The sequence below is a fragment of the Amphiura filiformis genome, chromosome 18 (genome assembly GCF_039555335.1).
Source record: "Amphiura filiformis chromosome 18, Afil_fr2py, whole genome shotgun sequence".
Lineage (NCBI taxonomy): Eukaryota > Metazoa > Echinodermata > Ophiuroidea > Amphilepidida > Amphiuridae > Amphiura > Amphiura filiformis.
In genome coordinates, this window is record NC_092645.1 from 27,460,634 (window position 1) to 27,532,722 (window position 72,089).

The 72,089-nt window shown below is 35.9% G+C and overlaps 1 protein-coding gene and 1 long non-coding RNA gene across 2 annotated transcripts in view; one reads left to right on the forward strand and one right to left on the reverse strand.

Moving 5' to 3' along the window:
* LOC140140064 (uncharacterized) overlaps positions 1-4,252 on the forward strand; it is a 10,297-nt gene extending 6,045 nt beyond the window's left edge. The window contains exons 2-3 of the long non-coding RNA XR_011857208.1: positions 1,156-1,304; positions 2,369-4,252. This is a non-coding gene — a long non-coding RNA (uncharacterized lncRNA). The remainder of the gene's footprint in view (positions 1-1,155; positions 1,305-2,368) is intronic.
* Positions 4,253-35,279: 31,027 nt separating this feature from the next.
* Positions 35,280-56,839, reverse strand: LOC140140065 (uncharacterized). The gene is given in 4 exon segments (XM_072161878.1): positions 35,280-40,819; positions 40,821-40,893; positions 40,896-41,396; positions 56,545-56,839. Coding segments are annotated over 4 exon segments (1,182 nt in total). The 5' UTR covers positions 56,594-56,839; the 3' UTR covers positions 35,280-40,260.
* Positions 56,840-72,089: the final 15,250 nt, after the last annotated feature.

Consider the following 72,089-nt stretch of genomic DNA (forward strand, 5'->3'; position numbering starts at 1 on the left):
TTACAATGAATAAAAGCAATTTTAAAGACAAAATCCAAATGATAACCTTTTTTTGTATTACCGTATTGGTCCGAGTATAGTCCCACCGGTTTTTTAGGTGAACATTTTTCACAACTGGGGCTGCGATTATACTTTTTTTTTTTTTTCCGGTTTTGGAGTGTCCCTGGACCTAGACCTTCATGCTAGGATCATTCATGGTTGACCTAAAAATAAAAAAAAAAAAAAAAATTCAAGATATTTTGTATTTTTAATATGAAAATTGATAATTTGTATTCATGTCATAGTCTATTATTTTTCAAAATGCATTTAATTTGAATGCATTTTGAAAGTTATTTCGATGAGTCAACTCACGACAACTGCATCTTTTGATCAAGATTTGCCTATTTTGGACAGTCTAAAATTTTGCTGAAGTGTAATTTTAGCAATATTTTTGATGCAATCGCCTGTCGTGATCGGCTGTGGGTTTACTTCTGAACCTACATTGCTTTACACGGTGTCATGCTTCAGCGAATCTGACTAGATTTTGAATGCAAAGGTCTCTAGCCTAGATGTGAAGCTATCGGTGAGCAAATTCTTGGCTAGACTTCTCGAGCAAGACGGGGTGTACTCGTCTATGTAATTGTAATCGGTAATCGGAGCCTACAAGTACAGTACGTGACGCATTTACCATGACATCGGGAATTGACGCAAACTTTACGGACCTACGGTACCGGTACAATCAATCAATCAGTCATACCTAGAAAGGATAATTTAAATAATAAAATTCAAATAGAGAAAATATTCTAGGTATGACTTGTTGTACGTCAGTACGGTACCGGTACTAAACAAATCGTACATGTATGCGTATCCCTGATCCTCTCATATTATTAATAGACTCGTATCTCATGATCTGATCTTGATCGTGTCTGTATTGAAATGCATACATGTGTATGAGCCTAATTTAACAGTTTCAACAAGGATAGCATGAGCTCAAAATTTGGAAGGGTCCAAATGATTCCGGACCCTTCATGGGATACAATTTGGAACGCTCTAATCTAGTGCCTATTGGGAAGATTTTTTGGGGGAGATCATTTCCTAATTTTTTGACCAGGTCTCAAATTCAGGTCTATTTTTCCCCTTTTTTATTTCTAAGTTTGCATGTTTTTATTTCCTCAGATCCAAAATGATCAGTGACGTCCAACTAGCAATCTTCGCCAATGTGTTAGGAGTATCATTATTTCTCCTTGTAGTACTTTATCACTTTGTAGCTGTTAACAATCCTAAAAACAAAGCAGAACAATGAAGAACACAATATGTAACACAAGGTAAATCAACCGCTATGTGACCGGCTGCCATGTAATGAGTGTAGATTTGCAAGTTGGTAGTTATAAGACATCCTAGCTGGCACTGAGTTGATGGTATTTGTTTACTCTGCACCTGTACAAGCCAGTGGTATGTCCTTCATAAATGGCTCATTGTGCCCCCATTCACAAATAAAAGGACACACAGACATACTATTGGCTTGAACAGGTGCGTGTGAAACAAAGAACACTAACCAACGCAGCAGCCAGGACGTCTCGAAACTACCAACTTGGGACTTTATGCTCATTTCGTGGTGGCAGGTTATAAATGTTCCTGGCATTTGTCTATAGGCCCACAGACTTTCCAAATCTGTGAAAGAACAAGAAGTATTGCAGCAAAATAAACTCTCCAAAAGCTGGTTTAAGGCACTAACTGTGAACCTTGCGATAGCGTAAAATTTACTTCCACCTCATATTGGACCTAATAATATGTTTTGCAAAATGTAAAATTCTGATTTCTGATGTATTTGACAGCAGCAAACGCTTACATGTATGTGATATACAATGTATGGTTTGTAACTTTGTAATGAATGTGTTGCAATAGGTAATACCCAGTTTATAGTTGCTTGTATTATTTTATTCATTATCAATTTGGTTTATGTTTAAAAAAAACCTGTTATAGCCATAAAATATTTGAGTCTGCTCTTGATTTAGCCCCATGAGAACTACCTGCCGAGTGCCGATTGGCCAAAAAGAAGTTTTAATTGTCGATTGGACCAGCCAGCAACATTGTTAGAATAATTTCAACACACAAAAAAATTGGAGTGAATTTTTTGCAAAACTCCATTCATTGGAGATTAAAATGAAGACATCATGTAATTGACCAATCAGAGGCAATGTTAGATCGGCAGGTAGTGCTCAGGGGGTTAAGATAAGCTAGTTCTGGACTTATCAAAAGTTTAATATAACCAAGCAAGTTGAGTAAGGTATCAACATTCAACTGGGAGATTTGTAAATTAAATGCCATTGTATTGAAATATTGTAACTTTGCAAGACATTCACATTTTCCGTTTCCCCTTCTGTTCCAGGTGACACTTCAAGTGCACTAGGCTTTCACTTGGCTTCAACAACATTCTCACTCAATATCATGCACACTGGCTGGAATCGAGCAGTGCTCAGCTACCTGGGGTGGGTGGAATCTACCAATCAGATGACCAGCAAGAGAAATGTCTAAATCATCACTCTACATCAGTCCAACATTACATTAGATCCAGTACAATTATAATCCTGTACAATGAACACAATAATGCATGGACACTTGCTATGCACGGAATCATCTCATATCTGATGACATGGTTTTTAAAATAAATCCCATTATACAGTTCAACATTTTGGGTTTTGTCTTCATGTAGGCCTACACCAAATTAGCAAGACTTCATTGAGGGATTCTGTAGCTTTATTCTACAAGCTGTGCAATCCCTGTCATGAATTCCTAGGCTAACTCAGTGGAGGCTTACATGAAGGTAATACCGTGTTTTGTCATTGGTGTGTGTATATTCTAGGTATGCATCATACATTTATGATTCTACATTCAACAGTCCAGTTGTAAATAATACGCTTTTTAGCTGGCAGCTAAACTTGTGCAAAACAAACCTGGCCGCAATATTTTTTTTTCGTTCATCATATTTGTAACGCATGTGGTAAAATCAATTAATTTTAAAGACATTTTTTTCAGTTAATTTTGCTTTATTTCATGTTAAATTATGAAAAACAGAAAAAAATATTGCTTCCTGGCTGCCAAATCCTCATTTTAACTCATGGTTCAAAATACGGCCTCAACCATTGCATTTTCAGGTTGAGCCCAAGTTGTGTACATACCAAATGTTTTGATATGGCTATGTCTGGACACATTGGGTTTGACACAAACTATTATTTTCAGACCGACTGGTTTAATCAAATTTATCATTGAAATTATGTAAGACCACCATAAGTGATAATCAAATACTAGTACAGTCATGTAGGCACTTATGCATGTCTTGCATTCTAACAATAGAGGCCCTGCATGAAATTATCGATTGGCTCCAAACAAAGGATTTGAGTCGGTGTCCTTCACCGTAGTTATGGCGGAGTGCAGTCCATTCAATCAAATGTTGTCATCAACCTATTTGATCGTAGTGCAGGGTTATGTGTGTGAGACGAAGTGTCACGGTAGATTGCAATCATGCTTTTGTTGAATGCATTTGAGTAGTCCGCCATATTTACGGGATGATACGTCACATGCGCGGCCTCTATGATCAATGTGATTTTGTAAACTCTTTCCTCTCAAAGGAAGATAACGTGTTTGTAATTAACAGCTTATGCTGGGGGCTTAAACCATCACTTGTGATATTGAATATGCACGTCAAGGGATTAATGCCAAAAGGTCTCATCTTCAATAGCTGCCATATGTCATGTATTTTGAGATATGTATAATAGAATGAAGAATTCTTAAATGTCTATAAGGCAGCTATTGGAAATAGGGCCTTTTTGCACTTTGACCAGTCTACATGATCATGTTGGGTAATATAATTGTGAACTCCTCTTTAAAAAAAATGATTGATTATGGTAAAAATAAGTCTACATTTTATAAACTGAGAAGAGACAAACTGCATTTATGATTCAGTGTGTTTTGATTCAGTTGTTTAAAAAAAACACCAAGAATTCATATTTTTATTACTATGCTCCACAAGAGTAAAACATGCAGTTTTATAGTATCCCAGCAAATACAAAACGTTTTACAGAACATGTTTTATTGTCGGGTGATATAAAGATTATAAAACGTTTTAATAATATTTTTGAAAACTAGATTGCAAACATTTTAACATAAAGTGTTGACAAAATATTTTGCAAAAATGTTTACCAAAGAATATTTTACAATAACATTTTGACAACATTTTTAAAATGTTGTATTGTTTTTCATATAAGATGTTTTTATGGCCTTTAACCCAACATTTAAATGTTATTAAGGCATGTTTATAACACATTTATAACATTTATAAACGTTTTGAAAATGTTTTTATGTTTGCTGGGATTTTAGACAAGTTTGCCATAACATGATAACTTTAACTCTACAAGTCCTTAAAAATAACAATTAAAATGATGATTTATATAAAAAAAACTTATCTTTCTGAAGAATCATTTAGATGCATATCCACAACAATCTTTATAATTTACTAGTTGGCAGGTCTTATGTTATTTGTGCTTACTACCTTACGTTGGAAATAAATTATTGTCAAGATAAGATACTGTGCTCTTTGAGTGTAAATTCGATGCCATGTTGTGTGTATTTCTTTTAAAATTAGTAGTGTATTGTAAATGTAGCCATATGATTGCAAGTTACTCAAAATCTTTTCAGCTGACAAACATGCAAGCATGCAAAAAGCAATATATCCGTTTTTCTCGATATGATATTATGTAGGCAAATATAACGCATCAAAGTAAAGAGAACATTGAAAGAAAATGAGCTATTTTTCATAGTTTCAAAAATATACATTGGAGTCTTAAAAGTAGACAGTTGATATAAAGCTAGCATCATAGAGCAGATATTGGTGGCCTTGATACAAAAAGTGTGAAATGACTTGTATCATATTTTACATCAGGACTCTGTAATTGTTTAGCCCTGTAGGTCCTTCAAAGTTTGTTCTTAAACCTCCTGTCATCCACATTCCATAATTTTAGCTTTCAAGCAAAAGTTTTTACAAAAAGTTCATTTTCAGAAGATTTTGATTGAATAATAAACATTTCCTACTGGCTATTTTAACATAATACTGCGCCAATAGAGTATCCTTACACTTGGAAAAATAATCATCATTTCAAAACTGAACAATATTGGGGTAAATTTGTTTTTTAACAGATGCACTATCTAATCCTGCACATTATGTATGTTATGACACCACATTGAATCCTATGTGACCTCAAGAAGTAAAGTTACAAGCCACTGAATAGACGAAGGTACAGTTTTAAAAGTGACAAACTGGCCTATAACACAGCGCAAATGATTCCAACAAGCGAAACAAAGAGACAACACAGCTTCTTCAATGAAGCGTTATTTAAAGCAGTTTTTATTTCAGTTTTTGCTTCTCTGTACTTTTCATAACTTTCATTTTATTTGTCAGTTCTTTTGTTTCAGTTTTCTTTTGTTCCTTTTGTTCTTAATTAAAGCCAAACGCATAAATTATCCATTCATCACTCTCAAACCAGATGTCTAGTCTGTGGAGTTTTGAATAGGCCAGTTTGTCACTTTTAAAACTGGACCTTCGTCTAATCAAAGGCTTGTAACTTTGCTTCTTGAAGTCACATTGGATTCAATGTGGTGTCATAATGTGCAGGATTAGATAGGGCATCTATTAAAAAAAACAAATTTGTTCAGTTTGGAAAGTGTGATTATTTTTCCAAGTGTAAGGATACTTTATTGGCGCAGTATATTTTCATGACAGTAGGGGCAAAGTAAGTCATTAATACTATAGTGGTAATTTTAAACATTAAGCCCTTGTGTTCCTGATGACCAATGTGCTTGTAATAAATCGAACCAGGTTTTGTTAGTGAGTAGGATTTAGTCTATCCCCAGAGGAGTCCTTTCAAATTCTACTCATGTTTACCGATCTAGAGTACCCCCCTCTGCTCCCAAATTTTAATATTGGACAAAGCCTTGTTGTCAACGGTCCGAGAGACTCTTCAACATTTGAAAGATGGGGGTCGGGGGATGTGCTACATGGTGGAGGCCATGCCGTCTTATATCAATGTGTTCCATTGTATATTTGATAATATATTTTGGTGTGACATGCATTTGAATTGTTTTGAGGAAGTGTGAAAATTTTTTCGCTGATTGCAGGTCCATGTTATTATACATTGTTTAACAATTTGCCGTAGATTCCCAAACACCCAGATCTGTATTACCAAATTTGCATTCATAACTAATCTTTGTCAATCTTTATAAACAATTATTGAAAATGATGATAGTCACCGTCTGCTTTGCATCTTGCTTGCTAAGTAAAACAGCGCCATCCGCTGACAATCTGACACAAGGAAGCGCTCTCCGAGCCGATTTTCTAGTGTTCAAGATTCTGCTCTTCCTCCCTCGCTTTCTTTCCTTTATCATGTTTATTATAATGTGTGCGTGGGGGGGGGGGTACTTAGTACAAAATTGACCAAACGGGGACGTGCCGCAAACATGGGTAATTTTCAGCCTTTTGGTATTTCAGTGACCTCTTTTTCTAGGCCAATCTTGGTACGGTTCTTTTTTTTTTTTTTACAAAATTTTCTCCTTTTCGGAAAATAGCCCAATCTAGCCAACATTCTTGAGATTTTACCAAAATTGGGGGGTGTAAAAACTAAGACAATTTGGGTTAAATTTGGTTGAAAATTTTTACTTTTGGTAGACAACGGTACATCCCTACCAAAATCAAACTTGCCCACCCCCCTTTTTTTTCCAGATTGATATCATGTTAAGTAAAAACTTTTTTCAGCGTCACGTCAAGCCTACGCCGCATACCCGTTGATGGTCAATTAATTTATGTTGTCATCTTCATACCCTACGCGTATACGTGCCATCAATGCTATTATTGTTTATTAATCTGTCTAGCATCCTTGACCATTAAAACGATTTTAGTTAATTAGTTTTTAATTAACTTGACATCTAGACAGACTTGAGTTTGCCTGCATTCAAACAAACTCGAACAATTGTATTACAAGGGCATAGCTGGGCATACCTAATGACACTCTCAGACTACAATTTCTCTGACTTTGCAAAAAGAGCAAATTATTTTTTTTAAATCGCTATTAATCTCATTATAATACCACAGTATTAAAATGTGCGATGCAAAGTGCGTGTCAATTTGGCAACACCTCGCAGCCAGTTTCGAATGACGGCTGATTGTATGTATATTTTCTTTCATTGCGTAGAATTCAAGCGCTCATCACCGGTCTCTATAAATGTCAGGTGGATCTGCTCCCATCACGCACTGTTTTTGTTTTGACTGCATGATGTACGGATAACAATATGGGTCACGGACGGACGCTTCATGGTTTGCCAACTCTAAATATAGTCCAGTTTCAAATATAGGACAGTTTAAGTCAAGAGAATATGATAACGGTCAGAACCTTGGAACACTTGTTTTATTTAATCAAATAATATTATATCAAAGAGCAGTTAATTTGACAATAATGAACTTGACATCAACAATTAAAAAAAATTGCAATTTATTTAGGCCCAGGATTTTGGATGCGTGTCAATTCATAATATAACCACATGTATAAAATGTCTTGGAAAAAATCCTTGCACGGTCTTCTTCACCTTTGATCTTCTCTAGTTTTTGATGCGCTTTCAGGGGTCATTAGGAGCTCTGTGGTGCAAAACAGGGGTCTTTGTGGAGAACCATTATGGCAATATCTGTATTGAGTGAAAATGCCCCCCCCCCCCTCACCTACCTCGATTTGAGAGTTATAGTGTGTTTATTAAAACGGTCGTTCCATACGGAGAAACACTTGGGTCCTGATGTGAACGTCAGGTTCAAGTGGTTGGGGGTCTATTGTTTTAGTGGCCACCAATTGTCCAACTTTCTTATGTTGGTACAATAGGGCAATATCCTTGATCACATCCGAAGGCGATCATCGGCGATGTCCTGTAGAGTCATCGAGTTACGATTTGAGAGGTTGCGATTTGTTACGCCATTACTTATACTTATACGCCATTACTTACTTTTAAATACGCGTATACCGTAGGCCTATACGTACGTCAAAACCGAGGACGAAATTGAATAATTATTGATTATAAACTGGCGTATAAGCGTAATATTTTCAGCATGTTCCATACGTCACTCACAGTCATGCATTTGGGATCTTTTAGTGGTCGAGGCTAAATTTAAATAAATAGTTGATGTTGTTGACTGAAGTCCACCAGCTCTGTAAACTTTATCAACATCTCTTTTTACGTTTCCTTATCATCATATTTTTTATCTGGTTGTTTTGTACAAGTTGATGCAATAACCGTGTGAATTTTGCATGTGACATATCAGTATACCCAGGACAACTAAAGTAAACCAATCCCGATGTCCGTGCTCATCAGGCTAGCCATACATATGAAGGCAAATTCGTGGTATCCCACAATCACATGCATGTATCGGGTGGGAGAGCGGGCCAAAATAGCCGAAATTAGGGTATTGCACAATTTTTGCGCGCTTCGCCCCTATGGGGTGCACTATTGATTCATCATCATCATCATCATCAATCTTTATTTCATTCAGGGCCGGGTGGGGGGGGGGGCATGGGATCGAGTTTAAAAAAAAACTTCTCCCATTATAGTGAGAGAAAAAAAACCCTTTGCCCACTAGTGAGACAAACCAAAATTGCCTTACTGATGCGCACACAAGAAGATCGCGATATATAGGGCCTATAATAGTAGGCCTACCCTAAATGTTGTTGCAGGCCTATCAGCAAAGCATCACGGTACGGCATTTCAAACAACCTCCTTGCGCCACAATCGTCGCCAGTAGCACCAACTGCAATCGGTATCAAATGCTCATTCATAAACATTGCTACCGCAAACTTATCTTACTTAATGAAAGATGTAGGCCGTAAAGATTATCGTCTACTGGTAAATACAAAGCTTAAAGATGAACTTTGAGCCCAAACACACACGTTAATTAGTTACAATTAACCCATCATTGCGCGTGGTGTTAAAAGAGCTGACAAACTTATATATCTTTTGAATTTTGTATCAGAAATGTCAAGATACAACTTGATTTTTCTCATTTTCATTTGCAAAATTCCGACGCTATACAAGATAAGAAGGACAACATGAAAAGCCTTATGTTCGCCGTTCCGTAGGCCTGCATTTGGCATATATGCGTAGCTAACATAATGAGGGGAGGGACAACGCAGGCTCGTTATAGCCAGGATGTTTCCTTTCGGGTGTAGGCCTATCCTATAGGCCTACTGAGATTTTTCAAATACAGGCCTTTTCAATTCAAGACAAATCTTCATTCTGGTCTTTATACAATTATATGCAATTATTATTAGAGAGTTCTTGGTCTGGGGTTATATTTATCTAACATTTTGACAATTTAGCCCAATTTTGCTATTTTTTACAGACATATAGCCGACCTTTTGCCGAATGGGGTGTATCGAATCTCTTGACTCGATCCATTCACGTTCTCTATCTTTTCTAGTTGGGAAGAATGGAATGAGGGGGCCTGGGACATTAGAAGCCCAAGCAGAGGGCGCACAAAAATCCCTTCGGAATAACGAGCTGACCAAATGAGCTGACCACATTGGTCGAAATACCCTCAACCATGTGTCAACCTATCAAAGCGAAGGAATGGTATATAGTTTCAAATATTTTAGGGACTAGCTTTAAACGTCGGTCGACCGCTGGTCCCGGGCCGCTGGTGCATTGGCAGATCAGTCGATGGGTCCTGGTGCTGTGGCAGAACCGGTCATTTGGGCCTACTTCTATTGTTCCGAAAAATAACCCAGCTTATTGCCTCTTCTGCATGCCGCGGCGTCGACTAGCGACTGGCGATTTGGTTTGAAGCCAGATCCTCGCTTTAATAATAGGCCTAGAATGTTATGTAAATATCGTTAAAATTTTAACATTAATCTACATGAAATGAATTCAAACGAATGTAACCAAGTCTATAATATCATTAGGCCCTATACTAGGCTGAATGTGTAGCTCTTTATAGGCCTATACATTGTTTTGAATAGTGGTGTACAGAAAATCGATGAAATTCCACTTTTTGTGGCGCCCTCTACGGAGGGGCCACATATAGGCATGTACTTTGTGAAAAGCTTCTAATTTCACTCTTGCTAGATTTACTCCTTAATTGTTTTGCTAAAATTATGCCCAGCTCAGAAATAAAACCACAATATGCTAGGATTTTATTTTATTATTGTTTTCTGATATGCACGGGATAAGGCCGTATAAAATTAATATTTTGGTTCTCGTCCAGAGGATTTTCATGAATTGATGAGGGAGGGAGGTGTTTTTTTTTTTTTTTCCCAATGTAAAATCAGCATTGTCAGTAGTTTTCGGTCTTTTCCAACAGTGCTCGAAGAAACGACGAGGCACTTTTTTTTTCAAATGTGAGATTCTGAGGATAAACCCCTAGAGTACCACAAAAAGACTTGGAAGTGATCCTTGTTCTCTAATAAACTTATTTATATGTATGAAAAATTCATAAATCATTCCAAAGTCTAAAATAATTGAAAAATCTAAAAAAAAAAAAAAAAATCTGACATATCCCAGAAATTGATGAGGGAGGGGACGAGAACCAAAACATTAATTTTATACGGCCTAAAATGATGTGTGTATACCCTTTGTTTAAAATACAAAATTAATGGACTTATAAAAAACACCAAATAACCCGTGACCTTTGTATGGTTTAAACCAGTTTACCGCCTCTTAGAACCCGATAGACGGTGACATTTGACCATTCTAATTATGTATGTTTTGAACATGTTTGCACATGAACTAGTTGTTTACAGTGTGAAGAATCTACAACATGCTCATCTATCAGGGCACAGTTCTTTAACCCCAATACATTTGTGCATTCATTGAATGACCTTTGAAAATGTGAGTACAAAAACTCATACTTTGCAACTCAAGGTCAAATTTTGCACTATGATTGTTTAATTGAGGTTATTGATAATATGCCACTGGAATGAGGCCATTGTGGTCCATAGTGATTGCACGCGGTGCACCTAATCCTTAAACCAACACCAATTAATTATAGTTGACCAACACAACCACTGACCAATCATGAAATCACTAATTGGTTTATGACTTTATGTGCTTGAATCGACTGCTAACTGATTGTGACCAAAGATATTAGAAGCTCAGTATCTTTGTGGTGACTATCTCTGATAAAAAACATCAGTTCTGGTCAGCAGAGAAAGGAATAAATTCGGACGACATGACTGTGTTGAAGGTCAGAAGTGTATTTGCAAAAATAATATTCATTGTAATGCCTAACTGCTGGGAAGGGTTCCTAGCAAGGTTAAGTGACAGAAACCCCACTGGCTATTTTGTCTGTTTAAAATAGAGTTCTATGACGTAATTTTGTTATTTATTAATTAATTTTTAGCAGAATTAATAACATAAAAATGGGCTGTGCCCGTTTCATGAAGAATAACGATCGATCTTACCCTTGATTTAACAGGCCTGTGAATTTCTTGGTATTGTTTGATATGAAAGGAGGGTATGATTGTTTTGTATTAGTTTAAGTATTTCCTAGCCTCTCTTAGCCACATGGTTGGCTACAAAAGACACAGAGTATACCTATAAACTGGCATGAGTGCGCCGACCCCAAGTTTTCAACATTTCAGGATTGTTTCTGGACGGAGGTCGGGTGAAAAACGAAATTACGTTTACATGACTTTGTCGAAATTCGTCGTGTGACAAGAATGAGTGTATAGATGACTAGGGGGAAGCTTACTTATTTGTGTCTTCTAGTTATCCATCATATACCCTAGGCCATGCATAACGAAATTCAACAATATTCAATATCCAAAGCAATATCCTCACTACAATAGGCTCCCAAAACAGAACTCTGACCCCACATAATCGCAAATTGACACGAAAGCTTCATTCCATGAAGCATTTCTCTCGTATTTGATCATCTTCTACTCTTCCCTAAAAAAAATCATTATAATACATTGGGCGCCACATTCCTTTTTTAAAGGAATTTTTATTTAGGCTACAAATGGCAACATTGCAGGTTCCACCACGCATGCCCCTGTTGGTTGTGAGAAACCTTGAATGAGACAGTCATGTTCATGTTCATGGCAAACTTCTGTAGGCCAATCTTCCACAGACATTCAAGGTTTATAAATTAACCTTGAATGGATAGGGATTTTTGAGCTAAACAGTAAACAGTCTGGTTGAGCTGTCAAATTCTTATCTTACTATAAATGACCGACTTACCTTTCTGTTAATCGTATCATTTTAATCTGATAAACTGAGTTTAATTAAGGGTCAAATTAGGCATAGACCCAGTTAAGCAGTGTTGTCTTTTAGATAGTGTATGACAACACAGTGGAAAATACGTGCCACGTTGATGTCATCTGAGGCATGCATGCAGGGAAAGAAAACAAACGTTGACAATAATATTCGATCAATTACCAATATTTACTGGATGCTTTATATGATTCTTATATTTTGTGAGCCGGTGTGTCGCGCCCGCTAACCATGCTAACTTACTCTCAAATAGGTTTTTAAAAAAGGGAAAATAAAAATTCCTTTAAAAAAGGAATGGGGCGCCCAAATTATGTGAGCTTGGACGTGATATGGTGAATTCCATGGCATGGTGTTTAGATTTGGTCCCGGGGATTTGGTATCATAATGATTTTTTCTAGGGAAGAGTAGAAGATGATCAAATGCAAGACAAATGTGTTTGATTGGGGAAGGTGTATCACAGGACCGTTTTGGATGAAATAAATTGAATTGGAATGAAGCTGTCGTGTCAATTTGCGATTATGTGGGGTGGGGAGTTCAATTTTGGGGCATATTGTAGTGATGATATTGCTTTGGATATTGAATATTGTTGAATTTCGTTATGCAGGGGGTATATGATGGATAGTATAGAAGAGGATCTACCCCTATGTTGACCAAAAGAAAAGTTTTTATGAATGTATAACGTCTGTGATCCCGGGTCTGTGATACATATACATCATAACGTCTGTGATACATATACACTGCAAAAAAAAAGTGTTCTGAATTAGAACACTAAAAATTGTAACACTTATTGAACATATAAAAGTGTACTGATTGTGAACACCAAGTGTTCCAGACTTTAACACAACAGTATAATTTGTGAATACGTGTGTTCACCTTTTGAACACTTGATGTTAACATATTGTCGTCATTTTGTGAACATGGTGTGTTCATGTTTTGAACACCTAATGTTAAAACTTTGAACACAAAGTGTTCCAAATCCTAACACATTTACATGTTCAATGCCATGTAACACTTTAAGAACACATTTACATGTTCAAAATCAAATGTGTTCAGCTTTAGAACACTTGTGTTCTAATCATTTAGAACACTTGTGTTCTAATCTTTGAACACTGAGTTGTGTTCACAAATGTCATACACTTAGTGTTCAAGTCTGGAACATATGACACTTAGGCCTACATATGTTCAATAAGTGTTACAAAAAGGGATGCAATACGCCTACACAAAGCAAAGTACAATGGGTCAATGTATAAATGTACACCTTTGCCCGAAATTTAATTGTAACAACAGACTCAGTAGTAAATTACAGCAAACCTAGGGCTAGGCCTATGCATGTTTGACTAGTGCAACATCGCAATTACATCTATTCCATCAGGCATGCCATGGCATGAAATCGACCCGCATACTAACCAGTTGTAAGACACACTCGTCATAAGGCCTACAGTATAATTCACATTAGGCCTATATCAAATTGCAGATTTGCACACTGTCTGACCATGTGACTATTGCATGGTCATGATTGATAAGCTTACTGCGCATTCATTAAAATGCACTAAAACCACGCAATACAAAAACGATGAATTTAATACATTTTTAGTCTCGTTGTTCTATGATATGTGGAGAACACGTTCGATATATTTGTTTTTAAATAAAATGGTATTTTGTGGGTAAAATCTCACCTCCAAATCCCCGTCCAAATCGCGGTTTCTCACTCCGATGACATCGTCTGTTCTATTATACGGTGCAACGACGCATGCGTGGCCCATCACGTGGTAAATATAGCCTACATACATACAGTGTTCAAAACGAACACATTACATGTTCATTCCGTGTAAAAGTTGTGAACACCTTTGGCGTGCACCCAGAGTTATTTGGAGTGTACGGTATAGGCCTAAATTTCAATATTCGACGTAAGCCTACCCCTTATAATAGGCCTATTTTCAGGTATTTTCTATAAACCGCAAAATGTTCAATGTTCTTTCATTCCGTGCAAGCTGCAGGCCTGTGTAAAATAAAATGAGAACAACTGATGATCTCCATAAATAATAGTAACCAATTATAAAAATGGTTTTACAATCAGGCGAGCATTTTATGCTATATGCCTATTAATAGTGTTGTGAAAATTGTAGATTAAACATATACAGTGTTCATTTTATGAACATTTAGTGAATGATCAAACACTATGTGTTTAAAAGTTTCCTCTGACGTTATGTTACGAACACTATAAGCATTACAAAATTGAATGCAGTATGTCAAATAGGCCTATATGTCGAATTTGAACAGGTGGTGTTCTAATGCTGAACATTTCAAACACTATGTGTTAAAAGTTTCCTCTGACATTATGTTACGAACACTAAGCATTCTGAAATTGAATACAGTATGTCAACATTTGAACAGGTGGTGTTCTAATGCTGAACACTTCAAACACTATGTGTTTAAAAGTTTCCTCTAACGTTATGTTACGAACACTAAGCATTATGGTTACGAACACTAAGCATTATGAAATTGAATACAGTGTGTCAAATTTTGCACAGGTGGTGTTCTAATGTTGAACACTTTTTTTTGCAGTGTACATCATCTACTTGCTAATACACTGAAAATCTAATAGAGATGAAGGATAAAAGACAATTACAGAACATTCATTCTTCAAAAGTAGCTATATGGGTATACAATGTTTACAAGATAAGAACGTTAATGTTTTGTACATGAACGTAACATCTTTGATACATAGTTGTTAACACACTGAAAATCTGACTAGAGATTTACAATTTGATGATATCCAAAAGAATACTTACTAACTTAGCATTGAAGAATTAAAATAATTACAGAACTTTCATTTGTTAACATACACGTAGCAATGATTAACAATGTTGAAAATACAAACGTAACGTTTTGTTCATAAACATAACATCCTCGACACATCTAGGATCCGCATAATTTGTTGATTAATGTCATAAACAGTCACAAAAGATTTATGGTCTGATCATTTTATCATTTTAAGGGGACCCGATATTGCATTTGGAAGAACCAGGCTTTTCAATTACTATCAAAACTGCTGGGTACCAAACTTTTTGATACAGCTTGTATAGTAATTTGTTCTAATTTCCATGCAAAAGGAGCCAGTTGTTTCATCCTTAAAACAAATAGGCTACACCATAATAATATTTCCAATTACCATGCAGATAGATAAGACCTTGGTAAGATAAGCGTGTTAATTGTTATGTCACTATCACTATCTTGATCTTGATAAGATGCCTGACTTTGAAACTTTGGGTACAAAAACTCATACTCTGCAAGTTAGGTCAAATTTTGCACTATGATTGTTTATTTGAGCTTATTGGACTATGCCATTCAGATTAGGCTATTGTAATCCATAGTGTTGGTCACCGTCTATCGGGTTCTAAGAGGCGGTAAACTGGTTACAAAGGTCAAAGTGGTTACAAAGGTCAAAGGTCTCGATTTATTTGGTGTTTTTACAAATCCATTAATTTTGTCTTTTAAACAAAGAATATACGCACACCATTTTATCCTGTGCATAACAGAAAACAATAATAAAATCAAATCCAAGCATATTGTGGATTTATTTCTGAGCAAGGGCATAATTTTAGCAAAATAGCACAACAATTGCGGAGTAAATCTAGTAAGACTGAAATTAGAAGCTACTCACAAGTACATGCCTACATTGTGGGACGCCTCCGTAGAGGGCGCCCCAAAAAGAAAGAAAGATGTGATGACCGGGACAGGTTTGCGTTAAGGAGTGTCATCGTGCTGAATCGCACCGGCACCGCCGTCAACGTCAGGCTCCATTTGACAAACTGGTTCACGCCTCGGTTAGGCATACTTTTCGCTGTAGAAGTGACATAATAAATCTGATTAACTACCATAGCAATAGATGATGAATACAATTTTGACTATATCGCCCTGCACTACAAGCAGGTTGCACTCATCACCTGTTGAATACAATACCGGTTTTTTAAAGATAGGCCTACTGTAGGCCTACTAATCTTACATAGTGTACAAGTGTCTATTCTCATGCAGGGTATGCTTTTGTTATATCGGTGGAAATATTTAGATGATCTATATTTTCACAGTGAAAGAAGCCCAGGCTATTTCCAAAACTAAATCACGCTTTCAAGTGTAGATTGACTTGATCGACTTCTCTACTCGTGAATATTGCACTGCGAAAGTAAAAACTTCTTTTGTGTAATTTCATCAAGGTAACTTCAACTTGATTTCCGATTATGCATAACAAACTGAATTGAAAACCGAAACGGCTTGCTATAAATTTTAAGTTTCTAACAGAGGTAGACACAGATCATATCGATAATGACGTCACTCAAGAGCTTAGGCAGGATATTTTAATAGGAAATCACGTGACCAAAACTAAAACTCAATATAAATGACCGATTGCATGACTCTGTTTTCTTCAACAGAAGCACGCTATACTAGGCCCCTATATGCCGGTCATGCCAAGCTGACGCGGCATTACGGTATACGGTTCACTAGATTTGCCAATATGTCAGCATTTCACCAGCCTAAAACATTAGGCCCTACGGCAATTTTGCGGCTTATTAATTTCGGTATTTTTGTTCTATATCCGAAAGTTTCCATAATTTCAGGGTTAAAACAACCTTTAAACGCCGATTCGGCAAAGAGTCTGCAGCAACAGCACGTACAGCAGCAACAGCACGTCAGATAATTATTATGGCAAGCCGATATCGCAGGATTTCGGCAATCCTGTGATTTCGGCAGCTGCCGAAATCCCGGGATTTCGTGATTTCGGCAATCCCGTGATTTCGGCGCAACAGGCCTTTAGACCGTGGCGATCCAAATGCTGCAACGGTCTCCCGTCTTACTTTGTTACCACAATCGTACAATCACAATATTTAGTCTAGTGCCCTCTATTGAATGCAGTTAAATGCTGTTACATTAAGGTATGTACATTGACTGTTACATGAACATGAATATAAGAATGTTAGTTGCAAGTCATTACTATTTTCAATCAGCAGTTTAGGTTAGGGTTAGGGGTAAGTACACGTAGGCCTATAGGCCTATCTGGTCAAACGTGGTCCTTTAAAGCGCCTAATTTAGGGCACATTTTGGTGTTTTTGTGAAAATTTGGTATACTGATGATAACGGCAAAAAGTAAAAGTGAAATTCATTATATATTTGGTCATTTTAGCCCCAAAAATACACATTTTTGCGCGCTTCGCGCGGATTGAATCCACTTTTGCACCACATTCCATCAGTTCAGTATGGCAAACTTTTTGCGCTTCGCGCGCATTTGTACCATGAACTTATTTTGTCGCCAAAAGGGGCTGCATTCACTATACTTCAAGAATTAGTTTCCGACCTCACAAAGATATACGCCACTGAGAAGAACACCAACCATTTTAAAGCAACTTCAGAAAACTTATTTGGTCCTATTCCAGTGGATCTCTGAAAGTGCCTTTAATACAAATCCCTCGTAGACATCTTAGATGACACTTGTTCGTTCCTTTTACATAGCATTAATTCAAATTAACCAAACAATGGTACATTGGTATGGGGAGTGGTGTGTCTTTCACCTGTCGATGAGGCTGTCAGAACACTTGTTATACGTCAAAATGATTTAGTCTAGAGTTGCTCTAATCAGGATATTGTTAATGACTGTTAATTAAACACTGACACTCTGCTTGAAGAAATACTTCAATAGTTCAAGTACTGTTGATATTACTAAAGGAACATTTCCGTATAGGCCTAGTCCGGTATGAAGTGCAGGGCCTAAATGCGGGCCTGAAAGGAACAAACCGAATATTCGATAAACGAAATAGCTGACCCCTCGATCCATCCTTCGCTAACTCTTAAAAAAAGGTGCAACTTAAAAACCTTTTTGTCCTGTAGCCTATATGCAGAACACTCTGCGAAATAAAGGTTCTAAAAAGGTTCTAAAGTTGTCCTCTTAGGAGAACCCTTATACGTTCTCTAAAGAACCAAAAAATGGTTCCAAAACCAAAAACCCGTCGAAAATGATCCCAAAAATGTGATACATATTTTTTCTGTTCTTTAGAGAACCTTTAAGGGCTCTCAAAATTAAAGAATCATTTTGAGAGGTTCAAGACTAGGAGAGGTCAAAAAAGTTCTATTTAGAAGCTTTATTTCTTAGAGTGAACCCTAAGCAATAAAGTTCTATAAAGAACTTTAAAACGTTCTATAAAGAATCATAAAGATTATAAGGTTCTACAAAGAACTTTTTCTTGGCCACAGAACTTTTTTTGTTCTTCAAATGGGTTCTTTGAAGAACAAAAAAAGTTCTGTAGCCAAGAAAAAAGGTTCTTTGTAGAACCTTAAGCTTGAAGAACCTTTAAGGAACTATTAAGAAAGAACACTCAAAGGGTTCTAAGTATAGAACAGTAGTACCAAAAAGGGTAAACACTACAACACTATACCTTTTATTTTTCTTAACTTTGTGATGAGTCCCTGAATTAATTAATTAATTAGAACGTCCCTAGGCCTATTTAAATCTTTAAGGTTCTTTATAGAACCTTATCTCTGCTTAGGGTTCTGCATACAGGACAAGAAAGGTTGCACCTTTTTTCTAAGATACCCCAAAATGTATAGTAGGTCACGGCAAAACATGATAAAAATGTATTTTTGGAATTTACTTTTAAGTGATATAAGCCAAATAATTATTAACTGACTTTAAGGGATCGGATAGCAACGTTTGCTTTTTTGAGGAACATGAAAGCAAACTTCAGACACATGAAATTGCATTCTGTATACGAGGAATGTATTCTTATATCACGAATTTCAAAAAATCAAAATTATTTGATATCAGAATGATATTCCTCGTAGAATGCAATTCGATATGTCATAATTATGTGCTCTACAGTTCCACAACTAATACTGTCCAAACGTTGCTATCCGATTCCTTAAATTATCCGATTCCTCAAAATACTAGTAGTCGAAATATATCATTACTCTGTGAAAGATGCATTGTTCCATTGCTCAAGCCGGAATCATCTTTTATATATATATGGGGATAAGAAGAGAAAACAGATTTGAACTTGGGTCAAGAAAAAGTGGCTGAAAAGAACAAAAAATGGGTATTTTTGCCAAAAGGTGGGACGTCCCCATGCCCCCCCCCCCCCACCCGGATTGACACCCATGGTCAAGTTTTCAATCCAATCTCATTGCCAATGTACAGATGTCTAAAGCCCGATCCTGACTCCACTTCGCGGCGCGATGCGATGCTGCGATGCTATAAAACTGTAATATGAGCCAGGTTTTACGAGCTCAGCGGTGAAAATTCTCATCGCGCGGTGGAAATTTGGGTCCGCGAAAGAGTTGAACAATGTTCAACTTTTTCGCTTCGCGCTGCGATATCGCAGCCGTGCACGTTTGTGATTGGCTGCTGGAAAATCAAGGTTGGTAGAATGACCTTAAAAGGAGATGCAGACCCCACGTGCTTTTAAAACATCGTAACATCGCGCGATGAAATTAAAATGTACATTTTAATTTCATCGCGCGATGCTGAGATATTTGAAAAGCATCGCAGCATCGCATCGCGCTGCGAAGTGGAGTCAGGATCGGGCTTAAAGCCCGACTCCACTTCGCGGCGCGATGCGATGCTGCGATGCTATAAAAACTGTAATCTGAGCCAGGTTTTTACGAGCCCAGCGGTGAAAATTCTCATCGCGGTGGAAATTTGGGTCCGCGAAAAAGTTGAACAATGTTCAACTTTTTCGCTTCGCGCTGCGATATCGCAGCCGTGCACGTTTGTGATTGGCTGCTGGAAAATCAAGGTTGGTAGAATGACCTTAAAAGGAGATGCAGACCCCACGTGCTTTTAAAACATCGCAACATCTCGCGATGAATTTAAAATGTACATTCTAATTTCATCGCGCGATGCTGAGATGTTTGAAAAGCATCGCATCGGGCTGCGAAATGGAGTCAGGATCGGGCTTAACATCGTTGGCCAGGCCAACTGGCCAGTTTTGTGCAGTAAATAAATACCATCAATTAAAATGTTTATGCTATAATGTAGGCCTATAGGTAGGCCTAACCTTGTCCTTACACATTATGTCACAATGTTCTTTTCATAAAGGCCTATACCATGCTTTTACACTGGTCAGGGCCTTGGTGAGTTGGACACTTACACTTTTATTATTATGCATGTTTTGCCATAAAATGATGAGCTTGTGTAACATTTTATGAATAAATCCAGTACACGACAGAACATTCAAAAACAAAAACGCGCAAGAAAGGTTTCCAGTCTCGATAATGAAATACATTATAATGTAAATATCATGATCCGCACAACATCGATACCGGTGTATGAAAGTACAATGTGGTTTGACTTTTATTATTCATATTTCCTGTAACCACCTGAAACCGCAGTTCTGATTTTTCTCGTGTTGATATAAATCAAAATAGACCTAACATGCCTAATCTAAATCACATTATGCCCATTGAATCCATCATTCCATGATGATAACCTAAACATCTATACCAAAATGTAATTGCCCCCTTTAAATAATGGTCATTATTCCTAAACAGTTGATTGTATGCCAATTTTGGAATATGCAGTCGAAGCAGAATTTATTTCTGCGCATTATGACATCTCATTTGTTGCAATGTTCCCAATTTTGATGTCGTCTGGCAGCGTACTTTCAAATGAAAGTAACCCAAGATTTGAAAGTTGCGGTAAAATTTTGTCCACCTTTCACAAAATCACCCCCCCCGACAAGAGTCTCACAAAACAAAATCACACATGCAGCACCAAAATAATAATGTAAAACTCAGTTTTCTGAACTTTACAACTAAAGAGAACTTGGAAGAGTTGAAACTGGGACTTTAAAGTCGTTAGAGAGAGACTTATTGATTAATTTGTTGTGTTATTGTTTTGTTGTTGTTGCTGTTGTTGTTGACTTCGACAGAGAATAACAATTCGACTATTTTAATTAAAATCTTGATTTATATGATGACCATCATATATAGCAAAGTGTTTATTCAGCATTTCGTATATATACCCCGGGATATATACATCATCTAAATAAATTACGTCCTGTTTGAGATTAAAAAGCTAACTATAAAATGGCAACATTTTGTAATGACGATACGCGTACGGTCAATGACTGCTCCAATTTAGTATGTTTCCCTGCTAATGATCCACGACTATTCAAAGGAGACTATTGCCCTTCGCAATTTTTGTCTCAGATATCTTTGCCAAAAGAAACCACGCTATAATGGCATACACACGGGACAATAGCGAACAACGAAATATGCCGGAAATATCAGGGCATACCCAGTCAAGTTTATATATTACAACAAATATATTTAGCGAGGTTAATATCACTATTAAAATGAAATTCTTGGCAAATGCAAACAGTTTATTTATTTATTGGTAGATCACTGTAGGCATTTACAAGAATCGTGTTTGTCATGTGAAGTAGGGCGGGATATGTAGCTCATCGAACATTGACATTGAATTTAATGAGGATTTCATTTTGAAGTATAGGGTCATTTACCTTTAATCTGAATTTAAACAAATGACATATCATCTGTAATGATGAGTTGTGGTTGGTATTATCAATTGGTGCAATGGTGATAGCATTTAGATATGTAAGTGGACTGTGCGGTGACAAATAATGACTTCTGATGACACCGGGCAGAAGATATCTTATACCTTCCCAGAATCCTTTGCAACATTATCACCTCATTTCATCAAATGACACTCCCAACTCATTTCACCGAATGATACACCCACCTCATTTTCATTAATAACACTCCCATTACGCTTTGAATATGTTTCATTTGTTTTCATTTTGTGAACAGACCGGTTTAATTAACATGGGTCGATGCTTTAGTCAAGAATAAAAAAAAACAAGTTGCAAGAGAACATGTTCATGAACATTACTATCGACCCGTGTTGCATTTAAAGCAGATCAGTACATGAAAATAAAATTTGCGAAATGCATTATGGGAAGTGTAAGACATCTTCTGTTGATTCGTGTATGCTTGTCATTATAATAGGCCTAATTATTATACAGATTCACGGTTTGTTGACTGAGAATTTTTTTAAACCGACAATAATACAAATAATTGAGGGATGTGAACTATCTCTTTTAAAGGAGAAAAATACCTTTCATCATTTCCATGCCTGTATCCAGAGGATGATTTAAGCACTTCCCACCACGCCACTGTGTTGACTTGCGGTTAGCACAGCTGTGTGAGTGAACATGACACGACTGCTCGCACAGTGCATTGACGACCATGGTTAAATTTGAATTTGGACTGATATATTTACAATAAAAACGCATTCACAATGCTGGTCGATTTCACATTTTATGTTACCTACAGAAGGTGTGAATTATCCTTCATGCATACATCACTTTAGATCTGAAATCGACCAACTAATAATGACACATGCACAATTCTTAAACAACATCTTTTGCACAGAATTCAATGGGATTTGAAAAGTAAAGTGGCAGTTGAAACTCTGGTGATAACACGTTTGCAGTGCATGATGGGGCTTCCTTAAATCATCCTCTGGCCTGTATCTTTGCAGCAATTACAAATAGTATAGAGGTGAATGCACGACTTGCCTTCCTTGGCTTATACTCCGCGAATTGGTCCATGCGTTGTTAAGCGTTTTTTTCGTGGATGAATCTCGTCTCAATAAGTGGTTGTTTTATTATGATATTATTGACTTACAGTGAATTGTTATGATATTATTGACTTACAGTGAATTGACCTTCACTTCTGAAGAAAAACAAAACAACATCTGCACAAGAATGATAAAACACGGAAAACGTTTACACGTGACTCGAGAGTCGATACTCCTATTCCTATAACCATGCTCCATCACGGTATTGCTTTAAAAACATACAATACAGTTTTATCGGCATTAAACATGCCCAAATTTTTGTTTCAATTTTCCATTGTGTTTCGATACCATCATACCGGTATGTTTCTTTTTTAATAACCAAGTTGATATAACATCCTTGTTCACTGAAGATCATGCATAGAAAAAAAGAGAGAAAGCATTATCTCTTTTTAACATCCATGGCTACCCGGAAATATCCAATATACCTGGCTGACAGGAAGTGTCAAAGCAAGAAACGTCTGGCCAAACTTTGGCAGCTTGAAACCGGGTTGGTAACAATGGCTAAAAGTTGCTGCCAGTATTTTTCAGTGCAACCAGATATGCATCATATAATACTCATTTTCGTTTATAGCAACTTCTGAGGTAGGCCTACCGGTAATCCCATTTATTTATGAAAATGGTTCTTCCATACCAGTGGTTCTAAAAAAATGTTTAAAAGTTTCTCAAGAACTCCGATAAAAATTAGGCTCAGTATATAGTGTAACATGATGTAGACCATGTCTCAAGTTCACATTGAGGAGAGGGGTGTGTGGTGGAGTGGAAACTATGGAGTGAGTAGTGACGATGTTTGATGCATGGACAGGGAACATAGAGTACCTTTGATTTGAAGTTGAAAGTCAGCATTCTAAATTACTCTATTAAATTTGAATCATTGCACCATCTGTCTCATCCTGCCCTCCTCGTGTTGCCAAACCAAACTCGCTATCAACGGAAACACAACACACCCTTGATTATTATCATCATCATTTGTCAGATATTATTGACAGTGACATTGACAATGTGCCATTCCAGATATGAACTATCCTCCCCCGTGGCCGTATACTAGTTTATACTGATGGTAGAGAACCTTGGGTATCAACTTTCGTTTTCTGCGAATTCCATCACTTGGTCTTGAAAAGAAAGCAGCAGCAGCAGCAGCAACCAGGATTTCCACGATTTCCTCCCGTATGTTTCTCAACTATAATTTATTTACTTCCCCATTGGACGAGTATACTGGTAATAGTTTCTTGTACTTTTTAATACTTCTGTACAGCGGTAAACATGTTAAAAGAACAATTAAGAGCATCAGTTTGAGCTATACCGTAAAAACTAGATAGTTCGCATAGGCCTAATTATGTGCTTAGCGCTTTTGAAACATGCAAAAAAGAGCCCCATGCATCCACAAAAGTGTAAATTAGTTTTTTGAGCAAATCATCGATACACATAGCTATGAACAAGTAACAGGCTGCACATTTGGGTACAATTTCATGTTTTATTTTCAAAAGCGCTCGATAGCAAGCACATATGCTAACTATCGAGTTCTTACGGTATAGCATGTATAATTATAGGGGTCCTTTAGGGGCGCACCATTAGATTTCCAGGGGGGGGGGCATGGGAGTTTTTTTTTAGTGAGACGAAAAAAAAAACTTTGCCCACTAGTGTGACGAAAAAAAAAATTTTGCCTCACTGATAAGTAAAAAAAAAAAATTTTCCCCACCCAACTTTGTATACAAATTTACATTAAAATTGAAAAAAAAATACTTCGCTGCCATAGGCGGCGAAAAAAACAAATTTGGTGCTCTCTGAGGCGAAAAAAAAAAAAAAAATTCTGCCGCCTTCGGCGGCGACAAAAAAATTCTGCCTGACCCAAACTCCCATGCCCCCACTGAGAATTTAATGGTGCGTCATTTACATGGTTTGCGCATTGCATGATAAGATAACGGAGATCAAATTAACAAATGACCGACCTATAGAAAAAGAAGAGAGGACTAGGAGGAAGAGGAGGGGCCGGGGGAGGAGGAGCAGGAACAGGAGGAGGAGCAGAAGGAAACGCATGAGTAATGCATGGTGCAAGAATAAAACGCAACATAAATACACGGCAACAAATATTTTACTCAACTTGAGTAAAAAGTTCACAATTCAACAAAATGAGTAAAAAAATTACTCAAATTGAGGAAATAATACCCAACATTAAGCACATAGTATTGATAAACAGTACCCAACATTGAGAGCATCATTTATTAATTTGAGCTCAATGTTGGGTACTCAATTTGAGTAATCTTTTACTCATTTTGGGGGGCTTGTGACCTTTTTACTCAAGTTGACTAAAATAATTTTAAGAGTGTACATGATAATAAGGCCTAACAAAATTTTGTTTGATTGGCGTAACCCGACCGACCCTAAAAATAGGCCCGACCCTAGACTTGTTTTGGGTATCATTTACTCAATTTGAGTAATCTTTTACTCATTTTTTGGGGTTGTGACATTTTTACTCAAGTTGACTAAAAAAATTTTAAGAGTGTACATGATAATAAGGCCTAACATTTTTTTTGTATGATTGGCGTAACCCGACCGACCCTAAAAATAGACCCGACCCTAGACTTTTTTTTTTTATATTTTTGCTAAAAAATGTTTTAAAAAATGTAAAAAAATTAAATTGATAAAATATTGTTTAAAAAGTTCCAATTTACGCAATTTACAGCTTAAAATGTGTAGAATTTTTTTTTAATTGCCCACCGACCTACCCTATTTTTTTTTTATGTTACGCCAATCAAACAATTTCTTAGGCCTAATAGTAGGCCTAATTATAGTTGCAACGTGCGTCTTTATTTTAAGTACAAGGGGGCTGCAACAGCAGTGGCACACCACACTAAATCATGAAAATTGTCCGAATGATGTTTATGTTGTTGACAACTTGTTCTCACTGAATGATGTGCTGGTGGTGGTTTGTGACATTTCCTTGTTAATTAGTAGATAGAACAATTGATGATTCTGTTTTACTGGGATGTTAATTGATTTCCGCGTGCCTCTCGCGTGCCGGTAATTAACGCACAAGGTGGCTAATTACAGGTGAATTAGTGGTTTACAAAGTTTAATAGTATGTGGGCTCCTTTATTTTATTTTATTTTTGATTGTTCGAGGAAGTAGACAACACAAAACATTGTTCTAACATTTTCAAAGTGGCATACAACGTTACCAGAAAACGTTTATTAAAGGTTTTAATATTTTATGCATGTTCAAAACATTTTTAGAAGTTCCCACAAAACATTGTAACATTATCCATGCATGGTCATCATTGACTTTTTACAACATTTTGACAACACTCGTTTTAAAAACATTTCTTATATCTAGAATGTTTGTAAGACGTAGGCCATGTTTTAATAAATAGACATTTACCTCCCCCAAAAAAAAAAAAAAAAATCACCCCTAAAGTCGATAAAAACAAAGAAACCGACAAAAAGAAAACCGCGCGTGTTTACCCCCAAATGACCTTAATAATTATATAGCCAATCGTAGATCCATCTTTCATGCGATCATTAAAATGTTTACCCGTGGGTAGGCCTAGGACCAGCCATCAAAGATGACCATAGAGGGGCTAGGGGGTTGGTGATGCCCATCATTGGTTTGTATTGTATATAGTAGGCCTACTATGATTTGCATTGTTTGCAGAGTGGTGAAAAACGAAAGAGAAAAAAAAAAAAAAAGAGTAGGGGCCTAATAATGAAAATACTTCCTATTCCGGGGGTGACACACCTCACAAGACCTGGGTCAATATTCATTAAGTATCTCGACAACTAAACACTGCAAGTATGACATCCCTCCCCCTCCCCTCAGGTGGTGTCAATGTTACCAACTCTATTATTGTTTTCGCTGAAATGAGCGTAAGGAATGGACTAAGCGACCCATTTGGGAATATATTTTAGTGTTTATGCACTGTTTGTTTAAATGGTCGCTTTCTGCTGAGACAAACTTTTGGTCCTGATGGGACCAGACTCTAACAAAAATGCTCAAGCCAGAAAAAGCCTACGAGCATAAAGCATGCTGGCCGACGAGTATAAGCATGCTGGCCTATGTGGACAGCAAAGAGAGAAATTGATTTGAAGATAAAGATAAGGAAAAGAAGACCACTTCCAACATGAACAATTTTACTGTCAGCAACTGGGTCAAAAGAAACTTCTTCAATCTTAACCATATACTCCCGGGGGGGGGGGGCACTCAACTTTGGAAGTGACGGTATGCCTGTCAATAGGCCCCCTCTTTTGAAGTCGACTATACCCGATGACCCCCTTTTTTAAAAGCCATACTGACCCGATGACCCCGCTTTTTTTAGTTGCGGCTACCCAATGACCCCCTTTTTTTGGTTGCGGCTACCCAATGACCCCCTTTTTCTAGAATAGCATCATCAACATGCACCAAAAAATGCCGAAACTGTCAAATTTTGCTCCATTTTTTCAAAATTATGCCGAAATTTTCAAAGTTTTGCTCCATTTTTTTTCAAAATTTTCTACCCGATAAAATCTTATACTCGATGACCCCTTTTTCAAAATATTGTACCCAATGACCCCTTTTTTATTTTGTTTGTACCCAATGACCCCTTTTTAAAAATAACGCTTTGTACCCGACACCCGATAGGTTCTACTTCGCGACTCCGCTAGGCACATACCCGGCACTTCCAAAGTTGAGTGCCCCCCCCCCCCCACCCCCCGGGCATATACTGCCATAAAAGGTTAATTTTGAGGAAGATTTTACCAGATGCAGATTATAAATTATAAAGTTTCAGAATTTTAGTGTGAATTTTATGAAATAAACACTCGGGGTGATTCTTTTCATCTCAACTTTATACATTATAAGTTTTGTATCAATTCGTATAGCATTAATAGCAACTGAGGTGGCTGAATTGCGAAACATGAACACTTCACATAATCAGTGATTACCGCTTTGGAATTCTTTCACATACTGGCGGACACACGTGACTATTTGACGCTTTGCAGATAAAAAATGCTTGTACTTTTTAAACATTGCCAAATCAAATATTTGATATAGGTAAAGAACTTCTACCCATCAATACCTTCAAGAAATTAATGTATCATGATTTTCTTTGTGTAGCTTTATCTTGACGTTTCCGGACGCCGGTTATGAGCCCACACATTTGGAATTTCATTCCTTTTGATTTTTGACTTCAAATTATTTACATTCATTGTTAGCAAATATCGTGTCTAGTAAAATATCTTTGAAGTTTGTACATAATATGAAGGTCATTATACTAAGTATAAATGACAAGTATAACTGATCATCGTGACAAATGGGGAATTCCCTTTGAATGCAAGAAGTAGAATATGGGTAAAGAAATACATTACAAACGGCAAGTTCAGTAATTTCGCGCTCTTTTCAGTTGTAAAATTTTAGGAAAATTATGAATGGTTTGGAATATTTGTGCATGGAAGCATAAAGCTATCAAAACCGGTAGCAGAATGCTTTATGTATTCACACGTTGGACAGGTAGATTATACAGGGTGTCCGGAAACTTCTCCGGTTTATTTTGTAGGATCAGAAGAGAGACGTTCTCATGTATATTATTTTGTTATGATCAGAGATGTTGATGCTCGGTAAATATCCCCTGAATTTGATGCTAAGTAAAAATACAACATATCGTCTGGATTTGAGCAAAGAACCCATTATTAGTCTGGCTGTTATGACGCTATTTATAGATCAAAATCAAATTATGTATACACGATAGACCAATTGTAAATTGATTGCGTGTTGCTTGAATAAAACACAATGACGGCGTTCCGCAAGGATCGGTCATTGGTCCTCATTTCTAGTTGGCTATATGCCTACATTGCGGTGGTGGTATCACCACACTCACGCGTAGCATGTCTTGAGAATGACTTTGACACACTGCACTTGCCAACTTGCCAAGCAGTAGGCCTACCCAGAGGCGTAGAAAGCCGCGGGTGGACGGTGGACGAAGTCCAGGGCCCCCGAGCAATTTAGCGAAAATTGGATAGCTGATAAAGCCGAGATGTTAAAAGGGTCCCGCACTGCTCCTAGTCCCTGGGCCCGAGGCTCTTGCTACGCATCTGTCAGTAAATCAGTAGGGGCCTACTGAACACTTTTATCGGGGACCGCATAAAAAAGCCTCCTGGTCCAAAATTAAACAAAAGGTGACTAAATGGTGTTCCAAACATGAACAGCAGTGTCCGGCCATGTTCATGCACCATGCATGAACAAGCATCCAAATAAACAGGCACCCAGGAGCCCATGTGGCCATAACATTTTGGCTCCTGGTACCAAAATCACTTGAACCAGGCTCTACTTTTTTTTTTTTTTTTAATCGAGCCTGGTAGTTAAAGCAGGTTTTGTATTCAATGTGTATAATTGAAATTTAAATGACTTTATAAGCTTTTATATCTCTTTAAAAATGGCCGCCTGGTTGACTAGATAAGTACAGGACCAGGAGCTGCTTTTTCCAAATGGCTCCTGGTCCAGATATGCTTATTTTGAGCCTTGATCATGAATGTGGTCAAAAGGTGTTGCAAAAACTGTGTGCAAAAGGTGTTCTTTCCTCAAGTTAAACACCATGCAGGGAACGTTTCATTTATATAGAGCGTTCATGCTTGGTTGGCTATGTTTTGAACACCCTATACTATAATTATTTGACCTATTTACTGTTAACAAGTCAAGTGCAAATCTATGTATGACGTGCGATAAATTGAATAGATTGTATAGAAATCAGGTAGTTATAGAACTTAAATATTTGAAATAAGTAGGGCCTTAAGTTGTATTTTTACTATGGATTACATACTTTGTATTCCCTGGTATAATAGTTCCAGACAAAGACACATCGGAAATAAACACACGTGAAAGCTGTCAAATAATGTCCACGAGGCAGAGGGGTATAGGGCCCTACCTAGTATATTTATTTTATTTTATTATTTTGTTGTTGTTGGGTTTTTTTGGGGGGGGCAGATTCTGGAGACAGTGGACCGTTTGACACGACAGCGCTAAAATAAGGATTTTTTTTGCACCAAAAAATGGACGCCATCTATTTTATTTATGTCAAATATTTCACTTCCGGTCAAAATTATTTAATAGGCCTACCTTAATTCCCGGTATCCATTGATAGCATCCAAAACAGAACTCCCACCCCACATAATCGCAAATTGACACGAAAGCTTCATTCCATGAAGCATTTCTCTCGTATTATGATCATCTTCTACTCTTCCCTAAAAAAATCATTATAATACCAAATCTAATCACCATGGAATTCACCATATCCCGTCCAGCTCACATTGGGCGCCACATTCCTTTTTTAAAGGAATTTTTATTTTAATTGAAAAATTGGAATGGGCTATTCCATTTAAAAATCCCTTTAAAAGGGGATGTGCTGGAACAAAGTTATTCACGATGAGTTATATCATAATTATTTCTTCTATAAAATGGTCAAAATAGTTTAGTGCACACCCCTATAGAGGAGTAACTTTTTAATCAAAGAAAGGTCTGGATTTCCAAGTTTGCTTTCTGAAAATGACTGGAATTCCAGTTACCAAGGGTACTTGAAAAAAGCTTGAAATGCGATAAAATGAATGAAAACTCGTGGAAATGTCCAAAAATGAGCTCTTAAATTGATTTCTGATTTTGAACTATTTTTCTGCCGGATTTTTTTGCTTTAGGATATTTTAAAATTTTGGATTTCAACAATCACGACTGGACCGGAAATCCGAACTCCTCTATGATACTTAAATAAAAAGTACTATGACTGCATTTTTCATAATTTTTACGCCAATGAATGACTTTAATCTGTTTGTAATACTTCTTTCAATTTTATATAAAAATGTATAATAGTTAGGCCAAATACTTTTTAGTTATTTTAAATTAAAGCATTTTTATTCATTTGTGTATCATTGGTTAATAATACTTAGTTATTAGCCATATACGGCGTAGAAGTGATTAATTACCATAGCAATGGATGAATACAAATTTGACTATATCGCCCCGCACTACAACGTTCACGCGGTACCGATGCATTGAACCATAGATGTCAAAGAAATGCTAATCACTCGCACCTGTCAGATTAGTATCATTGAAAAGAGCGGTATTGTATTCAATATGAACCACTTGTCTTGAATCACTGAAATTTCAGTGAAGTAATTGGATTCCTTGCCCCTAGTATAATGTACATAACTTTTGTTACCAATGTGTAGTTATTTTTGGAGAAAAATGCAAAATTAGTCACAAAATATATCAGGGGGTATAGTACCACCTTAAATCATATTATCGTAGCCCCCCCCCCCCCCTATAATTGCGAAATAACTGATCATAATTAACTAGGGCATATCGGATGATTATACATGTATCAGATTAACATCAGGCTATTGACTAGTCGAGATAAAGAACATCCCTTTCATCAGCATTGTTTGAACAAATACTAGTTATAACCAGACGTTTACGTACGAGTAAATAAACATTGCAAATAGTGTCTATTTCATTGTAAATAATATATCTGTACAATTGTTTTGAAAGTTTAGGTTGCGATTGACATTGAGAATCGGGCTTTCGCAGTTTTCATCCAAATCATCACGAAATGGTCTGCAGATGTCAAGCAGGTGGTGTATGACGTGCAGTCCCTAAATTCAGTAAATTTTCATCGTCAACCGTGTAATTGAATGGGATTATTTTGAAATTTTTAAACGCTTGAAATATCACAAACAAATAGGCCTATGTTGATAAATAATATAAATACAAGCTAAAACCGTTGGGGTTCGATAATGAACCCCACAAAACTAACCGAGTATAAATGGAAAATGCCATACGGCCGGGCGGTTTCACGAGTTGCCGGCTCGATCATGTCATCCGCCGCCTGATATCAAGCATGTCAAGCCAAGTTACAGACCGAAAACTTGAAAGTATTATAAACCCTAATCCATACCCTAGACATCTGCGTTTAGAAATCGAAGATAGGTTGGTATTTAGAAGGATGAATGTCTAGCATTGAAAACACTTTAATGTTTAGATCCTAAACACATTTCATATGATTATGTGTTTGTCTAAACATGTGAGTGTTTAATGCTAGACATTTAACATCAATTTGTCCTCGATTTCTATTGAATATTGCTTTTGCAGCATAGGCATACAGGGCCGGATTTACCATGGGGCCAGATGGGCCCGGGCCCAGGGCCCTCAAATTTTGGGGCCCCCAAAATTGCCTTATGCAGTGTGCATCTTCCATTTTAGGCGAAAAACACCATGTTTTGGACCAAAACAGGGTACAAAAATTACAAAAATTTTCCCCACGATGCGTTTCGAGGGCCTCCAAATTTTGGTCTGCATGACCAGGGCCCCAAAAAAGGTAAATCCGGCCCTGTAGGCATAACCATGAACTTCACCCTAACCTTGACCTCATCTTAGAAAAAAAGACGGTTCTATAGAACCTAAAATGGTTCTTGAGCTGACATGTATGTGTAACCTGAAATGGTTCTACAATGAAGAGAAAGAACCATTTCAGATCGAAAAGTGTTCTGAAATAAGAACCATAAAATGGTTCAGGAAGGCCAGAAATATTTTTTTGGTTCTTTACATTTTCAAGAACCCTTTTCTCCGAATTCTACATAGAGGACAACCAAGAACCTTTTTTTTCTAAAAGTGACATGCCATGATCCTAACCCTAAACATAATTTATTAGACTCTATACTCCTAAATCTGACCACATTGGGACATACCTTACACCCTTAACTAAAATGCCCTAAACACCTATCATTTTTGGACTAAACCCTTCGGACTATGGCCGGCTGTACCCGATCCGAGAGTCCGGCACTTGATGTATTGGGCAATCAGATTGTTTTTCAATGTAAAAACAATTTTAATGCAGATCTTCTACAGTTATTGTCAAACATGGAATCTTGCTGTTAACCCAAGCAAAACAAAAGTATTTTCTCATGGGAAGATCAGAAAACCTTTATTCCACCATTATTCCACAATGGTAATGATAACGTGTGTGATGATTGTAATTATCTAGAAGTAGTTTTTAATTACAATGGAAAGTTAAAAAAAAAGTTTTAACAAATAAGTCAGCCAGGCAATGCATGCTTGTTTGCATTATTGACCAAGTCAATCACTAACCAATTGATATCACTTGCAAACTTTTTGAACTCGCTGGTCTTAGTACTCTACGGAAGCGAAATTTGGGGTGTTGAAAAATATTACCCAAATTGAGATTTTATCGAAATGTTCTCAGAAGGCTTCTCAATGTAAGTAAGTAAGAAAACTGTAAATTGCATGCTATATGGTGAAACTGGTAAATATACACTGCAAAGCATAACTGATAAAAAAAAGAGAGAGATTAATTTCTGGAGTAGACTTGTAACTGGTAAAAAGAGCAAATATTATAATATTGCCTTATCAAAACTTCATGTAAAGAAATAGGCTACGCATCAATTTGGTTGGATTAACAAAATCAAGCTCATACTTAATCAAAATGGTTTTGGGCATATGGTTGGATCAGGGTAAGCTCTTGATCAGAGTATTGGTGATATTGATGAGCAAAGCTGGCTCAATGATGTAAACATCTACCAAAATGTAATTACCCCCTTTAAAATAATGGTCATTATTCCTAAACGGATTTATGACAAATTTGGAATATGCAGTAGAAGCAGAATTTATTTCTGCGCATTATGACACCTCATTTGTTGCAATGGACCCAGTATTGATGTCGCAGCATACATTTAAATGAAAGTAACTCAAGATTTGAAAGTTGGAAGTAACGTCCTATTGCCTTGTATTGAGTATCCATGGTAGAAAATGTTTTCTGCGCTCATTGGATAAGGTGGTACTACACCCCCGATAAATGTTGTGACTAATTTTGCATTTTCCTCAAAAAATAACTACACACTGGTAAAAAAATTAAGTTATGTACATTATTGCTCAACCCCTATAGAGAACATTTGAATCTGGATTTCCACGTCTGAAAACGACTGGAATTCCAGTTGCCAACGCCGCTTGAAAAAGCTTGGAAATCCAATTGGAAATAAGGAAAAATCACGGAAATGTCTACTCTAAAAATTTAATGAGCTCTCAAATTCAGGATTTGTGACTTTGGACTAATTTTCTGCTGATTTTTGGGGGTTTTTTTTTTTTCTTTGGACACTTTCTGGATTTCTAACAATCACGACTGGTCAAAAAGTCTGGAATTCCAAACTCCTCCATAGGGGTTGCATCCGTTTTCTGGAATAGCCCATTTTACGAACGTTGAGTTACCTTCCATTTAAGGTTGGTCTGAACCCTGGAATTATGGAAACTTTCGGGCCTCATAACTTCTAAATTGTTGGTCCAAAGTATATAAAAGTATACATATTTAGAATGGCAAAGACTTGATAAGTTCCTCTGTGAGGTCAAATTTGGGCCAAAATGGCACTTTTGGCCCAAAATCTAAAAATAACGGTTTTGGCCCACTTCTTTTTGCACCGTAACAAAAAATTCTTGGCCAAAATGTTTTTTTATTAATTTTTAAAAACTAGATCAAAATATCTAGGACCCGTTTTTTCATTTTCTTTGACTTTCGACTAACTTTGAGAAATTTGCGCAAAAAATGGTAAAAAATGGTGATTTTTCAAAAAAAATCAAAAAAAGCCCAATTTTGGCACAAATTTCAAATATTTTTGGTGAAATTGGTCAAAATTCAAAAAAATGAAAAAACGGGTCCTAGATATTTTGATCTAGTTTTTAAAAATTAAGAAAAAATAATTTTGGCCCAATAATTTATTTTGTTACGGTGCACAAAAAAGTGGGCCAAAAAACGTTATTTTTGGGATTTTGGGCCAAAAGTGCCATTTTGGCCCAAATTTGACCTCACAGATGAACTTATCAAGTCTTTGCCATTCTAAATATGTATACTTTTATATACTTTAGACCAACAAATTAGAAGTTATGAGGCCCGAAAGTTTCCATAATTCCAGGGTTCAGACCAACCTTAAATGTACGCTGCGGCATCAATATTGGAACCATTTGAACAAATGTGTCATAATGCGCAGAAATAAATTCAGCTTCGACTGCATATTCCCAAGTTGGCATACAATAAACGGTTTAGGAATAATGACCATTATTTAAGGGGGGTACTTTTTGGTAATGTTTATATAGTAACAGAATCTGCCTCAATTGAATATTACCTCGTTACCTTAGATTTAATATAGTAACTAATAGAATAGCATTGGGGCACTTAAAATTGACAATGTAGGGCCAAATTAATCCATTCTTGATTGTAAAATCTGCAGCATTTTCACATGCTTTAATAAACATGGTAAATGTTGATCACTTAAAACTGTATAACTCTGCTATTATTTGCCAACAAAGATTATCACCAAATGAAATAAAACACACAAGTCATTCATCAATGTACAGAAAAGAGCAGTAAAAGAGTTGCTCACATATAATTTATTATATAATATCACATTCACGCAAAAAGCACATTACGTAATAATTTCAACATAAATTCCCTTAATATCCAGTATTCACAGAAGGCAAAAGAAGTATATTACAATAAATGAAAAGTTCAATAAATGATTAATTAATAAAGAGAAGAATTCTAGCTGCATAACCAATACCGTAATCTACTAAAGCACATAAATGGCTTCCTTTCTTTACAACAAAAGCGACGCTTAATCTTAAGGAACATTTCGTGATTATATCATCTTATTGGGATAAGCTTGTGGGTCAATATCTATCCACTAAAAAAGCTCATTTCCGAATTTCAGTTTTCTGTCTGTGGACAGACAAGTGGATGATGTCTTTGTCGAATGACCGAATCTATTTATAAGGAAGGTAAGTTTGGTGGTGTGGGACAAAACTTTGGATCACGAAATGCAACAATTTCTTGAAAGTAAACTAAAATGGCTTAGCATCTCAGAGGGAATCGTGTTCAAATATTGCATTCAGTTAATGTAGTTCTTGCGATTCCTGTTGAACCAGTGGCAAAATGGTTTTCCCAATCCCCACACATTTGGTTCATCAAGAACCGCAAGATCAGTCCTGTTCAGCTAGCTGAATATGTGTACATATTGAAACACTTGAGCCACTGCGCTACGAGCCATTTTGATGTACTTTTATGAAGATTTGAGGAAAAATATCCAAAAAGCTTCACAAATTGAGCTAATGATAAAGCGTCAACTTACACTTCATTGCTGCTACATATATGTAACCATGACAATTTATTTCCCCATTGAAATGGAACGTTCTTTACAATCGGTATGAAACCGGCACGCTTATTGGTCAGAACTCGATCACAGGAGCGACTCGATTGTAAACTAGTTACACCAACCAACATCCAATTATAATGAAATAAAATCACATTTTCTCATCCTTAAAGTGTTTCTAGGAACATAAGGTGTTTCTAGAAATAAGATGAACATCATCTAACTGTCCTACAGAAATGTATGTTCCAAGAGATTTCGAAATTCATTGTGTAATCCATTCACATGAATACATACATTGCCAGAAACAAGAATATAATTCATTCTAAAATTAATTTATTTTCTGGAAAATACATTCCTGTTGTGAGACGGTTCGACATATAATTATCAAGACAGAGAATCAGAGATACATGTATATGAAAACATGGAAGATAAAAAGAAACAAAATTACATTGTAAACGGAGCATGTAACATCTAGCAAGCCATTTTATAGCCAATGTTCCAATCGTCTCCTTTCTCCAACAATATAAATTCAATTATTAAATGAAATACCTTACAGGACTCAAATACTTTTTGGCGACATAGGGATACTACTTAACGAATTGAATATTGGGCTATTTCAGATGCACACCTCCTATAGAAGAGTTTGGATTTCCTGACTTTTAGTCCAGTCGTGATTGCTGGAAATTCACACTTTTTTAAGTGTCCAAAGGCGAAAAATCCAACACACAAATAGTTGGAAATCCTCAAATTGAGAGCTCAGTTTGGACAATTTCATTCATTTAATTGCATTTCCAAGCCTTTTTCAGTAAATGCCATCTGTTTTCAGAAAGCAAACATGGAAATCCAGACATTTATTGAAAAGTAACTCTTCTATAGGGGGTATCCACTTTTATTTTCCCGAATAGCCCATCGTATAATACTTGGTATTAACATCACATAAAATACAAAAATTCCAATTAAATTTAATTTTGCATCTTGCAAAAAACACCGTAAGGTAATTGAAAATTCATACAAAAATCAAGCAATTTTAAATTTGCCATACAAAAATTTTGGTATAAAATTACGAAAATGGGAAGAAATTTGATTGCTTGTAAATAAATAAAATGCTCAAATCTTGTTGAGCATATAGTAATTATTGCATACACAACGCAGGAATAATTAGTACCGTTTGGAAAATTATTGAATTTATGCACTTTTTAATTCATATAACATTATTACAACCGCATGAACGATTTTTAATTGGCGTAATCATTTTTTCTCATTCACAATTATAAAACATGATCAATATTTTAATGTAAACTCATGATTTTGGGTTCGTTTATCGGGTATTTAATGTTTGACTTCAGAACGGAATACTGTATAGGGAACAAGGAAGGTTTGTTGATTTGAATCTTATCAGGTAAGTACACTGAAAACATGGCCAGGTATAACATTGAACAGTCTTTTCAAAATAGAAAAAGGCGCATAACCAATAACTTAAACATCAGCCTTGAGAAAACATTGGAATAATAACTGCAAAGCTATAATGTACGATCTTATTACTAATATCAGTTCAGCATTTCGGGTAAAGAATAATAAAATTAAAATTTGAAGGAAATTGTACATTATGGCTTTATGCCTTTGATGTGTCTAAAACTTTATGTCTCTGAACACCAGTGTGAAAAGACACACAAAACCACAATGTGGCTTTCCAAGTTTGACACAATTCAATCCTGAATTCGAACATATTGTTTCATTTTACCAATGTTAACGTGCAACACTGCGGCTGCCGGCCTATTGAAATTGAAAAAGAAAAATGATCAAAAATATTTGACAATACCATTTCTTTACAGAATATGGTGTTGGAATTGGGCCAGAATTTTGATATAATCACTTGTTATGGTTGTGTACGCATTAACTTTAGGCGATGTACGCATCAAAAACGACACGTCCAAGTCTAAACCACCATTGTGTACTTTCTCTCTTACTTGTTGTATTGTGGTTCACTGAAAGAAAGTTATAGAATTGTGCTCGCAATTCTTTCTTTGATGACTAACAAAATGAGCTACTCATCAAGAGTTAGTGACCTACAGACCTTTTATTCGATGTAATGTATATCTACGTTATTTAATCTATTCCCGTTCTATTTCCAGTAATGTTCAACTTCTAACGAATGTTTGATGACTTAAAATCGATAATATTTTTCTAACAGATATTATACGTAATATATTATCGATTTTATGGCATCAAACATTCGTTAGAACTTTAACATTACTGGAAATAGAATGGGACTAGATTAAATAACATTGATATGTTGCACCAAATATTCTACGCCGAATACCCGGAGTCTGTAGCGGCACTTACGATATTACACACTATTTTTGAACCACATGCAGTTTCTTTAGTACCAGTATATTCCTGATGCTACCATTGACAACCTGTAACAATTTATATATACACCATCGCTAAAGTATCTGTTTAACATGATATTAACATGACGACATTTGGTCCGGTCAACAAAAACAATTCTCTGAATTTTCGCCTGTTTTTATGTTAACTTATGATATCTCAAAACTTACGTCAGTGATTCTGTAACTATGCCGTTCTCATCTCTATTTCCTTACTTCGGCAAAGAATCTGATAACCAGAAAGTGCTCGATGCAATCAGCGCTCTGAAACTTCTTGAAAAGGCGCTTTATAAATGTTGTAGTATGTAGTATGCAATACACCGATATATGTGCAGTTTTATGACCAAATAGATCATTTGTTAAAAAAAGATTTCGCCGACACAATATTTTTACATTTTGGAGGCAAATATTCAAAGTATATTTAAGCCAAAAAATATTGATAAACAGGGAACTTAATGTCAAAAACTAGGCGTTTTTGTTGACCGGACATACAACTAACCAGCAACCATTTTAAATCTGTGACATCAGCCAAAATAAGTCATTTGTCGGACTGAACCAAGTTTTGCTCAATTTATAAATTCACAATTATGCTGAATATCCTCTCAATAAACGAGTTAATGATCTTGAGATACGAATATTTGCATAGAAAGCAAAATTAAACTTCTACGCTACTCAAAATTTGGTACACTCACTGGAGAGCTTTCACTGGGTCAACCGGCATCTTCAGCGCATGTTATTGCTCTGAAGATTTGTTATTTTCTGAATATTTTCACGTTGCCGAAAAGAACAAAACACAGCCGTATGTCAAGATCAGTTTCGGCAACAAATGACTCTTTTTGCTTGATAGTGCACTCTTCTTTCGTGTCTTCTTGACACTATGGACCACAATGGCCTCATCCCAATGGCATAGTTCGATAACCTCAATTAAACAATCTTAGTGCAAAATTAGACCTCATGTTTCAGAGTACGAGTTTTTGTACCCAAATGTTCAAAGGTCATTCAATGATTGTGCAAATGTATTGGGGTTAAAGAACTGTGCCTTGATAGATGAGCATATTGTGGATCCTAGTGTGAGATATGATGACAGTAGTCTCGTTATAAACATTTCCTATTCTTATTTCCCTTTGACAGTTATCACATATTATATAACATCATTCTTTCATATATTGCATGCATTTTACAACAATCATGACTATTACTAGTATTTCGGCATTGTTGACATAATGATGCCTTTTCCGAGTCCGACTTCAGCTTCATGATGACGTCATGGTTATAAAGTGATATCTTGATGATCATGTGACATCATAAAGCTTGCATGTCTTTCATGATAGGGAATAACTCATATCACACCCAACTTTTGTTTTCTATCTTGAAATGTTGAATGAAGTCTGGCACGACAGAAGTCACATGTTATAGTTAGAAATCTTGAGTCAAGGCACTTGACAGAATTACATTACAAAAATGTGAAGATATTGATGCATTAATTTAACTATTCCATTTGTTATAAAGACCTGTTTTGTGAGGCTATTATTACTATTAGTAAAGCGAAAACAATATTTTTTTGCATTGATCGGTATTAAAGTACCATCCTAAATATCATCTTATTGAAATTCCTTCTTTTAAGTTAGCACCACTTGCTCTGGAACTTTGAATAAATAAGGCCAAAACATTACATAAATACAAAATTTCGTCTTGATAAGTACAATGTATCAGGGCATTCATAAGAACTGGAATAGTTCAAAAAGGTTTTTCCTTTCAAAGTTTATCAAAAAAAAGTACTTTTCAGTCAGTCTTAACAAGCCACGACCCTGCCATAATGTCCCGGGTGGTGTGGTGGCGTTATTTGACTCATTTCATTTTCGCGTTTCCAGAGTGCGGCGTCCACAAGCATGTGTAAAGGATTGAACTTGGCTTCTTCTGTAGCACCACTTACAGACCGACCACTAGCTGTTAGCGGGGTTGCGAGCGGTCTTGGCGGGGACGGCGGAGGGGTGGTGTGTTGGTGTGCTGGCATGGTCGACGACGCGCTACTGTAATAATGAAGTCCACTGTTTGGCGAGTAGCGATGAGAGTCTGATGAGTGTGGAGGGAGTGGGTACAGAGTCTGTGATGCCGGTGATATAGCTGTTGGTCTGTATAACGGTGTAATTACTGGATACGGAAACATGGATGGACCGGGGTAACATGTAAGAGAAGATGAGGGCTCATTGCATCTGAGAAGATTGTGAGTGTCTGTGTCCATTCTTTCCTCGCGATCTTGCTCTTGGTCAGCACTTGGTGGTCGTGTATCTTCACGTTCCAAATGTGGGGGACTATTGCAGGCTGAGAGGTCATCGCGAGAGTAGGGCGGGATTCATACCGCTGCTGCTTCCAGACAGATCAGGAGCATCATCACCCATGTCGCTATTTTCTACTGGCTCCGGGAGCCACAACTACCATCAGATGCGGACCCCATGTTACTGTCGCCGTCTTCTGAGGGCGTGCTTGTGCTGCTTGAGCTACTACTCGTGGATTTCCCGGATGTGCGACGGCTGATCGTGAACTTGTCGGGGTCGCGACCTTCTTGCCGGATCATATCGGGAAGGATTCTTCTCCTTGCATTGATGAACCAGTTGCACACTTGGAGGAGGGACAGATTAGCTAATCGAGCAAGGTGGACTTTTTCTTGATCATTTGGGTAGGCATTATACCGATGTTCATACAACCACATTTTCAATATGTTCACAGATTCCTTTGGAAGGTTACCCCGTCTTTTCTTAGCAGGAGGACCCCCGGAACTGTTGGTTGGTGTACTAATGGGTGTAGTATCTGCCATGGTGGTTATGTCGCTATAGGTACTGTTGCTGGCAAGAGGGGCTGGACGGAACTTCTTGTGAATGACTCCGTCGGTGGGTGCATGAGGCATGGTGGTCTTCTCTGGAGAATTAGCTGCAAGATCAAAAACACAAAAAGAGAACAAACATTAAATAAGGTATACAAATAAAGCACCTGGCGGGAATTGTTTACTTTCCAACTACAACTGACTTGTCAACATAGGTGCGTAGGATATGTACACATAGCGATTAAATGATAATTACTTTAACCTTTGACCTGACAAATATCAATCAGTCGTTTCCGATATTTGCTTCTATAAACTTGTCAAATCCAGTATCCATGGAAAAAAAAACTAAACCAATACTCGGAATGTTTGTAGCCTACATGCGGGCATGCACATTAAATATATGATTTAAAAAAAATTATATAACAACAGTTCAAAGTGAAGTCAAAATGCCCGGTCAGAATACAGTCTGCTAAAGCTATATCATGAACCAATATCATCAACCAAAGATCATCAACAGTATACATGAGGTTAATTCGACACCCTTTGATTAACCCCATGAGAACTACCTGCCGATTGGCCAAAATGAAACTTTCATAATCAATTGGACCAATCAGCAACATTGTTAGAATAATTTCATCACCCCCAAAAAAATTGGGGTGAATTATTTGCAAAACTCCATTCTGATTGGTGATTAAAATGAAGATATCATGTAATTGACCAATCAGAGGCAATGTTAGATCGCCATGTAGTACACAGGGGGTTAAGAGCCACGTTCAGGTGGAAACTGAAGTCCACGTTTTTCATCAAACAGATCAAATCGGTAATGATTACATTACAAGCACGATAATAATGTGATATTTATTAAAGGATCACTTGACACGTTGCTAGGGTCTCAATATGTAAATATCATGGCGCCAGTCAATTTTACACGTACATAGGCCTTAAAGTATAAAGAATACAACTTGAACTAGACGAGAGGGATAATATTGGTTGAGGATTTACTTGAATGGAATAAACACTCGCTTCATTGACGCTGAACATAACAAGTCTTCCTGATTACCATACCCTTGAACTCGCGATGGTGAGCCTACTACCTGTGCGAAAACCACATGAACGGGCTTTTCAGTCGCTGTCATCGCAATTTGCAGTTAATTTGACGTTTGGGTGGGTCAAAAACTAGAATTTATGAAAAAAAAAGGTGAACATTGTGTACTTCTTTTCATTGGATCGGAGTCTAGCCTTATCGATGGATATAAATAATTTGTTTCGATAAGGATCAGTAATATACTTATTTTAGTTTCTTTGAACGCGAGTGGGCGTTAATGTTGATAAACAAAACAATTTGATACACATTGTACGTCACTTGCTACTTCAGAAGCTCACTGTAAAATGTGAGTTGTATTGGTGGATGGTGGGTGTAGTGGCTTAATATAGAAATTGGTAAATACATGTTAAATATACTATATTTTTCTTTTATTTAACGGCAAATATTTTCAGATACCATCAACCAGCAGTAGATTCCTGATGAAATTGTTCAAAATTCAAAAATATCTTCTCAAAATCAGGTTAGCGCCCCCCAATTTTTTTTTTTTTTTTAAAGAAACGGGAATCATGCCAAAGACCCATGACTTATAAAATATTAATACATCCCTTAGTAAAACGTTGGTTAACCATTTTGAAAAAGGAAACAAAGGCCGTTCAAGTAAACTACCATACAGGTGCGCGACAAATGAAGCGTCACATCGCGGTCCCATCTACCACCAAACATAATCACACCCCTACAAACAGGTGCTATTCTTTCAAACTCAAAACAAATCTGAATAGAAATTCAAGTTTTCTATGGCTTTCCGATCACAACAAAATTACACACATAAATAGAACCACATTGAATAGCCTACTTTTTCACGTCAGACGTTTTATACACACCAAGTAAACTATAAAACACAAAAGCACCTGACTTGAAAGAAATATTATTTCAACATAAAATTGACTTCTAGTTGGGCAGGTTTTATCAATGATCATTGGACCCCCGCTCCAGGGGTGAGGTTCCGGTGGTACCAAATGATAGTACCAATGCAAATATATCGTTTCCTCTTTGTGACAGTCGTGATAAACGTCAAATGTACAAACTCCAAAAAAATAATAATTATGAAAGAGAATATTGTTATTTATTCACTATTTATACTATATTGGCAGAATGCCAACGATATCAGCTGGTTGTGGCTGGCTGCGTGGCGGGAAACAGCGTGTAATGGCGAAATGACACATGATGATGTTGATGACACTGATTCAGACAGTAACTGCTAGCGATAGACATGGTTGAGGGCGTCAATGTAGTAGGCTCCTACTCACCAAAAATTACCAGCAATTTGCATGCAATAGGCTACTTCGTCAAAAATTACTTTGCCAGCCACAATGTTTTGAAATTTTTATATTTATGATGAATACCCACAACATGCCTTTCATCGTAAACATCATTGAAAATATATACACGCGATTAATTTTGTTAATTTAAATAATTTTATAATCACAAACTACCAATGCATAAATATCCATTACTTACGCATTCCACATGATGCGCATTCGTGACTAGGCCAAATGACTTATTTTAGTTTCAATTCATTAACTAATGAACTCAATTATGGAAAGACTAAACCACCATTATTCAAAAATAGCTATGCGTATATGTCCCGACCTAATCAAGCATGAATCGGTACAATTTGTAACAAATATAGCAACAAGTATTAAAACGTCGATATTTGTTGACCATTTTTTTTAAAACGTAATATAAAAATAAGTACAATGGCCTGTTTATAAATAATTAACAGCATGTTTATTGTTTAATAATATTTTGGTCCCAATTGGTGTAATTTGTTTCTATCCCTGGATGTTTACAACTGGTGTGTGTGCTCTGTTTATAGTTTCCCTCGTGGCCGATGACAGAGCCGCCGTTGTCATATTAATTTTCCAAATTAAAAGGTAATAATAATAGCAAAACCATCTTTGCAATAATTACCACTGACAAGTAATCAACCACTCCTAGTGATGAGCTGTCGAGTAGTTAATTCCCAAAAAAGAAAACCACATGTATGAGTAAAATATTACTAATGACAAAAACACATTTACACCTAAGTTTATCAAACATATCATTATGATAGCGATAGTACACGTCATAGTTTATGGGCGCTACCGTAGACCATGGCGTGGACTGAGGTAGGTCGCTATTAATAGTAATGACACTGCATGCATTGCAGACCATCCGAACATATGACAGGAAAGAGACCAGCACGAGGTATTTTTGATATTTGATAAACATAAATGCGTGGTTTGTTTACACATCCGGGTACCGCGTGCCTGGACCATGCACATAAACATTACTAAGATCGCAAAAATATCGGTTACGCAAGTAAACAGCATAAACAACTCGATATGTAGTCTATCCATAGCGTACTAGTAGGTGCTCATGGTGCTGCCATGATGTTGGAGTTACCGGTTACCACAGCAACGTGACTCAGTTACCCACAATAGCAGTTGACACTGACCATCATCCATCATATGAGCATTTACATGTATACATCAATATCATTTTCGTCTCTCAAATGACCAGCAATTCATTTCACAAAGCTTGTTTTCTCATCATCTCGGCATAATTATCACCATCACACCATCTCATGTGGTTCTTTGGGTGGTGTGCAGCATTATATTTTGTGTTGTTGTTTTTGGACCCCCCCCGTTTGTTCATTTCCCTTCACACCATTTTCTTCCTTATTATTAATATAGCTAGTAATAAGTTAATAACCAACGGCTCCTGAAAGTAATTTTGAGCGAAACCCTTTTGTATTTCATTAGTTTCGTTGTAAGCATGAACACGTACACGCATCTTGACAACCACTCGACGCGACAGTACCTGCGTCTTTTAAAAACTAATTTTCGTCATAAACGTGGATAATAAAAATTATTAATAACCGAAATATAAACCATGCACAATTACGAGCTGTCAGTGACTGAAACTTTTCCTATCTTTCCTCGAATGAAAGCTTTTTCGACATACAAAGTGCACCCAGGTGCTATGTCTCAAGTGAAACCAGCAACATTCATACCCGCAAATTATATTAAAATTTGAAGAAAAAAAAAATAATTAAAAAAAAATGAACAAACGGGATATGCCTAGTTAATGAAAACTGAGAACATAGGACCTGACACAAAAGTGAAACTCCCATCAGATCAGTCCATGATCAGTCACAACATTTATTTAAGGGTTCTATTATATTGGATATTTGTTTCGATCCACATTGTTTTCAAGATATCAATTATACCGTACCATCCATGCATGTTGATATTTTGTAAAACATTATTAACAATGATGTTTCGAAGGAACATTTTCGATTATTAAGATAGTCGACATGGTTTATTATTTCAAACAGAAAAACAAAACAAACACTGAAATATACCCTATACGCGGAATAATGTGCCTCGTTTAAAAAAAAATAAAGTGTTAAATATTTTAAATAATGAAAAATGTCTACAAGATTGCGAGTGTTCTTTTTTCTAGGGTCTGTGGTGTTACATATCTATCATGTGATACTAAATACCCCTATAGAATCCCTACAATACAGACAACCGTAGCGGTTCGTCCGTCATAATTAGCATCATCACTTATTTCACTAAATTGTGCATTACTCCAGCTCGAATTAAAAAATGATAAATGTTCACTTATCATAATTAAAACTGTAAATTGATAAGCAGAACACATGAAACAGATACTGAAACGACCGGCTAATTGAGGATAGATTCGGAACAAAGAAGCCTCGTTTAGTTTAAAAATAAGGTAGGCCTAATCTTGGTCTTTATTATCGCACACATGGTACATGGAATTTCAAATTGTTGCTTGTTTAAGGTATGATCCGACTCATGTATACAATGGTCACCATATTGAATTAGGTCTATTTATTTTCGTCTTTGACAGTTCCAAGATTTGCATTGTCCGCATGCAAGCTGACGCACACGCGCTCTCAGTCGGACCGTCGTCCTTTTAAAGAAAAAAATCGATCACCATATCAAAAAGAAAAAAAGAAATCAAAAATTAAAATTGGCTACAGATGCTTTTGACAGCTCTCATTCGATAATAATTATTTAACAGTGCTATTCTTTGTTCTGCCACACGGGCAACATGCTGGCAAGGGAGCTCGTCATCTGAACGATGGTAATTATCTTTCCAATAAGCGGTGATGTTCACCGGTTGCACTCCATTGAATATTTCGATAAACCACTGGAGTTTTCTTTTTTATGCCTGAAAATATGATCAAAACACCACGTGTATAGTATTATAGTCACACGGTGAAATTATATACACATCCGTAATGAGAGGGGGGTAGTGTAACGGAACCGATATGAAATGTCAAAATTAAAAAAGCACGATCTAGACTGGAGATGACAGATTCGAGCTAACGAAAAGAGATGATATTCTTCATGATTGTTTCACATGCTGAAAGATCTAATTATTTTAGAGACTGTCAACGTGGTATGGATTGGTTAAGTGCAAGTCCAGTAAATAAATATGGCAATTCAGCAAAGGGTCTATTTTTTGTATGAAAGTCCTCTTCTCAATTGTGAGGCCAGCTATCCCTTTTAAGGGGATTTTTTTTAATTTAAAGGTTTAGGCCTATATAATTATATGTATTGTATGACTCTGCTGACATAACTGAAATATGTAACAATATTAATGTTGCACAACCAAGCCCATGTTCCGACGTACTAATAAATTGACATTAGTTAATTCACATCCTCATTGAGTATTCTTGATCATCAATGCCAGCTGACGGCCAAGTCACGACTCGTCAGACATAAACCTCCTAAAATCACGCTGTTATTTTAATTTTCATTAAAATTATATTCTCTCTCATGGTAACACGTGTATAAATGTGAATACCTCCCGCAATCTTGGGTAAAATATCATTGATTTGATAATATATTTGTACATCTATATTATATAATATCCAGGGTCAATTCTAAATCACCCCTCATCCCACCATGACCTGATTTTTTTTTTTTTGCATTTGTAGTATGGCGTGAATGGTAAAAAAAATGGGAATTGTTAAAAAAATGTTTAATTTATTTTCATGAGATCAAAAAGGTTCAATAATTATCAAATTAATAATAACAACAACAAGTCTCCTCTTTGGTGGGCATAGTTGATTGTCTATACATTTTGTGGCTTGCTCCGACCTCGCATCATGAGAAAGAAATAGCCGTGGGCCTATATCCAAATAATTATTAAATTTCTAAGAACTCGTACGATACAAATAATACATTGGGTAACATAACAAGTGTCATCATCAGTTCATCCCGTTATATTTATCTTTTGTCATGTGTTGGAACAAGTCGATAAAATCGTATCCAATGATTCATTCCATTCGCTTTAGTTCTGCCCTTGTTTTCTCTCAATCGGCAACAAAGAAAGAAACAGCTGACGGTCATTTTACCACCATTGTACTATTATAGACATCGCAATGAAGCGTCATCACTAACAAAAATGTATCGAACCACATTCTAGAATCTGTAATCGAACTTAACTCTCTTGATCATGTTGATTATTCAATAGGGCCCTACTCATTCTCTAAAAATAGGAAAAATATGCAAGAGTTGTGATTATGATTAATAAGTGAGCTCCAAACTGAAGAATCTTGTAAAAACTAAGATTGTTCTTACCTCGGTTAGAAATATAGCTTGATCTCAAAATCCGACGCGCGAGAATATTTTCTGTAAAATATCTTATAAAGCTTTATGATGATGACATTGTGTTTTGTATACAGTTTCTATTTTTGTACTATGAGAAGATGAACGGTAATGACGTTGTGCACTTTTCACACTTATGACAAATAGTCATCTACGTACCAGTACCAATAATACACTTTGCAATTGAATCGACTGTCATCATGTCATCGCTAATTTTGGCCAACCGCCACAAAAAGAACTTTCAATTAAAAACCTCTAAGAGCCTTCAAAATAACTCACCACATCGATAATTCCCGAGAAACTCGCACTTCTATTTTGGTATTTGTGCAATACGACATTGACAATTTATTCTTGTATCAACTTTTGACAAACAAGAGTTCATCGCAAGAGCAACACTATTCTTGCCCGGGATAAACAAAACAAGGAAATAGTGCATTTGACTCAATTACAAGACAAACCACCGGAAAAGGGGGTAATAGCAAGACAAGGGCCAATCTCACTTGAACACAAGTGTACGGGGACAAAGGAAAGGTCATTCCAATTCAAACGGCAGGATATAGCATGTTTCCATCCTAATATCCTTTAAACTGTCAATAGTTTTTATACGTCTACTATTTCTTTATTATTTAAAAACGGCCTCAAGGTGTCTGGTGCATGGCTTGTTGCAAAAGTTAATAGCTGAGCTTCTGTACCCTAATTACCTCGCTAATTTGATGGGAAGCTTCGAAGGGCTATGATATTTTTAATAGCCATATAGGTAACGACAACATGGAAGTACTTATGTTTAATCAAGATGTCGTTACAGACTATGGACAAGTTTGACATCCCCGAGATTCAAGGAATCTGATCTTATTCTTCGAATTGTTATTGAGGAACGTTAGTGGGAGCATGGAAATGGTGGGAAATTGATGGTTTAAGTAGAAGTTTCCTTCATTGGTGCATGCATTCTCAAAATCTAGATGCCTGAAGACACAAAAACAGACATGCCACTTTAGATGTTTAGTGCCGTTCAAACAAACCTGAAACTTAACTTGTGAAAAGTCGGAAATATCGGGTAAATTTGCGCGTTTCAAAACAGGCAGAAAAAAATCAAAGTGTGAAAATTCGGACTTTGTAAAAAACCAGGAATTCGTGCAAGAGCCAATATCAAAGCCAATAGGCATGCTTGAAAAAAAAATCGCTAATTGACTGCTCTTTGACTTTATTCACCACGTGCGTGCATGCATGGGTCTACACTATACGACATGCCTGTAAAAGAGCAAAAAATCCAAGAAAAAAAATAAGGTGAAAAAAAAAAAAAAAATGGGATCAAAATAACTTGTTGCCAACATGTTGCAAATCCAGTTTGTAAATGAAGGTCAAAATCCTGATCATATCTCAGGTCACGTCTGGCGTTAGCCCAAGGGAGCATTTGACATTGGACAAGATGGTCCGCCCGATAAATCCAGGGTCTAGCTGGCCTGCCTGGTGTTTCCCCGGTCACCCGTGTGACATGTGGCACGGGTTGAACCAGGAAGTAGAGGGCTAATAAATCAACTCATCCACGCGACTCATGACATCATCGGTTTCTCTTGAAATTGTCAACTTTGCCCTTCACTTGTCAATACCCACTATGGACCACAATAGCCTCATCAGCATAGTTTTATAAACTCAATTAAAATAATCACAGTGCAATGTTGCAGAGTATGAGTTTTTGTACTCAAAGGTCGTTCAGTGAATGTGTATAGTATAAGGGTTATAGAACTGAGCCCTGATAGATGAGTATGTTGTAGATCCTAGTGATTGTGTATGATGATGGAAGTGGCGAAAATACATGACCTCGTAGATTTGACAAAAACAAAGAAACAGATTTTACAAGACACATATCGACATCGCTTTTTAGAATGACACTTCAAGTTCAAAATGAATGAATTAATGTCAATCCTCGAGATCATACAAAACTTGAGATGTTAAAAAAGGCAAAGGTCATAGCGTAAAATCGACAGTCAATTGATTTCTGAGCATCAGTAGAGCAATAAACATATTTATTATGTCATGATATAAAATGAACCTGACCGGTGCACCTATGAAAAGACCGGGACCCGTGGCTACGGATATTCTCACAAAATAACGTCATCTCAAATTAAATCACACATCCCACCACCAAACACCCTCCCACCGACACCTAATAAAACACTTAATGTGCCATAAAATAAGAACAAGAAACAAGTTGCGATGTTTCGAAATCAAACTTCCGTTCTGGATTTCAACCAATTTCGCGACTCTGCAGCAAGCAGTGATCCGCGAGGCAGTTTTGATTTACGTCTTTTGTTCAAATCCGATGCCTTTTGAAAAAATCCAAATGACAAGTCTATGACCAGTTTTTAAGAACTGTCAAATTGGAAGGAAGAAAATACCCGGAAAAGGAATTTTAATTCCACTTTCTTCTCTTGACCTCCAGGGTATGGTTTATTCTTGGTGTACCGGGGATACGAGTTCTGGTAGGATGCGATAAGAAATATTGGGCGGATACTCACTACCAGTTTCCAGGAAGCTATTATAATAAACCTATTTGCTTTGGTTGCATATATCCATAGGACAGAGGAAGGCACGCGTAAATCATTAAAATCAAACGCTTTCCGAAAAGCGACATTTTGAGCTTCACTCTCGATCTTAAAACACGAGCAGGGCATTGTTAACTTATAAAGTGCTCTTTGAAATTAACATTTATAGCTTTCGCTTTCATATTTGCTAACTTCATAAAACTTTAACGACCAATCGTGTGCGTTTCATTATTAAAATTTCAATACAATTTACAAAACCTTTACATAAATTTCTGGCCTCCTCTGAAGAGATTTTTACGGAATACCATGACAACGGTGAAATGTTTTAATGTAAAAAACAATGGTATCAGCCACCAGTGGAGGGACGACCCCATTAAGCATTTGTATGTTCTGAAACCCCACTCACGGATTTACAATGCACATTTACGATGGGCAATATCATTTTTTTTAAATGAAAAAAAAAATCATCAATCAAGCCAAGCGTTTCATTTTTTTTGTATCAAAACCCAAAAAATTACAAACATAATCACAGGAACCCTGTGCGAAGGTCCTGTGTTATGTTTTCACCTTTTATTGTCAAATTAAATAAGGAAGAACAAAAACTTTGCCAAGGGCAACCTGATAATCCCTCGAGTGAATTCACCTCGGTTTGAATTTAGTTTAAATTACTCGTTCCATCCTCTTTTTAATGATCATTCATTCAATTGGTAAAGCCTTTCTGCACGACCTCGTCGGGACAATAACATGTATAAGTACAGAGTATAGGTACCGCAATGACAAATGCTGTCAATGTTGTTTTGGAGAGATTGCTGGGTATTTTGAATATCTTCGTTCAATAATGAAAATAATAATAATAAATAATATTAATAGGGTCGTTGGATATAAGATGTCATTGGAAGGGATGCGCAGGATCAAAGCCTTCAATTTATCTGTTTTATAATAATAATGTTATTTAATGGCATCTACATCGATGAACGAAAGTGTGAAAAAATGATTTTTTTTTTGTAACGCAAGACAGAGCCTGGATCTTTAATTTTAACCCTTCAAATGCCTCACGATGACAATTTGAGACCTTTCTAAATGTGGTTTTTTTTCACCTGACACTTACGAAATGTCAAGCGAATCACTAGCGTATTTTACATAAGTTTCAATATTATTACGTAATCAATTGAGTTCCCAAGAAAAAACAATGAATATCCATGTGTTTCTAGATCTGTCATTCCACATTTACAATCGCCTGCTCAGTAGAAACATGAATGTTCAAGCATTTATATTTAAAGTTCTCTGAACCGACCACCTTGAATTATCGACTGAATACCAATATTCTCCGATGCATTCAAACAAAATATCTATTTAAACTCGACTCGCCATTGTCCCTGTGACAGCACCAATGCAGTTTCTATTGTCTACGTTTCCCGCCATACGGTGCTATAAATAAAAATCAAAATATCTATTTGTATTTATTAAAGGGACAATGACAAGATGGGTAATAACCCGCGATAAGTAGCCCAATTGGGAGACTTATGACAATTTCAGTCTCCGCGAATTCACAATTTCGTGTCACTCTAAATAGGCCTACATGTAGGCCATATAGACGACAATTGGTTGAGAAATTGACAACTTTAAAGCGCCCGCAAATTTCAGTCGTCTCATTAGAAACCAATGGTTAAGAACATCAAATTGGGCGACTTTCCGAGTATTTGACCCGCGATTCGGGCTGACAATTGTTTGGTTCTGTAAAACTTGGCAATTAAATAAGAGCCACTTTGTTGTGTCATCTCGTGTGTATAGCGATGTGACCAATGCTGCAATGAGCACGTTGACAACTAGAATATTTATATTATTTCTGACACATGATGTGTGTTGAAATTGTGGCTAACATTTAGCAATGACACATAGCTTACGATACATAGATGATGAATCGTATACATGTACATCATGATCACATTAATATTGAAAAAAAAAGCAGCGCTACAGCTGACACGTGGCCGTATGTGGGGTGGTTTCGTCAAATTAAAACAGACATAAAACGTCGAAATACACCATAATTCATTGCACCATTAGCTAGTATGACAGAAATGCATCACTAAAACCATTAATGAAATATGAAATGATGCCGGCTCACTCAGTAGTTCATTTATTATGCCTGCATATACATGATATAAGGGACGCACCATTAGATTCTCAGGGTGGGGGTAGGAAGTTTTTCAAAAAAAAAAAAAATTCACCCACTACATGAGCAAAAAAAAACAACTTTCCCCACCAACACTAAAAAAAAAAAAAACCTTCCCCACCTAACTGTGTGTAATGCATGAAATTAAAAAAAAAAACTTGCCGCCTTCGGCGGTGAAAAAAAACAAACTTCGCCGCCTTCGGCGGCGAAAAAAAATTACTTCCCCCGACCCTAACTTCCTACCCCCCTGAGTATCAAATGGTGCGTCCCTAAAAATTGTATGTGTAATGGCGTCACGCCGATCGCTGGCGAGCCGTCAAAATAATAAAATAAGAAGAATGTCAGGCGATGACAGCGGTTGTCATCTACATAGCGTATCCATTAATTAATTAAGGAGAAAGCATTATTTATATACAAGTTGTAGCTTGTCGAACATGATACGACAACTCTCCCAAACCTGTCCACTCACCAGATGGACAGTCCATTCAGTCAGCGAGACAATCACGTGGATCCTTTGACCAGTTCAATTAAAGTGTTACATTTCAATTTCAAATAAACACGATACAAGTATTAAAATACCTTCCCGTTTCAGACTTGCCAATTTTAACGTCACACGTGCACCGTTTTAAACACAAGTCTTCGTGTCATTTCCCATTTATCAAAAGGAATTTCAACCGGCACTCTTGTTATTAGGCCAAGTAAAAAATAAAACATGTTTCACGTCCGGGTTTTCGAAAAAAAGGAGGAGGAGGGGGCTTTTTATTTTCTATTTTTATCACAAAATTGGTGTAAATACCCATACTTAGAGCTGTTTTATCGTATACAATAATGCCTGGAAAAAGGAGGAGGCCCTTTTTTATTTGTTGTTCTGGGAGTTACACCCCCTAGCCTCCAATGATCACAAAACCTATTTAAAATGTTTCTTGTATCTTAACAAGGCTATAGAAAGCATTTCAACTTCCTAGACATATTTTTTGAAAAGTTATAACTGAATTTCAAAAAATAAAAAATAAATTGATGAAACCTCAAAAAAGGAAGCGGGAGGGGACGTGAAACATGTTTATTTTTTTATTTGGCCTTATTAATTTTCAAATGATTCGGCATGCCTTGGTGCTTGACGAAATAATCATTTCAAAACTCAGTTAATAATAAAGAAAGAAAGCATTCAATTTTTTTTATGCTGACTACCATCAGGTATGGCGAATCGATCAGGCATGAAAGCGAGGAAGGCACGCACAATACAATAGTCTGATCTCCATTCATTCAAAGAAATGAGACAATTTTACATTGTGTATGCATACAAACCACTGGAGAATTGAATTAAAAGAATTTTTTTTTCATGATAATGGATATTGGAGTCAGTCAACGGACAATACATATGAGTTTGACAGGTCTGTCGAGGCTGTATGGTACTTAACAATAGAAAGAAACATTTTAAACTACAACATGTGATGGTTTCTCACCACATTTTTGTAAAGATTTTCTACCTGAGTAACTGTTTGCTTTTTATGGACCAATCCATGCATCATCATCATGAGTAGCCGAAAGGGGAAGTCAAACTACTTTAAACTGTCAAAAAACTTGAACCATGCACTTGCTAAAAAAATGCTAAAAAACACCTATTTAAAAGACCACCTAAAAATCTTGCTTGACAATGACATTTTATGGGCCTTTATTGAAGTTTACCCACTATTGATTAGGGAACATTAGGGTACTGACTAAACAGACCACATGAATGGAACAAAAAAAATGCAATATCGACCGGATGCAAAGTTTATTGTTAGCTAACATTTTGTTTCTCTTTGGCAGGTATATGCAAATCACTTAAATGACCTGATGGAGGATGTCATGTGACTACGAATGTCAACTTGGACACAATAACCACATCATAAAAGTGGGGAATAAACGCACTTTAATTGAGGCCCTAAAACTTTGTAAGAATTCAAAACATTCTGTCATCAGGTAATAACAACATTCTACTTAACCATCCACAAGGTGGTAAAAAGATATCATAGTGCACTGATAATTTGAAAATCTGCTTTGGACAATAAAGAAGTTTAAACAGCAACCAGTAATGGAATGGTATGCCAGCGTGGAGGTCTATGTCGGGAATTTAAGTAAATAAAGCCTATCTAAATTGCACCTCGTGAGTTGACTTGAGCAGACATAGCTTTGTGCAAATTGCTATTGGTCCGTGTTTGAGACCTACGGGCCTTTTCTTGAAAATAAATTCCCTTCCATGACGTTGCATGATTTCTATGAAATACCAGTGTGTCAAGAAATTTAATACTTGAAATGATTGCGTCTTTTTGTTACAAATCATGTTTAGGCCTCAATATATAACATAGGTAATATAATCTACAGGTGTAAGATATCTAATCCTGAAATTATACAATAAAAGGAATTTCATATTATTATTTTTTTTTTTTACATTTTGATTGAAAAATTACTTTCACTTTTCTGACATTTTACCGAGCGTGAACGACGTCCATGCTGACGACGGCCCGCATGGACACAATAGGGGTATAAATACCCATAAACAATGGAAACAATAGCCAATATGCATGGAGGGTGATCTTATGTATGGGTATTTGGACTGTAATATAGGTAAGAAGTACCCTTAGGGGTGATTTTGTGGTATACAGTCAAATTATGCCATGGTATATATGGTTGACTAGCTAAACAGAAGCATGATCATGATAATAACAATATAGGCAAGGTTAAAGTGACTACCTGCTGTGTCAAAAACACCTGAGAAAAACCTTGGATAGTATTTGCCACTTGTTCTTAAATAAATTTCAAGAAAAAAGAAAATGTATTAATGATGTTAATGTTGTATTCAATGAAATAACATGAAAATATGTGAATGATGTTTGCACTGGGTTCTAGTTATGAATTTTAAATAGTTCCATTTGGAGCTGTCATCCCCGTCACATTACAAGGTTGGGTAGCCATGCTGAAAGTATTATTATGTCAAAATTATTATCACCAGATTGTGTCCAAATTTGGGCTCTATACAGTCATGTAATGTACTCTAGAGCACTCCGTGAAGCCCTATCGGGTTTCAAAATGCCTGGTCCTACTGCTGATATCATTTAATTACGTGTTCCGTTGACATTTCTCTCTTGTGATGAGTTTCAAACAAAGAGCTTTCCTACTGTCAAGTTATCAGTAGGGCCTATGGTATAACAAAAAACTTGACACAAACAATGCACAACACCTGTCCCTAGCTAACAAATTCAGGGACCCATATCGATTGGCGATCACTCTTGGAAAAAGAAATTATATGGTCAAAGCATGACATGATGAACAATGGTATTTGGTACATGGCCTGGTACTATAGGCTAAGAGTACACCACAACACGTGCTGTTCAATCTACAATTATATAATAGTTTCTAGTCTCATGACTAAGCATCCATAGTAAATGTCCACGTAGTTTAAAGTATAAGGTATGATATAATATCATTTAAGATGAATAAAGGTATGACAGTCTCGTGATATGTTGTTGATCAGTTATAAATTTACTGATGATGTCATGTTGTTGGCGAGCCGTCATACATAATTGATACGCTTGCATCAGATATATACCGTACCACGTTGTCTTATCATTACTATATGTATACAATGTACATCCCTGCTACATACTAGTATACTACAATATGCAATATATACGACTACACGTGCATATTAAATATATATTCCTTAACATAATTGAGAATGCATGTAAATAAAGTATAATTCACTAAAATCGCATCATTTTCGTGCAAATTATATAAAAGAAAACGTAGTGAACTCCAGCTTACCTTTTTTGTTGTATATACGCATGCTGCATATGTCACTAGCGTCCTGCATGTGTGATCACCGTTGGTGTAAATTCCAAGTCGAATTTTGGTTTTATCGGATGAAAATATGCAATTTGAAGCAATCAAATTAGTTTACAACCGTAGTGTGTTGTTGTCGTAAGTCAGATAGATAAAAAACAATCATATAGCAGCGGTTTTCAGAGCACGTTTTTCCTTATCAATAAAAGTGTTCCGTGTTGAAAATATACGCTGTTGTCAATTCAGTTCGCAGTGTGTGAATGAATCACCAAATTGCCCGACCGCGTGTTTTGACAGCTAGCTTTGGCGAGCACATGGTCTAGCATCCGGGTATTTTGTTGAATCGATCCAACCAATAGGAAAGCAGCATTGTGACAGCTACGGTGTGTGTGTGTCTGTATACTGATACATATTCATGAGATTAAAGTGCCGAACCAGTCATTGTATTGTTTGAATGAATGGAGAGAAGAGATAATACTAGGATGGCATTGACAGTTTAAATGAATTGAAACTACACTACAACGTGGCAATGACAGATTAAAGGAAATCGGTCTTAATGATTATTTTAAAGCAAACAATTCATACCTTTCTTTTATATTTCTTCGCTATAATTAACACCACTAGGTCAACACGACAAAACACAAAGCAAGTTTAAAATCTTTTTCAGGATTTAAACTTTTAATTTACTTTTTGGTGGTTTTAACTTTGGTCACTGATCTCCAAAAGCAAAATAGAAATACATGTTTTTGAACTCGCATTCAAAAGTGGTTTAGTGGATTGTCAATGTTATAAAGATGAGCATACAATGTGTCATCGCCCCGAGAGTCGCCAGTCATTATCATAGAAAAAAAGGTAAACATCAAACTCTGGGAGAATAAATTTTGATTTCTCGAGAAATGTATGACTATGAGCAATGACCGCGAAGAGAGGTGACGCATTCGCAATGATATCACCCCATATACATGTAAATGATAGGCCTACACCTCTTGTGTGTGCACCCCTACACACAAAATAGGCCTATAGTGCAAAATTGACAGACCCCAGGGATCAGGAGGGGTGGACCATTTTATTATATACCGGTAGCCCCTCAGATATTGCTGGTGTTATAAAAAGTGTACTCTTTACCCATCATGGGGGCCACTCAAGTATATGATAGTGTAGGCATACGCATGCGTGAGCGTGACCAAATTATCTTAAACACTCCCTAAACGAGTTTTACCCTACCAGCAAATTTAATATAAAATTAACCCCTGGCCCTAATGAGTTTTTTGGCTAGTAAAAATGAAAAAAATGTAAGCTTACCCTTTTTAGACTCGTAATCAGGCCCGTACGCAAGATGTTTGTTTTGTTTTTGTTATTTTAGTGCTTTTTATAGGCCTAAATGAAAACCCCTATATCGTCTCTGTACAAACAAGTGTTTATTAAGTGCTCAAGTGTTTATTAAGTGTTGCTCTGTTGTTTTGCAGTGCAAGCCCTCTATTGTGCCAGAGCGGTATAGATATAAAAGAAGTCCATAGCACACGATATACATACATGTATAGGCCAACATATCTGGTATCAATAAATTGAAGATCAGGCTATCATTTTTCGTTCTAATGAGAAAAATATTAACTGATTACTTGATTTTTTTTCTGATAGATTATCCATTGAAAAAATGAGGGATGAGGCTGTCGATCTGGTCCCGGGATCTGTCAAACAGTTTTAATTATTAAATTTCACATGTTGATGTTGGTCTGTATAAATGGATTAAAAACTCCAAGTGGTATAAGGTAGGGCCTATCGTAGATGGAAACTCGAAACACAATAGGCCTATTAGGGCAGGCCTGGAAACAAAATATTACAAAATATTTTGAAACGCCCTGTTTGTTATGATCTAGTCTTATCTCCAATCGTAATATTCGATGCTCATATAAATGCAGTAGTTAGTAATTAAAATTTGAATAATTACAAATACCAACGCACTTTCCAAACAAGATAAGATATAAAATCATACAATCAACATCACATGGCATCTGAAACAGCTTTGATAAATTGACAAACTGCACATAGAACAGCGATGTGTCAATTGCCGCATCCCATAACCTTTGTACAAGCCTGACAATTAGTTAAAATACGTAATTTTGAACAACAACAACAACAACAACAAAAATACACACGAATAATAATGATAATTGAAGAAGAACATAGCAAAAATGGGTTTAACTAGGGGGTACTACACCCCTGTGGTAAATTTGTGACTATTTTTGCATAATAATCAAAAAATAATAATAGCCTACACTGGTAACAAAAGTTATGTATATTATTGGGGCAAGGAATCCAATTACTACACTGAAATTTCAGTGACTCAAGACAAGCAGTTCAGAATATATGATAGAAAATGAGGTACATCCTAGCGGTACCTTATTTCTTATCATAAATAACAATCCGCTTGTTTTGGGTTACTGAAATTCCAGTGTGGTAATTGGATTCCTTGCCCCTATAATATACATAACTTTTTTTACCACTCTGTTATTAGTTTTGAGAAAAATGCAAAAATAGACACAAATTTATCGAGGGGTGTAGTACCCCTAAAATCATGATATTATTATTAATCATGCATGGGTATTAAATGTTGAGTAGACACATGATACATGATAAGCGAGGTGTACAAAAATGGTGTAAGAGTGTGTCATACCATTTATAACGCTGAGTGTTTTTGTTGTCATGTCATTCATGAGTGTACGGATCTCACTCACCTATATTTTTATGTGTGAAATCACACAGGATATCTATATAAATAAACATATTTTTGGATCGAGAATCAAAACATGTTTTCGAATGAAATTTATTTGCCAGAATCAAAATTAATTTTCTAAATATCATGCAATATCACCCATATAGGCCTACATGAAAATGCACAGACTCGATGAACATGCTGAACATGTTGATTTAGTTTCTCTTGACAGATGAAGTTTTAAATTCAAAATGGCGGCCAATTTCGGCTATTTTTCAGCATAAATCGGCCATGCTTATTCAGAAAGGCCATGTTTGTGGCTAAATTATCCATTATTAACCAAAAAACAAACACTCAAACAAATTAAACGATTTTGAAAAATGCAAGTGTAAAAAAGTGAAAATTTCACCCCTAAATTTCACATGTTTCTCGTCCGCGTCCTCCTCCTTTTTTGAAGATTTTTCAATTTTTTTTATTTTGTCAACTTTCAGTTGTAACTTGTTGAAAAATATGTTTCAGAAGTTGAAACTTATTTTACGGGTTTGTAAATGCATAATACATCATTTAAGAGGAGTTTTTTTGATCACTAGAGGGGCCTACCTCTCAAAACAATAAAATAAAAAGGGCCTCCTCCTCCTTTTTCTCAGATATCAATCTGTATGTCCGATACCCAACATATCGTGCCAAATACAGGTATTTAGCGTCATTTTCCAATAAAAAAAAATAGAAAATAAAAAGCCCCTCATCCTCCTAATTTTTAAAAACCCGGACGGGAAACATATTTTTATTTTTACTTGGCCTATTAACTGAAAAGAGTGAAAACCACTCTTTTAGTTATAAGATTATAATTTCTTACTAAAAAAAATGGTATAGACCTCCTTGAACACGTACGTGCACTTGAAACTCAGTAAACACGACTAACATAGAAACAACACTAACATAAAAATACATTTAAAAAATGAACTGAATATTTAATATATGTTTTTCCCCTAAATTTATACTTTTTTTTCCAATAACCCATTTCATTTTATATAACCATACCTTCACAAATTACATAAAAATAGAAATTGCAATCTCTGAAAAACACATAATTAATATAAAATATGGCGGTGAAAACTATAGTAATAGTCACTGTCGTTAATATTAAGGGATTTGATACAGGGTGTATCAAAAAGATTGGTACCATGCCGTTGATAGCTATTTGTCTTCTTGAAATGACTTACGTTTTGTTTTTTTTTCCATTTTTATTCACCTGTACTTGGGCCTGGTGGAAGGGAAAAGAAATGACCATAGTTAATAGTTATCTGTTTATGACATTATTATGTGGATTCTATTGTATTTTTATGTGGCAGTCATGTCAATTTCACATGGGTACCAATCTTTTTGATACAGTCTGTATAGTAACGGAGAACTGAAAAAAATGAATGGAAGATGATTATTATGTAAATTTTTTGAGATAGTAAAAACAGCTGTTCATGTTTGTAAATGACACACACAGTTGTACATAATATCCAGGTGTGGCAGCGTGTGGCATATTTTATCATAATTTATCAGTTTTAATTTTGAGCAAAATTATAAATATGAGAATAATATTTGCTGAATTTGTGTGTGGTTTTTAATACAGATTCATAAAACATTTTCAATTAAATGTAGGCACCTATTGAAAATTTCAGGTAATAGTTTATGGGAAATGCAAAAATATTATTTTCATAGTAATTAGTATAGGTTTGTACTGAATCTGTGTGGTTTATAATTATATTGAATTACAATTCAAAATAATTTATATTCACGAAATGGTTTTCTCACATGAAATGTTATATAAACGAATTTAAAATAAATAGATCAAAATATTTATTTATTTATTTATTTATTTATTTATTTATATATTTATACGCAAAATTTCGTGATCTGCTAAATCTGCTATAGAACATCACACTGTGAGAAACGTCATCTGACAAAAATTACTTTAAGCCCTACAGTACTGCTCGATACGAAAAAAAAACACCATTTCGACCCGGATTCTTTTTAGCTGTATGTATTAAATTTAAAATACCAAAAACTGACCAAAACAACTAAACATGGCCCAACTTTCTTATATTTTAGTTTTAATTAAATTGCCATATCGTTTCAGTATACAATGTTACTTGAATACTTGTAAAATTATTTTTATTTTCAGCATCAATAATTTTCTGCCATTTTAAAATGGTGTGTTTTTTTTTCGCATCGAGCAGTACTGTAGGGCTTAAAGTAATTTTTGTCAGATGACGTTTCTCACAGTGTGATGTTCTATAGCAGATTTAGCAGATCACGAAATTTTGCATATAAATATATGTAGAATGTATATTAAAAAAAAAAAAAGTCACGTATTTTTTGCAGTCATTATCAATTTGTGAGAAACCAGATACTAGTATATTTTATTTTCATTGCAGGTCAGTTGATTGTTCAGATATTTTTCCAATACCAAAAACAAACAAATCATTATTACCATCGCGGTTATCATAAACGCCATAATAATAATATGGAGCCTGGACCTGTATTGGGACAGGGAGTAACAATTAGAACGATATTATTTACCAATATCATTAATGAAAAACAAAGATGAAACCAGTAACTATGTCAACAAAAAGTAAAACAAAAATTTCTAGGACATAACGCAATTCAAATAAAAACATATTTATAACAATAGACAAATTTTCATATCATCACAAAGGTGTCATATTCAAACGGCAACTACATTAGATTACGTTCCAGTTCAAAAGTAATTATCAGCCGTGAAAAATTGAAATAATTGAAAGTATTTTGTTAAATTGGTGACACACTGTGCTTCTTTTGTTCCAAATTGACACACGTGTGACACTTGTTGAATAAGATCAAGTCTGTATCATTTAAAATCCAAACAATTATTGACGTGTGGAAAACGCAAGCCGGTGGAAAGACACCCATTTTGTCTTTCTGAATAAGCCCATGTGGTCACACATGTTTGGTTCTCATATCATCATGATCATAATTAATGATGGGAAAAATCTAATTAATGATTATCGATCACTCGAGCAAAATGTTCTCGATTGTCAAATATAGGACTATTAAAAATTGATTTCTTGCTTCAAATTCGACGGGATTTTATCACTTGTATATTGACAAAAATGAAAGATGTAGTTTTTAAATCCAAACAAAAATCAGTTTCACACATTATATACCAATCGTGCTAAGTATAAATTATAGCTTTTGTTTTTAAGACAATTGCATTGCGTGCTTTAGAGGATTCATTGATTTTGAGCATGGCAACCGTGGGATTTTTAAAAGTAAACAAAATATTGCCAGTGAAGTTTATTCGTCTGTCAATGTCATGCATGGATGTCAAATAATTCAAACAGATTCTTTGAAACCACAACCCGGAAGATGGCCTCAATATTTTTCAAAATTGTGTTTTTTACACGATTATAAGCTTATAATGTATTAAACTAACATATCCAGCAAAAATCAAGACTCTATAGGTGCTGTAGTTAAATCCGAGATTTTGAATAAAACGCAGGACCCGTCGTTTAATTATTACGATGGAAATATTAGCCGAACACGTACTCGATGTTCATAACACAGTACGTATATGGCATGCGGAACACTTGACCATAGAATTACGGTATGTGTAGTAGGCCCCTATCCCGGGCCCCTATACCACAATTGGGGACGAAACGATCACTTTTTCATTCATAACATCTAAACGAAATATAATTTGAGCATAAAATGTCACTGGAATTATGAGAAAAATATGAGCTTTCTTCTGTTGCCAAAATCTCCATTAATTTTTTGATAGGAAAAAGTGTGGGGGGATGAGGCTGTCAATCGAGTCACCCATCTTTAATAACACTATAAATGTCGGGGTGAACGGCGAAGCCTGGTCATTAAAACGTTTATATGAAAAACGTTGCAACATATTGTTAATATATCACAGTTTGTGTAAACATCTTTGCAAAATATTTTGTCAACTCTTAAATAACATTATGATAGAATGTTGCATCAAGAAAATATTGTTTGGATGGCGTTAAAACGTTTCATACCCGTTTATATAACCCGATATTTTTAAAGGGTTTTCTTCAAAGCGTTTTGTGTTTGCTGGGACCACAGTGGCTGGGACGTCACGATCAAAATTGTTATGTTTGACAACTGTTCAATCTGTTCTGTTAATAAACGAAAACAAGAACAATATTTACCTGAAAATGTAGGCCGATTCATGCTGCATGGAGTTTAAAGGCATAGGGCCTATTATGTGATGTGCTCATCCGGAAGATCGTAAATTAAAGTCATTAAAATTCAGATTTTGGCACCCCAACATAATCTTGAGATTGTTACATGAAGTTGTAAAGTGTCTCTCTTCTTAACTTAAGTATGGCCCTATAGAGAAATTATCTCAATGTATATATGAATGGGGCTTCAACTTTGTCAACACTACCGTATTGTTTTCCCGTCCTCATTGTTTTGCCAAACTTTTCATTTCAAAAATACCTGTGACAAATTTTAATGACGTATCCTTCACTTTAGGCAATTTATAAACATTGTAAAGTTTTGTGCACATCGCACTGAATATACCTTTAAACAGTGGTGGCGCTACGGGGTGGGGGGAATGGGAGTATTTTCCCCGCCCCAAATATTTTTCTTTCCCCAGTTTTCTCCTCTTCCACACACACACTTTTGAGGCAAAACACCCAAAATTACCTAAATTTTCACTTTTTGCGGCACTTGCGCAAAATTTGTCGATTTTACCCCCCCCCTGAAAGTCGCTTTCCCCCCCCCATGCCACACCGAAAACAATTCCTGGTGCTGCCACTGCCTTTAAAATAAATAAGATTGATCTGTTTTTAGATGAAAGTAAGGTTTTTTGGTGCGATTTGGTTGCATTTGACAGATGTAATGCATTACCCCAGGGGGAGGTTTGACCCCTACCTGTATCTATGTCCTTTGTTTGTGCGCGGCGGATCCTCCTCATCAGAGAGGCTACGCCCGGAGTACCGTATTTCATCCACTTTATCACAATACAGTAGGCTAACCCTTAACTTTGGATGTTGAATGATGACGTCAGAGATGACGTAGTAAGGGAACCTTTCCATCTGGATTGCTGATCATAATGGTGTATTGTTGATTATCATCTTAATTTGACAAACGAACGTGTCCTGTTGTTTCATGGCGAATAACGTCAATTCAACTTGTGGTATCCAGGATTGGAAGTTTAAGTTAAAAAATTCTAAAAATAGGTATATTTATTTAGGTTTATATTTTTACAAAAATCGTGGGCACTTGAACCCTACATCAGCTAGCGTTATAAACACGGATGATATCAAGACATTTCAATAATTTTGGAAGAAAATAGCCATCTCAATTTGTAGATTCCTTTAGCCAAAGCCAAACTGGCCCTAACTTGGAAATTGCATGCAGGTTTGGGAAAAAAAATCCAATTTTATCAAAATCCTAAAATGGCTTTAAAATATACACGACAACTGCATGTTGCACTCCTTAAATGTAGGCCTATACTTTATTTGAATATAGATTTGGGCCTAAATGTTCAAAATTTAGAATATCGTCTAGTGACCGACATGAAAATTTGTACCATAAACTTGTATGTCGCCAAAAGGTGCTGAATTCACTTTACTTCAAGAAATTTTTTCCAACCCCATCCCCCAATGTCGAAAAGAAATCTACGCCACTGAACACACACATTCATGATTGCACATCAAGTGTTTTGTTTTTTGTTTGTCTGTTTTTTATTGTTTTTAACTTAGCATCTATAATCTCATATATATTGTTGTACACTTGTTGCTACTTTCATATAGCCTACCTTTAAGGGATCTAAAATGAGCGTTTATTGAGTTTCGACACTATTTTTTGTGGGACATGAGAGCACCGCAGACCTATCGAATTGCATTCTGAATACGAAGCATGTCTTTCTGATATCAAATAATTTTAATTTTTGAAAATCACAATATAATACAAATTTTATGACAAATTATAAAATTTGATATTTTTCAAATTTTTGATATATAACAGTCCTCGAAGTAAATTATATAAATCTAATGATATATTCTTAAAGTGTATGTAACAGGGAGGAAAAAGCCGACAGTCAATTGAAAATTTTGACCTTTCATATTGAAGATATGGATTTTTTCCCAAAAATACCTTTTTTTTTTTTTGGTGTTTTGGGAAAAAAATCCATATCTTCAATACAAAAGGTCAAAATTTTCAATTGATCGTCGGCTTTTCATCCCACCTACATACACTTTAAGTATAAATCATCAGATTTATAAAGTTTACTTCAAGTACTGTTAAATATCAAAAATATCAATTTTAATGATTTGCCATAAAATGTGTATTAAATTGCGAATTTCAAAAATCTAAATTATTTGATATCAGAATGACATTCTTCGTATTCAGAATGCAATTCGATATGTCTGATGTGCTCCAATGTCCCAAAATAAATACTGTCCAAACGTTCATACCCCAGCCCTTAAATACCATATCGATTTATAAACAAAACAAAGGAGTGGTCTCGCCTCCTACCGGACCGCTGACTTTTCTCTCTCTAACTCTGTGATTAATCACCCCTAATCAGCTTAATCAGATTTGAAGTTCAAGACGAATATCAAACAAATAAAATGACCGATAATAATACCGAACAAACAAGATGACCGACCGGGCGTTCTTTTGGTTATAAACTGATCCTTCATTATCAGTATAAGGCGGAGCGCAAATTAAGTGCCGATAAAATGAGTGTGGTGTGTAAATACTGATATAGACCGTCAAATTATTATAGTACAATAAAATAAATAAAAGATAGCATGCTTGTATCTTATTGGTTACGCGATGAGAGTCAAGTTGACAACGTTTTGTGTGATCATTGATAAAAATCTTCAAATTTTATAAAGTTGCAATTAGTTAAATGGTGCAAAGTTTAACTTGCTATAAGCCGGTGTGTGATAAAACTGAATATGTTGTATTAAAAAGAGATTAAGGTGGTGTTTTTGGAGAGGTTTATGTATCTCTTGTTACAAAATGTCAATAGTGGTTATTTACTGTCCGAATTTGGTGGTGGGAATCGGACATCAGGTTTTTTTTTTATTTAAAACAAAATGGTGGGTTTGTTTAAGGTATTAAATTATGGCGGCTCGCTTTTGTTGCATGATTAAAATCTCGAATATTTGCCGAAATAATCACAACGATAGTAAATAATGACATTTTTTAAGTTATGAAAATATCCAGAAGCCTATAGTTAATTTTCGTTCTTTATTATCAACATTTTGATTTCTGATACATTTTGATATTATGGTATTGTATTATTATTATTCCATTATACCCTATACGACGCGTTTTATTATGTTATACCTTACATTATACATTACACTGGATATTTTTGCACTTTTTAGCCCACTTTTGACCATTTTTTTGTCAAAGTTTCCCCCTTAAAAGTTACCCTCTTTGCTCACCTTCTGAAAAGTGCTACGCCACTGCACTGTTAATGTTGGCTAGATCACTTTCCGATGTCGTAGCATCAGATAGCATCAAAAAGTCTTGATCGATTGGACTTGCTTTGAGCTTGATGGAGTTGTATTTCTTTCAAACTGTATACTATAAAGGGTAAAAAAAGTACGCCCTCCTTAAAATTACAAAATATTTTTTCGCATTTTGTTGATTTGAAGAAAAAAAATGGAAATAATGTGAATAGAGAAAACATTTTTCTACCCTTCCTGACCCAAAGTCCTCTCTTCTCAAAATAATTTTTCTTTGATCGAAAATAATCACATTTTGCTTTTTGGAAATGGGGGAACTTTAGGAGGGTAACAAAACGGTTCTTCAATTCAAAGATTTTTTATTTGGTTTTTTTTTCATTTAAAGGAGGATTTCGTGATCCTAGCATCCTCTTTTTATGACATTTTCAGTAGATATCCACGAAAAAGCTTATTTCCAAAATTTCAGTTGATTCCGATTTTGCGTTTGCGAGTTATGCATGATTATGTGTATTACACTGCTCCATAGACAATGTGTTGTAATTTCGTTCTGGTGCACCAGAACGAAATTCAAATTTGGTGATATTTTTGCTAAACGAATTAATCTGCAAGAAATATTTGGCACATAAACATTATGTAGCCAGAGGTATCCAGTGGTGTAAAAATCTCAACTTTTTTGGGAAAAGTGGGGATGAGGCTGTGGATCACGAAATGCCCTTTAATAATGTATGCCAAGTTATGCAAAGAAATGTTTTGTATACATTTTAGGGAGGGGGTGATTTTTTAAAACCCTTTATGTTAATTTAATATTTAGATAATAAAAGATATTGTTTTTCCTCTTGTACACTGATGAAAATGAAGCTTCCAGCGACATTTTAAAAATGATAATAAATAGTAATACTAATTTTAAAATAATATTGTCGATTTGCGCCCGGGGGGAGGGTTCTCAGTACAAATGACCATACGGGGACGTGCCGCAAATATGGGTAGCATTTTCAGCCTCTTGGTATATCAATGACCCCTTTTTCAAAGCCTATTTTGGTATATGAATGGGTCCTTTTTTCAAAATTTTCTCAATTTGTAAAAACTAGGACAATTTGGGTTAAATTCGGCCGAAAATTGTGACTTTTGGTATATCAATTGGTCCAAATTTCTTGAAAAATTGGTATATTTATGGGTCCACTTTCAAATTCTCAGCGGCACGTCCCTACCAAAACCAAACTTGAGTACCCCCCCGGGGATTTGCGAGCATATTGTGCTATGTTTATTTCAGAGTGTGTAAAATTGTTTATAAAAAGTACTATAGGAAACACTGAGCTTCACAGGACTTCCATGTTTATTTCACATTTCTTTCATAATGCTTTACACTATCTACATGATTAAAAGCATAACGTCGTCACAAGTTCTATAGGGCCTACATGTAGGCCTACTTGGCCTATACCCAGAGTGGCCTATACCGGTAATACGTCATGCGTCACACTGTGACTTTCTATAGGCCATTAACACTTCTTAATTAGCGCAGTTTTCCTGAATGTTCCTTAATTAGCTGTTAATAGTATCCGCATTCTTAAAACCTGACTTACCGAGGTGTCAAAGTTGTCATTTATAATTTACACCTTTTGTTGCGTTATTACGTAATAAACAGACTGTCATTTCAACTGTCAGTTGACCGGGGTCATTGACAAAAACAATAAGCACGGTTTAGGCCAATAAATCATAGGCCTATGAATAAATAGGCTATTAGAATAGTAGGCCTACAGTGATATTTAAACAGGTGAATGGAGGTGTAGCACTTGTTTGTTTACGAGGTTGTTTGTAGGCTGTAAATAGGCCTATATAGCTTTGCGCCTTTGCGGTCTGATCAACTCACCATGCTCACGTCACATGAGTCTTACGAGGCTTCAACATAAATAAAAAGTCCAAGTACAGTTTTGAGATATTTTCTCAAAATATCAAGAGCTATATATCTTAACAACCAATGAAACAATTACTAGGCTTGTTTGTACTCATTTTAATGCATTTTACATGCTGATTCCCGGGCTGATTCCATATATGGTCATTTTTTTTGTCGTCTGCAGTCAACACTTTATATTAAATGGAGAATAGTTAATCAAAGTGTTTCCCCACGCATTGCAAAACCATTGATGGCATATTTGGGTAAATAAATCCTCCATGATAAATAAAATATATAAATGGATAGAATAAATACAGAGGGATAGATTAAATAAATAAATAAATAAATAAATAAACAAATAAATAAATAAATAAATAAATAAATAAATAGCCTAAATAAATAAATAAATAAATTAATTAATTAATTAAATTAATTAATTAACTAATGAAAATAAAGAAAGAAAGAAAGAAAGAAGGAAGGAAGGAAGGAAGGAAGGAAGGAAGGAAGGAAGGAAGGAAGGGAAGGAAGGAAGGAAGGAAGGAAGGAAGGAAGAAAGAAAGAAAGAAAGGAAGAAAGAAAGAAAGAAAGAAAGAAAGAAAGAAAGAAAGAAAAACATAAATATACCGTAAGATAAACAAAAACATATTTATATGCTTAATGAAAAAAATTATGCAAAGAAATAAATAAAAAGTCATAAATAAACAAGACATAAATGTTATTTCTCATTATAAAATATCTCGTTATATACAATTTTTTCAAAACAAACAGAAATGAAATAAACAAAGGAAAGTAGTAAACAAAGACATGTTATTCGCATTAATTTTGACATGGCCTTACACGTCTTGTCAAAAACCATTTCCTAATTGAGTTTCTGGATTAATCCTATTTTTTTTAAAGGGCAATCATGACCAATTGGATGGTATAATAACAAAGCAATTGATGCGAACCAATTAACTAAATGACATAGGGCTGATTCATTGCCATTTTAGTATTTTAAGACTGAGCAGAAATATTTTATTTTCAAAAAATACTGGTACCATGCAGTCACAATATGGACGTGCTTCTTAAAATAATTGTAATAACATGTACTTGGGTTAGGGCTAGGTAGGCCTATAAGTTGATAATTTACTGTTTTAGGAATGATACCAATTGTCAACGTTGCAACTTCGTCATACAGTAAAATTAATTACTTATTCGTTCTTTCTATTATTTATTCATGTTTTTTTATTCATGTATTTATTTATTTATTTTATCTATTCTATTTAATTTATTTAAATCTCTGATCATAATTTGACACGAACACATATATACAACAATCAGCTGCATATTTCTTTATAGGGCTATAAATAAATTATATTGTATTATTTTATTTCTTCCATTCATTTAAATTTACTGGTTGTTTTCTAATGATTTCATTTATTTTTAATGTCAATTTCTCTTCTTGTTATCACAGGAATTATTTTGAAATAGCATGTATCTACACGTCAATATATAATGCGATCCTGCAGGCCTAATAGTATAGCAGTGATGGACGGGCATTTTGTCGTTGCCAGCTTCCCAGCTGACGCTTGGGTCGTCATGGTCATCTGCACACACTAAGGACCACAAGAGTCTCATCCCAATGGCAAAGTCCAATAACCTCAATGATATAATCATAGTGCAAAATTTGACCTCAATTAAGTTGCAGAGTATGAGTTTTTGTTTTTTTTTCTTCAAAGGTCATTCAATGAATGTACAAATGTATTGGGGTTTAAGAACTTTACCTGATGGATGAGCATGATGTGGATCCTAGTGACATATCCAGTGCATTGTCAAAAATGACCGTAATCATGGTAATCTGGTAATGTACGTGAACAACCATTGCATTGATGACAGCTTGTTGAACTTAGCATCCAAAAATGATCCATCCTGCATCCTGAATTCCTGAAGCAAAGTTTTCTTCTTCTGTGACCAACAATGATTGGAAATGGTTCTATAGTTGCTGCTCAACCCCACATCATAGGGCCTACATTTTTGGTGGAATGCCCCCCCAGCCCTCCCCGGAATTTTGAGGTGGTGGGTCTTTGGGAGTTGACGGTGTATAAAAAGGCGGTCTCTAGCTCTATGAACAGTCAAAATCAAGGGTCATAATTGGCTACCATTGTTAAAAATCGCCTGAAAAAACCCAGACATGTGAGGAACGAGTAATTTAATGGGCTTTAAGAGCTGAAATTTAAATCAAGGATCTTTCAGTCTTTTTGGGTAAAATTCTGCGGTCTTTCGGAGCTGTGCGGTCCAAAAATATGGGTCTTTCCGAGGGAGTAGGCCTACTCAACACAAATGACCATACGTATGGTCGTTTGGGTTGGGTACTGCCCCCGCCCCCCCACCGGGGCGGGGGGAGTCAAACCTGTTGCATGCGTGTGTTGGGCCCGGGGTGTTGGGATCTTCTTCAATAATTTTAGGAAAAATATAGGCTGTAGGCTATAGCAAAATTGAGCGCCCTCTTTAATTACGAGGTCTTAAAGGCCAATATTGGAATGTCATCTTTCCCTGGGTAAGATCTGACACCAGGCGAGCCCATGGCCAGAGGGTAACATGAGTAGGTTTGTTTCACCTTGAAGGCAAGAATAGTCTTGCAAATATGGGCCAACTTTCCCTAGGCCATCTAATATGCCATGAATTAGTTGGACTACAACTGGTATCTACTGGTCAGTTTATACTCCTATATCCACATCTGTTATTTTTATATGGGCCTTTAAGGGCGCAGACCACCACAACTTCTCCATTGAAAAGCACGTAAAAATCAACATTTTACGCGGCGTTTTCTACCAAGTATTAAATTTTGTTCCTCTCATATTTACTAACTTAAAAAACTTCTTTTTTTTTTTTTTTTGCTACAACCTTTTTACATGTGCTAATAACATCGTAGGCTTTCAAAAAAAGCAAACCTGTAATGATGAGTTAGAAAGAAAGAAAGAACGAAAGAAAGAAAGAAGAGAAAGAAAGAAAGAAAGGAAGAAAGAAAGAAAGAATGAATGAATGAAATGCAGCAAATCTCATGCATGATCTCAGTGCAAAAGTATAGCATTATTTATATTTTTTAAAGAAAGGGAAGTCATAAACTTCTAATTATTAACCTTTTTTCGTATATTCACCGGGTTCACTTTAAAACACTGCAGTGCTGCCTGCAGCCATCATCCAGGAACAAAAATGATGAAATTGCATCAAAACTCTAAAGTGCTTCTGAAGTCTGAACTTGAATGATATATAGGCCTAAAATGCGCGCTTCCTAGTTACAAATCTGAGAACGTTTTCCAATTTTTATTATTTACCACTGTAGGCCTATTGTGCAAAATGCCAGAGATTCAATTCCTTAAGATACATCATGATAATTACTCTTAAAATTAGGCAGCACATGCGTTCGTTAATCCACAATGCTTAGTGCGTT